Here is a 69561-nt window from a genome sequence, read left to right on the forward strand (position 1 = left end):
GGAAAATTTTTATCACTTAAGGAAAACCCAAAAAGATTAACAGTGAACTGTTAAGCAGAAACAGTTGAGGTCAGAAGGAATTGAAATAACATTCAAATTGCTCAAAGGAAAAAACTATCAACCAAGAATCCTATGTCCATCAAAACTATTTTTCAAAAATGAAGGTGAAAGAAAGACATGCCCAGATAAACAAAGCTGAGGAAATTTGTTGCTAGCAGACCTGCCTTATAAGAAATATTAAGAGAAATTATTCAATATGAAAGTGAATGACCCCAGAGAATAATTTGAATATATGCCCCCACCAAAGTGGGGACAGGCACCAGGAATGGTAATTAGGTAACTATAAAAGAGAATATAAATGAACATTTTTTTCTACTTTCTTCTTTTAACTGATTCAAAAGCATTGTATAAAACAGTATGTATATAATGTATTGTTGAGCCTGTAATGTGTGAAAATATATTTGCCTATAGCAGTAAAATGGAGGTGAGTGGGAGAGAAGATGTATTGTGATAAGAAAATGCCTCCAGATGGTAAATCGAGTCTATAAGCATAAATGAAGAGAACCATAAGTAATAAATAAGTTTAATACACAAAACTATAAGTACATCATTGCTCTTCTTTTACCAAATTCTTTAAAAGACATACATTATATAATGTAAGAATTATAACAAAATCTTGTTTAGTTTGTAGTATTTATAGATGTAATGTGTATTACAATTGTACCTCAAAAAAGGGTGAGGTGGATATAGAGGTATATAGAAACAATGTTTTTATATATAACTACAGCTAAGTTGGTATGAATCTAAATCTGATCCTGATAATTTAAAATGTATAAAGTAAGCCAAAGATCAATCACTATGGACTCTGAGAAACAAACTGAGGGTTTTAGAGGGGAGAGGGTGGGGGGATGGGTTAGCCTGGTGATGGGTATTAAGAAGGGCATGTATTGCAGGGAGCACTGGGTGTTATATGAAAACAATGAATCATGGAACACTACATCAAAAACTAATAATGTACTGTATGGTGACTAACATAATAAAATAAAATAAAGTTAAAAAAACTAAGGAAATAGCTAAAACATGTATAGTGAAAAGAATCATTAAAGAAATATAAATGCTACATATGAAAATATTAACTATTTCACAAAAGAAAGCAGTAAGGAGGGATAGAGGAATGAAAAAAAGATATGAGAAACAGAAAAAAGTAAAATTGCAAGTAAAAATCCAAGTATATCAGTAACACTAAATGTGGATTAAACAATCCAATCCTAAAGTAGAGATTGTCAGACTTGATAAAGAACAAGATCTATGTCTATGCTGTACACAGATTCAAAGATAAAAATGGATTAAAAATAGAAGGGTAGGAAAATAAATATAATTCCAACAAAAATCCACAAAAAATGCCATACTAAAGTGGTCATACTAATGTTAGACAAAATAGTCTTTAAAGCAAAAAAAAAGTTATTAAGAGATAAAGATGGACATTTTACAATGAAAAACTGCCAATCCAAGATATAGCAATTATATAAACATATGCACCTAATGACAGAATTCCAAAATACATGTAAGAAAAACTGACAGAAATAAAGGGAGAAAAAGACAATTCAGTGACAATGGTTGGGAACTTCAGTACCTCATTTTAATAGTGAATAGAATACCTAGGCAAAATAATAACTAAAAAATAAAGATTCAAACAACAGCATAAACCAACTAGATCTAACAAACATGTCCAGAGCAATCCAATCATCAAAAGCAGAATAAACATTCTTCTCAACTGCCCATAAAACATTCTTCAAGAAAAACAAAGCCATAAAATGAACCAGAATATATATAAAATGATAGAAATAATACAAAGCATATTCTCCAATCACAATTGAGTGGATTTCATAAATAAAAACAGAAAGTAGTAAGGGAAACTCACAACTATGTTGGAAATTAACAAACCCCCAAATTACTATCTCTCAAAGAAAAAATCAAAAAGGAAATTAGAAAGTATGCTGAAATAACTGAAAATTAAGACCCAACTTACTAAAACTCATGGGAGGCAACTAAAGCAGTGCTTGGGGGCCAATGTATTCATATATGACCAAAGAAAAGATATTTTGAGTCAATAATGTAATATTCCACCTTAAGACACTTGAAAAAAGAAAACTGATCTAAAGTAAGTAGAGGAAGAATTAGAACAGAAAGAAATGAAACAGAGAATAGAAAAACAAAAGAGAAAATCAATTAAGCCAAAAGCAGGTTCTTTGAAAAGATCAACAAAACTGACAAACATTAGGTAAATTGACCAAGAAATAAAGAGAGAAGACTCAAATTGCTAAAATCTGAAATGAAAGATGGGACATTACTACAGACCTTACAAAAATTAAACAGTTTTAGAAGGAATTATATGAACAATTGTACACCACTAAATTAGATAATTTAGATGACATGGATAAATTCATAAAATACCTAAAATACCAAAACTGATTCAAGAACAAAAATGTGAATGAATCTGAAACAACTGAAGAGATTGAATTAGTAACTTAAAAGTTCACACCAAGTAGCCCAGGTCCAGAACTTCACTGATGTATTAGCAAACATTTGAATGTTTGGTAGGGATTTAAAGGATCTCCAAATACCACACCAATAGGTGTTTAAGAGAGGAATGTAGAATCCAGAAGACCAAGGAAGGGAGGCTAGGGACTCCAGAGTCTGAGAAAAGAAGGGAATGGAAAAGTAAAGGCTGAGTTTCCTGGGTCTGCATAATATAGCCAATGAGGTGCAACTGCAGGATCAGAAAAGATACATGAATTTGAACAGAGGTCATATTTTAGGAAAAGGGAAAACCAGAGATAGGTCTGATAGGTCCATGGGCCAGACAATCAACCGCCACCCCTAGCACTAAAGTCCACATCAACCCAATTACAAAAACCCGTTCTATCCCTGTTTCTAGAGGTGCAGCAGTGACAGCAGAAAGCAGTGTGTTGAACTTGTTTGTTTGTGTCACAGAAACCAGGAAAGGGAAGTGCATGTTCAAGTCCAACTCAGGAAAATAAATAAGTAAAGATTCTGATAAGTGGATTTATGAATGGAAAAATCATTGGAGTTTCTGGGCAAGTAATTACCAGACACTGGAAATGTAAATTTGCACTGTTTTGGAGTGCACCCACTCTATGACACAATTATTTTATTCCTGTATATATGCTAGAGCAGGTTTTCAACAGTGAATATCATCCTTTGATGGTTTTAGAAGTTAGTGGGTGAGAATAGCATCTATTTATGAGACTGATACATGTCCATTGTGCTAAGAAGGCACTTGGACTAGCATCTACTTAATGGGTTCATAGAGTGCTGCTGTCCAGTGTTTAGATGAACTACTCCATGATATTTCTGCCATTGCATCCATTTTGTGTGGCCAAGGGGCATGCTGGGACCTCAGACTGACATTAGTCCTTCCCTAGATAGTCCTTCCCTTGCCTGCCAAAACCTTCACCTCGTAGATCTCTTAGATAAGCCCCCCGTGGACCATACCAAAACTCCACTCTTTTTGGTTTGAATTGACCCACCTGGCTTTAGCTTTGGAACTTCACACACATCGGGGGGGGGGGGGGGACCCTAATGAAGACATGTATTCCGGGTTCTGCTGAACTTGCTCTGCTTGCACGCTGTTTTGACCTCGTCTTGAGGCCCCTTGAAGCATGAGGTATTAGGTCCTCCAACCTGTGAGTAATAAACTTCTGTAATAAACTTCACTTTCCCGTGTGGTCTTTTGTTGAACCTGAGCTCACCATCCCAAACGCCAGGATCTACTTTAATAATATTGATTTAACAAAGTAAAAACCGTTGCCATATCTGCTTTTAAAGTTCTATAATAAATGCAGACATTGTGATATCTCACTTCATGTTTTAGTATGCAAGTGGAAAAAAACCCGAGTGCATTCTACAACCACACTACCATTATTACAACTAACAATTAAAGCTGACATTTCATGCGATGGAATGTTTCCCCGCATATTAGAATTTTCCCAATTACAATGTCCTCTTTCAAGATTTCATAACGAACCAGAATTCCCCGTTATTGTCACGTGGGTAGAGACCAACTCTCACCTATCACAGCCCTATCCAGGCAGCTGGACACGTCACCTCCCACGGCTCCTAAAGGACTGAGCGCAGAGGCTTGTGGGAAATGTAGTCTCCCGCTACAATTCGAATTCCGCAGGACTTCCCGCACAGGACTCTGGGAGTCTTCCGGGTTCCTTCTGCGCACGGGCGGACCCGCCCCTCTTCCGCCCGGAAGTTTCCGTCAGCTGCGGCCACGGCCTCTGGTGGGTTGGTTTTTGTGTCCGGAAGGTTGGTGCGAAGGTGGAAAGGGAGCCCTGCGGCGCGCGGGGACTCGGCGGGGGCGGGACCTGACGTGCAGGTGCGACCCACGGACCGGGGCTTGGTGCGCGGGGCGAGGGGCGCTGGCAGGGCCCGCCTCGGGCTGTGCTTGCAGAGGTCGCTTCGCTGCGAGAAGGCACGCTGTGGAGGACCGGCGTGTGCTTCGGGGAGCTTGGCGCAGGTGGGCGGTGGAGTGCAAGATGACAGCGGGGCGGGGTGGGTCTGCAGACGGTCCGCGTCCACGTTCCGGCTCTGCCACCGAAGCCTCCGGGGCCGCGCCAGGAAGCTTTGGGACGTTCCTCTTGCTCACCTCCGATGCGGGCGTCTTGGTGCAGAGTGAAGTGACCCCGATTCCCGTAGAAATCATTGTGAAGGGCGTGCGCGCCCGGGTCTTGCCGGGAGGCAGTTGTGTCTGCGGGGGTTTCTTGGAGTCCCCTCAGCAGGCCAAGCGTCAGGTCCCCTCCACTACGCAGCCTGCCAAGCACTTGCGTTTACAGAAGTTGATGGAAGACCTAGTTTCCAGGGACCGCTAGTTCTAGGAGAGATGGTTCGGCCCCGGACGACAGTCTTGTCTTCTCTGGACGCAGGTAGCTGTTAGGAAGCACGAAGGCGAGGCGCCCCGTGAACGGGAACACGACTACCCCTGCACCCTCCCACTCGCGCTTCAGAGCAGAGGCAGGAGAGTCCCAGAAAGAAGAAGACCCTAACTTGGCATGGCCAAGCAGTTACTGATGCTTCTGCCCAGGGTGAACAAGGTTTGGGGGATTCCACCTCCCGCAGAAGTTACCAGGGACGGCGTGTTACTGGAAGGTTGGGCCTGCTTTCAGGAGACCTGAGCCAGGCTGAGACGGGTGGGCAAAGGCCCCGGGAATGTGACTCCTCCGAGGGGTCTGAGGTGCAGGGGTAACCTGCTGCAGCTGAGAGAAGCCAGCTGCCTGTGTTCGTGACACTCCCGTTGCTTTATTCTCCCCTCATCGTTGCTGTTGTCTGAACGCTCTCCACCTAACACGGCTGGAGATGTGCTGATGCTCCTCTGTCTTGAATCTTCTTCCTGATGGCTCGGAAGGGTTTGCCAGGGCATCTCTGCCTTGTAAGAAGGATGGGGGGAAATGGATTTGAGGACATAAGTGGTCTGCCAGGCTCACATGACTCGCATACATCAGGCATCCTGACTTTTAGATAGTGTTCTCTCTTTTGCCACAATTAAGCGACAACGCGTTTGTTTCTGCCATCATTTTTGATAAATGCGGTCAACTTAGAACAACCATTTCTTAGAAGAACTTGCCTTAAACATGCCTATCCCATTTTCCCTGATGCTTTCTCTATCTTATGTCTTTTGCTCAAGGCATTTATAATACAGGTGTTTCCCACTCAATGCCAGTAATCTGGTCTGTGAAAATAAAAAATTCTACAGGAATGCCAGGAGCCTGTTTTTCCATTTTTCATTGCGCAAAATGGGAAAATTAGACTGCATCACATTTCTTCTCTAAACCATTTTTTTTAGAATGTAAATAAAACACAGCATGTGCCCAACTGTAATCAACAGACTCATGTAATGAAGTAAAGGTGTGAAGACATAGTCTTCTGAAAGGCAGACAGTTTTGTATGATTCCCATGGTCTCTTCCAGCAGACTCACTAAAATCCATCTAGTGGGCATTCTTTATGCTCTTCAAAAGTTCTGTATGTGGTTGTCAATTTCTGCTGATGGTACTTGGTGTGTTATTCAAGACTTTCTCCCCCATATAATTTTTGTAAAAACATACTGAGTTTGGGGGTTTAAATGTATCACTTTAGCATTTGCTAGGTAACAGGCCAACCACATTTAATGACTTTATTTATTTTTTAAGATTTTAATTAATTTATTTATTTGTCAGAGAGAGAGAGCACAAGCAGGGGGAGCGGCAGGCAGAGGGAGAAGCAGGCTCCCTGCAGAGCAAGAAGCCCAATGTGGGACTCGATCCCAGACCCTGGGATCATGACCTGAGCCGAAGGCAGAGACTTAACCAACTGAGCCACCCAGGTGCCCCACATTTAATGACTTTAAACAAGGGTCATTTTATTTTTTTTGAAGTCTTATGGCCCAGCACTTGGGACTAGGTTTACTTGATCAGTTCCTGTGCTAGTGTTGCCTGGTTCACAATAGAGGCCATAATCATATGGTGCCATGACTAAGGTTGGTTGGTTGAAGAGGACTTCATTTACTTTTTTGGTGGTTGGTGCTGGCTGTTCGCTGAGCCATTTGTCCCTATCAGGCTAACCCCAGGCCTCTTCACAAGATGTTAGTGGAAAAGTACTCTTCATCCTGTGTCTGGGTTGTATGTGCTGAATTCCTTTTGATGAAAGCAGGTCGAGTGCCAAAGCCCACGTCAGTTTTGGAGGAAATGAATACAGGGAAGCAAGTCATTGAGAACCATTACTGGAACAGTGCACCACAACAAAATGTACCGTGTACCTTATGTATATGTTTTCCTATAAAGTCATGGGCCAAAAATGTTGGTTGCAGGGTATATACGTTCTATGAAGATGGGGTATTTAAACCACAGGTGTCCTCATGGAAACACTACTTTGAAACCCTGCGTGTATATCTCTGTTAATAGGAACATAGTTAATCATTATTTAAATAAGCATCTTCAAAATCTTAAATTGATACTTACTATTAACTATTTTTTTTAAAGATTTTATTTATTTATTCATGAGAGACAGAGACAGAGAGAGAGAGAGGCAGAGGGAGAAGCAGGCTCCCAAGGAGCAGGGAGCCCGATGCGGGACTCGATCCCAGGACCCTGGGATTATGACCTGAGCCGAAGGCAGACGCTTAACCATCTGAACCACCCAGGCGCCCCTTACTATTAACTATTGGTAAGTCAGTAGGAAATAGGTGTTTTGATTAACTAAAAATAAACTGTATATGTAAATTAATGGGCTTGTGGGTACTCCTTCAATGGGGTCTTTCCTGCCCTTTCTCAAGGTGTAAAATATTCTTGTCCCACAGAAGGTGCTCTCTCTCTCTCTCAATTGTCTTTTCTAGCTAATGTGTAGAGCATTTCAGACAAGAGAATCCAGGATCTGGGAGCAAGCCACAGCCGTCCTGTTATGACCCTAGTCCATTTGCCTTCTCTCCCAGCTATCTTTCCAGAGTCCTCTGAGTTTCCAAGAACCGTGGGAGATGAATACATCTCTGGTGAGTTGTTTGTTTGTTTATCCCTCAACTTGTTTTACATGGGGCTTCATAAGCTTGATGAGGAAGGGCTTATACTTTAAAATAGAAAAATAGAAATAAGTAAAATGCAGCTTTAGGGAGATATACATAGACCTGATAAAGGTGGCATGTAGATATGGGCAGGTTATATGACCGTAGAGTCATCCAAGGTGAGTGCAGATTGGTCTCTGGTGTTTCTGATGCCATGGCAAAAAGACACACACAGTTGCTACCTGTTCAGAAAGGACCCTTAGAAGAGGCCACATTCTCTTGGGACATGCAAATTGATGCAGTGGACGGTGTTTTGCTACCAGTCTGGAAATCAACATTTGCAGCACTCTGCAGTGGTGATGGTTACCTAAAACACAACTCGCTTAATAAGCTTTGCTAAAATGGTGTCCCAGGCAGCTTTTGGAGGGCCCCACTCAATCCACGATCCAAGGCCCTATTTGATCCAAATCTTGGGATTTCTGTAGGACTGAATGGACTGAAGGTCTTTAAATAACTCTCCACGGGCGCCTGGGTGGCTCAGTTGGTTTAGCGTCTGCCTTCGGCTCAGGTCATGGGATCGAGCCCCACATCGGGCTCCCTGCACAGTGGAGAGCCTGCTTCTCCCTCTCCCTCTGCAGCTCCCCTTGCTTGTGTTCCCTCCCTCTCTCTCTCTGTCAAATAAATAAAATATTAAAATAAATAAATAGATAAATAACTCTCTACATGTTTCTCTCAGCCAGTCTGTCTGTGTAGGTTGTGCATCCGACTGTTCAAAGTTGTATTTTCTGACAAATAGTTCTACGACTCATTTGCACTCTAACCTACTCAGTGTTGTCTTAATTCACATCTTCTAAGTGGAGAAATAACCACAACCTACATATCAACCCAGATTATAGTTTGGTTCAATGACTGTAGGCTTTGCCTTCCTTGAATCTTCTGCTGTAGTAAAACTACTGTCCAGGATTTTCTCCTGGACATTCTTGTCTGTTAGCTTTTATGGTGTTAGCCTGTTAGCCTCCCTGGTGATTTGTTTATTTCCTCTCCTGAAGGTAGCTCATCCAAATGTTCCGATCTGGGCCCCATTTTCATACTATATGGCTTTTCTTGAATTATTTGGCCCCCTGTGGTTTGACAGTCTTGACAGTTCCTCTCTCCAGCTTGGACCTCGTCCCTAGCCTTTCGACCACAGGTTCAGCTCCCTGGTGAGTGCTTCTTTTGTAGCCACCCAGAAGACACCTCAAACTGAGCGAGTCCTATGTGAAAAGCATATCTTCCTTTCTTCCCTCATGTATGATACTTCCTCCATTTATCCAGTGACTCAAATGGGATTTCTCCTGGCTCCCTCCCTCCCTCTCAGGTGTAATCTCATTTAATGTGAAGTCCTGCTACTTTTGTTCTTTCGATTTTACCTAATATCTGCATCGGTGCTCACAAGTAAGGAACTTTCTGTTTTACATTAGTATTGTCATTCTCGGCCGAACCTGAAGAATGATGTGTTTGCTTGTTGATCAGGTTCAGTCCCTCTTGAGCTGTGCTGCTAGCCACATGTGTGGGGGCTGCTTGAAGAGTCCAGCTGGAGAAAGCACTAAGGAATTAGATATATTGGAATAAGGTTTAAGGTGAAGACAGGCAAAAGTATAAAAGCAAGGAGCACAGATTTTGATAATTTTTGTCTTTTTATTTGTATAAAATTTTCAGTGATTTTTATTTATAGTTTTTATTATCATAGAATTATGAATTGCGAGTTCAAAAATGACCTGTCATGTGTTCAGTGCTGTTAAAGAATATTTAATTTTCTGCTATTTCTGCTAATCTCTTGAAATGAGTAGGGAGAAATGGATGTATGCATCAACATAAGTCATTTTGGACTAGAAATTGGTGAAAAGTTGGTTAACTTTAAAATTTTGATAAAATATACATAACTACAAATTGGCCATTCTGACTTTTTTTTTTTAATTTTATTTTATTATGTTAGTCACCATACGATACATCATTAGTTTTTGATGTGGTGATCCATGATCCATTGTTTTCATTCTGACCATTTTTAAGAGTACAGTTCAATTTCATTAGTTATCTTCATATTGTTGTGAAGATCTCCAGAAATTTTTCATCTTTCCCAAATGTTGCTCTACTCATTAAATACCAACAGCCTATCCCCTCTAACTCAGCCTTTGGCAACGACGGTTTTATTTTCTGTGTCCATGAATTGAGCCTCTATAAGTGAAGCCATGCAGTATTCATCTTCCTGCGACTGACCATTTTAGTTAACATGGTGTCTTCAAGGTTCAGTTGTGTCATAGCATGTTGTGGTCATAACTTATATTTGTTACTCCCATGAAGTTGAATTTAATTACTCTTGACTCTCAAAGCATTTCTCGTATTTTTTTCTGTAAGAACTGGAAGAGACAATTTTTTCAGCCTTAATAACAGTTAAAATGGGAAATACTTAGAAAGTTTTTCAGTGCTACATGTTCCCAGATTTCTAGTATTTCTCACTTTTCTTTCATCCCTGCAAACTGGACTGTTTATTTCCCCCTGAGCTCATCACTTTCCTATAGTACTTTACTAAAGGCAGTGACTAGTAGCTGATATTTACTACTAATAATGTTTTCCCGCCTCTTTTTTTTTTAAATTTTATTTATTCTTCGAGACACAGAGATAGAGAGAGAGAGAGAGAGAGAGAGAGAGAGAGCACGAGCAGGGGGAGAGGCAGAGGGAGAAGCAGGCTCCCTGCCGAGCCAGGAGCCAGACATGGGGCTCCATCCCAGGACGCTGGGATCATGACCTGAGCCAAAGGCATATATGCTTAACCATCTGAGCCACCCAGGCGCCCCTCCCACCTCTTTTTCTAAAGCTTTAAGCCCATGAGGTAAACATTATTTGACTTAGTACATACCACTGACGTTACTTCAGTAACACTGCCTACATAAGTAACGGTTATTGTAAGTAACACTGTGATCTGCCGTTTAGCCCCTGGTAGCGTAGATCAGCCCCTTCCCAGTTTCTTTGCACTGCTGTTGCTGTTGTTGTTGGTATTTGTTTCTGTCTGGTTTTGGTGCCCATTATCAATTAGGCCCACAAGAAAGGTTTCTTTCTTATTCATACTACCTATTCATCATGGGTCGGCTTTGTTTTTTCTCCTTTCTGCTTTATTCAGTGTTCCAGACAGAGGAGTTGTGTTGTTTTTTTTCCTTGTTGTTGTTTTGTTTTTAAACGGTAACATTGTTGGTCCTCTCACAGAGGGAGAATATGGGGATCTAAGCCTGGCTCTTACAGCTTCTACTTAGAAGTGACATGTGTTAGGTCCATCCACACATTATCGGTCAAGGCAAGGTAAATGGAGGAACACAGATCTGCTTATGTGAGTTCCACCTCAGAGGCATGTTAATCCTTCTGCAGAGAGGGGCACCACAGGGAGCGCTATGGATTAAATTGTATACCCCCAGCATTTATATGCTGAAGGCCAGCCCTAGCTGTCAATGTGACTGTATTTGGAGATCAAGCCTTTAGAAAGTTATTGTTATTAAATGAAGTCTGAAAGGTGGGGCCCTAATCTGATAGGATTGCTGGCCTTATGAGAAGAGGAAGAGGAGGGGTCTTTACCTCCCCACTGTGAGAAGACACAGCAAGAGGGTGACCATCTGTAAGCCAGGAAGATAGTCTGCACTGGGAATGGAATTGACTGACACCTTGATTTAGACATCCTAGCCTACAGAAATCTGAGAAAAGAAATTTTCCTTTTAATCCTTTCAGTGTAGGGTATTTGTTATGGCAGCCAGAGCTGACTAATAAGGAAGGGACACTAAATTTTGGTGAACAGAAGCATAACGTACCATACTCTTTTTATTCTTGCCCAATTTTCTTTCTTTCTTTCTTTCTTTTTTAAGATTTTATTGAGAGAGAGAGCAGGAGCAGGGGAGCAGAGGGAGAAGGAGAAGGAGGCCCCCTGCTGAGCAGGGAGCCCAAGACAGGGCTCGATCCTGGGACCCTGGGATCATGACCAGAGCTGAAAGCAGACACTTAACGGACTGAGCCACCCAGGCACTCCATCTTTCTTTTTTTTTTAATTAAATTCAATAGCCAACATATAATATATCATTAGTTTTTGATTTGGTGTTCAATGATTAAACGGTTGAGTATAACACCCAGTGCTGATCACACCTCCTTAATGCCCGTCACCCAGTAACCCCATCCCCTTCCCACCTCCCTTTCCACAACCCTTTTGTTTCCTGGAGTCAGGAGTTTCTCATGGTTTGTCTCCCTCTCTGATTTCTTCCCATTCAGTTTTCCCTACCTTCCCCTATGATCCTTTGTACTATTCTTATATTCCACATATGAGTGCAACCATATGATATTTGTCTTTCTCTGCTTCACTTATTTCACTTAGCATAATACCCTCCAGTTCCATCCACGTTGATGTAAATGGCAGGTATTCATCCTTTCTGATGGCTGAATAATATTCCATTGTATATATGAAACACATCTTCTTTATCCATTCATCTGTTGAAGGACATCTTGGCTCCTTCCACAGTTTGGCTATTGTGGACATTACTGCTATGAACATTGGGGTGTGCGTGTGCCCCTTCTTTTCACTACATCTGTATATTTGGGGTAAATACCTAGTAGTGCAGTTGCTGGGTCCTAGGGTAGCTCTGTTTTTAACATCCTGAGGAACCTCCGTACTGTTTTCCAGAGTGGCTGCACCAACTTGCATTCCTACCAACAGTATAAGAGGGTTCCCCTTTCTCTGCATCCTCGCCAACATTTGTTGTTCCCCATCTTGTTAATTTTAGCCATTCTAACTGGTGTAAGGTGGTATCTCATTGTGGTTTTGACTTGTATTTCCCTGATGACAAGTGATGTGGAGCTCTTTTTCATGTGTCTGTTGGCCATTTGTATGTCTTTTTTGGAGAAGTGTCTGTTCATGTCTTCTGCCCGTTTTTTGAGTGGGTTATTTGTTTTTTGAGTGCTGAGTTTGAGAAGTTCTTTATAGATATTGGGTATCAGCCCTTTATCTGTAGTGTCATTTGCAAATATCTTCTCCCATTCCGTGGGTTGCCTCTTAGTTTTGTTGGCTGTTTCCTTTGCTGTGCAGAAGATTTTTATCTTGATGAAGTCCCAAAAGTTCATTTTCGCTTTTGTTTCCCTTGCCTTTGGAGACATGTCTTGCAAGAAGTTGCTGCAGCCCATGTCGAAGAGGTTACTGCCTATGTTCTCCTCTAGGATTTTGATGGATTCTCACATTGAGATCTTTCATCCATTTTTAATTTATCTTTGTGTATGGTTCATTCTTCTATATGTAGCTGTCCAGTTTTCCCAGCACCACTTATTGAAGAGGCTGTCTTTTTTCCATTGGAATTTTTTTTCTGATTTATCAAAGATTAGTTGACCACAGAGTTGAGGGTCCATTTCTGGAGTCTCTGTTCTGTTCTGTTGGTCTCCGTGTCTGTTTTTGTGCCAATACCATGCTGTCTTGGTGATCACAGCTTGAAGTCAGGCAACATGATGGTAATATAGCTTGAAGTCAGGCAACATGATGCCCCCAGCTTTATTTTTCTTTTTCATCATTCCCTTGGCAATTTGGGGTCTTTTCTGGTTCCATACAAATTTTAGGATTGTTTGTTCCAGCTCTTTGAAAAATGCCAGTGGTATTTTAATAGGGATGGCATTGAAAGTGTAAATTGCTCTGGGCAGGATAGATATTTTCACAGTGTTTATTCTTCCAATCCATGAGCATGGAAAGGTTTTCCATCTTTTTTTGTCTTCCTCAATTTCTTTCATAAGTGTTCTGTAGTTTCTAGAGTATAGATCCTTTACCTCTTTGGTTAATTTATTCCTAGGTATCTTTTGGTTTTTGTTGCTATTGTGAATGGAATCAATTCCTTAATTTCTCTTTCTACAGTTACATTGTTAGTGTATAGAAAAGCAGCTTTTATTTCTGTGCATTGATTTTGTATCCTGCCACATTGCTGAATTGCTATATGAGTTCTAGTAATTTGGGGGTGGAGTCTTTTGGGTTTTCCACATAAAGTATCATGTCATCAGTGAAGAGAGAGAGTTTGACTTCTTTGCTAATTTGAATACCTTTTCTTTTTGTTGTCTGATTGCTGAAGCTAGGACTTCCACTACTATGTTGAACAATAGGGGTGAAAGTGGGCATCCCTTTCGTGTTCTTGACCTTAAGGGAAAAGCTCTCAGTTTTTCCCCAGTGAGAATGCTATCCGCTGTGGGCTTTTCATAGATGGCTTTTATGATATTGAGGTATGTTCCTTCTATCCCTACACTGTGGAGAGTTTTAATCAGGAAAGGATGCTGTATTTTGTCAAATGCTTTTTCTGCATCTATTGAGACAATCATAAGGTTCTTGTCTTTTGTTTTATTAATGTGATCTATCACATTGATATGTGGATGTTGAATTAACCTTGCAGCCCAGGAATAAATCCCACCTGGATGTGGTGAATAATCCTTTTAATGTACTGTTGGATCCTGTTGGCTGGTATCTTGTTGAGTATTTTGGCATCCATGTTCATCAGGACAATCGGTCTGTAATTCTCCTTTTTGATGGTGTCTTTCTCTGGTTTTGGGATCAAGGTAATGCTGGCCTCATAGAAAGAGTTTGGAAGTTTTCCTTCCATTTCTATATTTTGAAACAGTTTCATAGGTATTCTTCTTTAAATGGTTGGTAGAATTCCCCTGGGAAGCCATCTGGCCCTGGACTCCTGTTTGTTGGAGGATTTTTGATTATGCTTCAGTTTCCTTCCTGGTTATGGGTCTCTTCAGATTTTCTATTTTTTCCTGTTTCAGTCTTGGTAGTTTATAAGTTTCCAGGAATGCATCCTTTCCTTCCAGATTGCCTAATTTGTTGGCATATAATTGCTCCTAACACATTCTTAAAATTGTCTGTATTTCCTTGCTGTTGGTCATGATCTCTTGCCTTTCATTCATGATTTTATTAATTTGGGCCCTTACTCTTTTCTTTTGGATAATTCTGGCCAGAGGTTTATCGATCTTACTAATTCTTTCAAAGAACCATCTTCTAGTTTCATTGATGTGTTCCACTTCTAGTTCCTGTTTTGTTGATTTCTGCTCTAATCTTTATTATATCTCTTCTCCTGCTTGGTTTAGGCTTTATTTGCTGTTCTTCAGGTCCTTTAGGTGTAAGGTTAACTTGTGTATTCGAGATTTCATTTTTTTTGAGAGGTTTGTATTGCAATGTACTTGCCTCTTGGGACCACCTTTGCTGTATCCCAAAGGTTTTGAACCGATGTGTTTTTATTCTCATTAGTTTCCATGAGTTTTTTAAATTCTTTGATTTCCTGATTGACCCATTCATTCTTTAGCAGGATGCTCGTTAACCTCCAAATGTTTGATTTCCTTACAACTTTCTTCTTGTGATTGAGTTTCAGTTTCAAAGCACTGTGGTCTGAAAACATGCAGGGAATACGCTCAGTCTTTTCGTATCGGTTGAGACCTGATTTGTGACCTAGTATGTGATGTATTCTGGAGAAAGTTCTATGTGCACTTGAGAAGAATGACTGTTTTCTTGTTTTAGGATGGAATGTTCCATATATATCTGTGAAGTCCATCTGGTCCAGTTTGTCATTCAAAGCTCTTGTTTCTTTATTGATCTTTTGCTTAGATGATTTGTCCATTGCTATGAGTGGGGTGTTGATGTCTCCTATTAATATATTATCAATATGTCTGTTTGATTTGGTTATTAATTGGTTTATATAATTGGCTGCTCCCTTGTTGGGACTTAGATATTTCCAGTTGTTCGATCTTCTTGTTGAATATGATATAGTGTCCCTCTTCATCTCTTACTACTATATCTTCGGTTTAAAATCTAATTTGTCTGGTAGGAGAATTGCTACCCCAGCTTTCTTTTAAGGTCTGTTAGTTTGGTAAATGGTTTTCCACGCCCTCATTTTCAGTCTGGAGGTATCTTTAGGTCTAAAATGAGACTCTTCTAGACAGTATATGGATGGTTTTTGCTTTTTTATCCAATCTGATACCTTTGTCTTTTGATTGGAACATTTAGCCCATTTACATTCAGAGTAACTATTGAAAAATATTTAGTGCCATTGTATTGCCTGTAAAGTCCCTGTTTCTGTAGAGTGTCTCTGTTACTTTCTGGTCTGTGGTACTCTTGGGGTCTGTCTTCACTTACAGGATCCCCCTTAATATTTCTTGCAGGGCTGGCTTGGTGGTCACATAATCTTTTAGTTTCTGTTTGTCCTGGAAGCTCTTTATCTCTCCTTACATTCTGAATGACAGCCTCACTAGATAATGAATTCTTGGCTACATGTTCTTCTCATTTAGTACCCTGAATATCTCATACCAGCACTTTCTGGCTTGCCAGGTTTCTGTGGAGTGGTCTGATGTTATTCTGATGTTCCTCTCTCCATATGTAAGGAACCTGCTCTCCCTAGCTGCTCACAGGATAGCTTCTTTTTTTCTAGGATATGCAAGCTTCACTATTACATGTTGGGGTGTTGATCAATTTTTTTGATTTTGGAAGGGGTCCTCTCTGCCTCTTGGATATGAATACTTGTTTCCTTCCTCAGATTAGGGTAGTTCCCAGCTATGATTTGCTTAAATATACCTTCTGTCCCTCTTTCTCTTCCCTCCCACTCAGGCACCGCAGTAATTCTGACATTGGTTCGTTTCAGGGCATCATTAATTGCTCAAAGCCTTTCTTCATGGGCTCTGAGTTTTCTTTCTCTCTTTTCCTCAACTCCCTTCCTTTCCATCAGCCTGTCTTCTAGATGACTTAGTCTCTCCTGCCTCATTTACCCTAGCTGTTTGAGCAACCAATTTAGACTGCATATTACTCATAGCATTTTTAAGTTTGGCCTGATTAGATCTCATTTCTGCACTTAGATTTCTGCATTGTCATTTGTGCTTTTTTCAAGCCTAGCTATTAACTTTATAATTGCTATTCTGAATTCCATCTCTGACATCTTATATCCATATCGATTAGCTCTGTGGCAGAGAACATTGCCTCTGGTTCTTTCTTTTGTTGTGAATTCCTACTTCTAGTCATTTTGTACAGAGAAGGCTGGGTGAGCGAATGAACAGAGTCCAAAATAACAACGATGATCCAAGCAAAATACACCCTAGAAAAATCCAAAGTGGTCAGAAGCCATCATGGAAAAGCAAACAAAACCAAAACGAAACAAAACAATAAAAAAGGGGTGGGGAGAGACTATAAACTTGCAGGGTGGACAAAGCAGAGCGATCTACTTGTTCCTGATCGAATTTTGGTCTGTGTGTTAGAAGACACTACATCTCAAAATTGCAAAGAAAGCAAAACTTATATATATATGTGTGTGTGTGTGTGTGTATACATGTACATATATATTTATATAATGAAATAAAATTGAATAGAGTGAAAAAAGGACTAAAATGAAGCATATGTCTGTAAAGTGTAGATGTAAAAAATAAAAGTTAAAAAGTGACTTAAGAATATAAGTTGGTAAAACAAGAATCTAGTTGAAATGGGAAAAAGTTAAAAAAAAAAAGAAATGGAAAATGTTAGACTGAAAGATAAATGAATCATGAGAAAACACCTGTAGTGCAATATACTATTTTCCCCTGCTGCTGGAGTTTTACAGTCGTGTGGGATCCATAAAGTTGTAGTCCACGTGTTCTTTCAGTCTGTCTTCTTGGGTGGGGCCTGCTGTGCTGCTTCTCAGGTTTCTTTGTCTGAGTTGAGTTGCCCCACCTCTTGTCAAATTCTTGCCAAATTTTCTATATGAACTTTTAAATTATCTTTTGTGTATCTAAGAATGTGTTATTAGGATGAATTATATTAATTTACTGATTTGGGGAGAATTGATGTTTTTGATGTAGATCCTTCCTATTCATGAATATGGTGTGTCTTTTCCTTTGTTAGTTCTTTTTGTATCCTTCATATTTTTTCCCCTGCCATGGTTTGGTATGTTTTCTGTTAATGGGTTGATATGTATTCTGCTTTTTGTTGTTGTTGTTATAGTTTGAATGTTTTTTTGTATATGAACTTGATGTACATGTTTTTACATATTTTTTATAGTCTGGTAATTTATAAAATTTTCTTATAGAAAATTCTTTTTTTATATAGAATATGTCATAGGATTCTTGGGTTTTCTAGGTAAAATATATGTAAATCATGACCATTTTCACTATATTTTATCTCTAATTGCATTGACTGTTATCACTTGTAAATTTTTGAATAACTGTGGTTGTAGAGCATCCTTATATGCCAGTGGTTCCTCATTAAGTGTGATGCTGGCTTTGGGGTGAGACATTTACATTGTATCATTTTAAGGATGCATCCTCTAAATCCTCTTTTGTTGATGGTTATTACAAATGGGAGGTTATTTTGTAGATACCTGCTCAGTGTTTATTTAAATGATCATAGGGCTTTTCAGAAATATGACTATGATGACATGTCTTAATAGATTTCTTAATATGGGGGTTATTTCTATTCCTAGACTAATCATTAGAAATTCTTTCTCTGTGTCATGGTCTCTTTCTGTGTCAGTAAATATTGGTATTCCTAAAACATGGTACCTGTTCCTTTTCTCCTTTCAATCTCTTAGGTTTCTCTTTGAGCTCTTTCATTCACTTGGTGGCTTCAGTCAGCTACTGCTAAAATTCTGCAGCTTCCCAAATCTTTATCTTCAACTTAGATTTCTCCTGAGATCTAGGTCATATAACCAGTTGCCATTTTGATATCCCTACATACCTGACCACAGAAACTTCAAACATGCTGTGTCCAAGATCTGTGTCTTTTGTGCCCAGTGCACGCCTGTGTCCTCTTTTCCAGTTCCACCTTACAGCACTCATATCTGTCTGGCTGGTTGTTCGGACAGCCTGGTAGGAAAACTCCTCCTTCATCCTTCTCAGAGCAAATTAGTGCCAAATTCTGTTCCTGCTTTTTCTTTTCTTTTTTCTTTTTAGGATTAGTTCCCTATTCTGTAATCTTATTGCTCTATATCCTTTCACCTCAGGTTTGTCCCCTCTGACTCTCTTAAGCTCTCCCCATTTTCCTTCTAGGGGATGACTATTAAAATTCAAATCTGGTCACATAACTTACCTCTTTTTATGGGCCCCTCACTATATACACCCTGTGGTGTAGGAAGTGGGAGGTGCTTACCCTGGGGTAGATATAAGCAACCCTTTGGGATATATGGAGGAAATATTAGGATGCCTTTTACATGCTTTTAATTTGTAAAAACAAAAGACAATGTGAGTACATCACATTTGTTCTTTTGGAGTTCGGTCAAATATTTAACTGCAGAACCACTATAATCAGTTCCTTAAATACCTTTACTGCCTTTATCTCTCACCACAGCCCAGGAGCAGTCACTTCGACATGGCACTGTTTGTGCTTCTGTTAATGTAGAATGTGTTCGTCTTGCTCTTGTGACTTCTGCTATAGCCTCATATTTGTGAGAACATGGGGTTCACATGGAACAGCTAACATGTTTGGCTCTTCAGTGAAGTGTAACTGGATAGTACAAAGGACAGCTGTTTTCCCCTTTATTACTCTAGTCTACGTTAAACGTGTGTTTAACCTGGTTTATCTAGTGCAGTATTTCAAGTATGTCTTTATACATATGCCTCCATTACCAGATCATACATGCTGAGGAGCAGAATTTTATTTGTCTTTCGATCTCCAGCAACAAGGACAGTTCAAGGTATAAGAGAAACTTTATGATAGTATTTTTAGAAACAAATGAATTAACACAGAAGTAGGAAATTTCTACTGTGGTATCACTTTACCCCACAGTACAGAGTACAAACCATGGTGTATATTGTACAAGACAAAACACACAGAAGAGAATGAACTCCCAGACTCTGTTCTGATCCAGGCTGATGCCTTGAATTGAGACATGTGTCATTACAGGAGTTGGTGTCATTTGAGGATGTGGCTGTGAACTTCTCCTGGGAGGAGTGGCAGGACCTGGACGATGCTCAGCGTACCCTGTACAGGGTGGTGATGCTGGAGACGTACAGTAGCCTGGTGTCACTGGTGAGTGGAAGTGTCCTTGTAAGTGTGAGCAGTTTTTTTCTTCATTGGCAAATGTGCAACTGTTCATGAAGTTAAATGCTACTTGGGTTTAAGATTCGAGGCCCAGAGTGTTCACCCTCCAATCAGAGGTACACCCCTCCAACCAGAGTGTTCACCCCTCCAACCAGAGGTTCACCCCTCCAACCAGAGTGTTCACGCCTCCAAGCAGAGTGTTCACCCCTCCAATCAGAGTGTTCACCCCTCCAACCAGAGTGTTCACCCTCCACCCAGAGTGTTCACCCTCCAACAAGAGTGTTCACCCATCCAACCAGAGTGTTCACCCATCCAACCAGTGTTCACCCCTCCAACGAGAGTGTTCACCCCTCCAATCAGAGGTTCACACCTCCAACCAGAGGTTCACCCCTCCAATCAGAGGCTCACACCTCCAACCAGAGGTTCACCCCTCCAACCAGAGTGTTCACCCTCCAACCAGAGTGTTCACCCTCCAACCAGAGTGTTCACCCTCCAACCAGAGGTTCACACCTCCAACCAGAGTGTTCACCCTCCAACCAGAGTGTTCACCCTTCCAACCAGAGGTTCACCCCTCCAACCAGAGTGTTCACCCTCCAACCAGAGGTTCACCCCTCCAACCAGAGTGTTCACCCCTCCAACCAGAGTGTTCACCCCTCCAACCAGAGGTTCACCCCTCTAAGCAGAGTGTTCACCCCTCCAAGCAAAGTGTTCACCCCTCCAATCAGAGTGTTCACCCCTCCAACCAGAGTGTTCATCCTCCAACCAGAGTGTTCACCCCTCCAAGCAGAGTGTTCACCCCTCCAACCAGAGTGTTCACCCCTCCAACCAGAGTGTTCACCCTCCAACCAGAGTGTTCACCCCTCCAATCAGAGTGTTCACCCCTCCAACCAGAGTGTTCACCCTCCAACCAGAGTGTTCACCCCTCCAATCAGAGTGTTCACCCTTCCAACCAGAGTGTTCACCCTCCAACCAGAAGTTCACCCCTCCAAGCAGAGTGTTCACCCCTCCAAGCAGAGTGTTCACCCCTCCAAGCAGAGTGTTCACCCCTCCAACCAGAGTGTTCACCCTCCAACCAGAGTGTTCACCCCTCCAACCAGAGTGTTCACCCTCCAACCAGAGTGTTCACCCCCCAATCAGAGTGTTCACCCCTCCAACCAGAGTGTTCACCCTCCAACCAGACGTTCACCCCTCCAACCAGAGTGTTCACCCCTCCAAGCAGAGTGTTCACCCCTCCAATCAGAGTGTTCACCCCTCCAACCAGAGTGTTCACCCTCCAACCAGAGTGTTCACCCCTCCAATCAGAGTGTTCACCCCTCCAACCAGAGTGTTCACCCTCCAACCAGAGTGTTCACCTCCAATCAGAGTGTTCACCCCTCCAACCAGAGTGTTCACCCTCCAACCAGAAGTTCACCCCTCCAACCAGAGTGTTCACCCCTCCAAGCAGAGTGTTCACCCCTCCAAGCAGAGTGTTCACCCCTCCAACCAGAGTGTTCACCCTCCAACCAGAGTGTTCACCCCTCCAACCAGAGTGTTCACCCTCCAACCAGAGTGTTCACCCCTCCAATCAGAGTGTTCACCCTCCAACCAGAGTGTTCACCCTCCAAACAGAAGTTCCAACCCTCCAAGCAGAGTGTTCACCCCTCCAATCAGAGTGTTCACCCCTCCAACCAGAGTGTTCACCCTCCAGCCAGAGTGTTCACCCCTCCAACCAGAGTGTTCACCCTCCAACCAGAGTGTTCACCCCTCCAACCAGAGTGTTCACCCCTCCAACCAGAGTGTTCACCCACCAACCAGACGTTCACCCCTCCAAGCAGAGTGTTCACCCCTCCAACCAGAGTGTTCACCCCTCCAACCAGAGTGTTCACCCCTCCAACCAGAGTGTTCACCCTCCAACCAGAGTGTTCACCCCTCCAACCAGAGTGTTCACCCTCCAACCAGAGTGTTCACCCCTCCAACCAGAGTGTTCACCCCTCCAACCCGAGTGTTCACCCTCCAACCAGAAGTTCACCCCTCCAACCAGAGTGTTCACCCCTCCAACCAGAGTGTTCACCCCTCCAACCAGAGTGTTCACCCTCCAACCAGACGTTCACCCCTCCAAGCAGAGTGTTCACCCCTCCAACCAGAGTGTTCACCCTCCAACCAGAGTGTTCACCCCTCCAACCAGAGTGTTCACCTCCAACCAGAGTGTTCACCCCTCCAACCAGAGTGTTCAACCTCCAACCAGAGTGTTCACCCCTCCAATCAGAGTGTTCACCCCTCCAACCCGAGTGTTCACCCTCCAACCAGAAGTTCCCCCTCCAACCAGAGTGTTCACCCTCCAAGCAGAGTGTTCACCCCTCCAAGCAGAGTGTTCACCCCTCCAAGCAGAGTGTTCACCCTCCAACCACAGTGTTCTCCCCTCCAACCAGAGTGTTCACCCTCCAACCAGAGTGTTCACCCCTCCAGAGTGTTCCCCTCCAACCAGAGTATTCACCCTCCAACAGAAGTTCACCCCTCCAAGCAGAGTGTTCACCCCTCCAAGCAGAGTGTTCACCCCTCCAAGCAGAGTGTTCACCCCTCCAAGCAGAGTGTTCACCCCTCCAATCAGAGTGTTCACCCCTCCAACCAGAGTGTTCACCCTCCAACCAGAGTGTTCACCCCTCCAAGCAGAGTGTTCACCCCTCCAACCAGAGTGTTCACCCTCCAACCAGAGTGTTCACCCCTCCAATCAGAGTGTTCACCCCTCCAACCAGAGTGTTCACCCTCCAACCAGAAGTTCACCCTCCAAGCAGAGTGTTCACCCCTCCAATCAGAGTGTTCACCCCTCCAATCAGAGTGTTCACCCCTCCAACCAGAGTGTTCACCCTCCAACCACAGTGTTCACCCCTCCAATCAGAGTGTTCACCCTCCAACCAGAGTGTTCACCCTCCAACCAGAAGTTCACCCCTCCAACCAGAGTGTTCACCCCTCCAAGCAGTGTTCACCCCTCCAATCAGAGTGTTCACCCTCCAACCAGAATGTTCCGCCTCCAACCAGAGTGTTCACCCCTCCAACCAGAGTGTTCACCCTCCAACCAGAGTGTTCACCCCTCCAATCAGAGTGTTCACCCCTCCAACCCAGAGTGTTCACCCTCCAACCAGAAGTTCACCCCTCCAACCAGAGTGTTCACCCCTCCAACCAGAGTGTTCACCCCTCCAACCAGAGTGTTCACCCTCCAACCAGACGTTCACCCCTCCAAGGAGTGTTCACCCTCCAACCAGAGTGTTCACCCCTCCAACCAGAGTGTTCACCCTCCAACCAGAGTGTTCACCCCTCCAACCAGAGTGTTCACCCTCCAACCAGAGTGTTCACCCTCCAATCAGAGTGTTCACCCCTCCAACCCGAGTGTTCACCCTCTAACCAGAAGTTCACCCCTCCAACCAGAGTGTTCACCCCTCCAAGCAGAGTGTTCACCCCTCCACCAGAGTGTTCACCCTCCAACCAGAAGTTCACCCCTCCAAGCAGAGTGTTCACCCCTCCAAGCAGAGTGTTCACCCCTCCAAGCAGAGTGTTCACCCTCCAAGCAGAGTGTTCACCCTCCAACCACAGTGTTCACCCCTCCAACCAGAGTGTTCACCCTCCAACCAGAGTGTTCACCCTCCAATCAGAGTGTTCACCCCTCCAACCAGAGTGTTCACCCTCCAACCAGAAGTTCACCCCTCCAAGCAGAGTGTTCACCCCTCCAAGCAGAGTGTTCACCCTCCAAGCAGAGTGTTCACCCCTCCAACCAGAGTGTTCACCTCCAACCAGAGTGTTCACCCTCCAACCAGAGTGTTCACCCTCCAACCAGAGTGTTCACCCTCCAATCAGTGTTTCACCCTCCAACCAGAGTGTTCACCCTCCAACCAGAGTGTTCACCCTCCAACCACAGTGTTCACCCTCCAATCAGAGTGTTCACCCCTCCAACCAGAGTGTTCACCCTCCAACCACAGTGTTCACCCTCCAATCAGTGTTCACCCCTCCAACCAGAGTGTTCACCCTCCAACCAGAAGTTCACCCCTCCAACCAGAGTGTTCACCCCTCCAAGCAGAGTGTTCACCCTCCAATCAGAGTGTTCACCCTCCAACCAGAATGTTCACCCTCCAACCAGAGTGTTCACCCTCCAACCAGAGTGTTCACCCCTCCAATCAGAGTGTTCACCCCTCCAACCAGAGTGTTCACCCTCCAACCAGAGTGTTCACCCCTCCAAGCAGAGTGTTCACCCTCCAACCAGAGTGTTCACCCCTCCAATCAGAGTGTTCACCCCTCCAACCAGAGTGTTCACCCTCCAACCAGAAGTTCACCCTCCAAGCAGAGTGTTCACCCCTCCAATCAGAGTGTTCACCCCTCCAATCAGAGTGTTCACCCCTCCAACCAGAGTGTTCACCCTCCAACCACAGTGTTCACCCCTCCAATCAGACTGTTCACCCCTCCAACCAGAGTGTTCACCCTCCAACCACAGTGTTCACCCCTCCAATCAGAGTGTTCACCCCTCCAACCAGAGTGTTCACCCTCCAACCAGAAGTTCACCCTCCAACCAGAGTGTTCACCCCTCCAAGCAGAGTGTTCACCCCTCCAATCAGAGTGTTCACCCCTCCAACCAGAATGTTCACCCTCCAACCAGAGTGTTTCCCCCTCAACCAGAGTGTTCACCTCCAACCAGAGTGTTCACCCCTCCAATCAGAGTGTTCACCCCTCCAACCCGAGTGTTCACCCTCCAACCAGAAGTTCACCCTCCACAGAGTGTTCACCCCTCCAACCAGAGTGTTCACCCTCCAACCAGACGTTCACCCCTCCAAGCAGAGTGTTCACCCCTCCAACCAGAGTGTTCACCCCTCCAACCAGAGTGTTCACCCCTCCAACCAGAGTGTTCACCCTCCAACCAGAGTGTTCACCCCTCCACCAGAGTGTTCACCCTCCAACCAGAGTGTTCACCCCTCCAATCAGGTGTTCACCCCTCCAACCCGAGTGTTCACCCTCCAACCAGAAGTTCACCCTCCAACCAGAGTGTTCACCCCTCCAAGCAGAGTGTTCACCCCTCCAACCAGAGTGTTCACCCTCCAACCAGAAGTTCACCCTCCAAGCAGAGTGTTCACCCCTCCAAGCAGAGTGTTCCCCTCCAAGCAGAGTGTTCACCCCTCCAAGCAGAGTGTTCACCTCCAACCACAGTGTTCACCCTCCAACCAGAGTGTTCACCCTCCAACCAGAGTGTTCACCCCTCCAATCACAGTGTTCACCCCTCCAACCAGAGTGTTCACCCTCCACCAGAAGTTCACCCCTCCAACCAGAGTGTTCACCCCTCCAACCAGAGTGTTCACCCTCCAATCAGAGTGTTCACCCTCCAACCAGAGTGTTCACCCTCCAACCAGAGTGTTCACCCTCCAACCAGAGTGTTCACCCCTCCAATCAGAGTGTTCACCCCTCCAACCAGAGTGTTCACCCTCCTCCAACCAGAAGTTCCCCTCCAAGCAGAGTGTTCACCCCTCCAATCAGAGTGTTCACCCCTCCAATCAGAGTGTTCACCCCTCCAACCAGAGTGTTCACCCTCCAACCACAGTGTTCACCCTCCAATCAGAGTGTTCACCCCTCCAACCAGAGTGTTCACCCTCCAACCACAGTGTTCACCCCTCCAGAGTGTTCACCCCTCCAACCAGAGTGTTCACCCTCCAACCAGAAGTTCACCCCTCCAACCAGAGTGTTCACCCCTCCAAGCAGAGTGTTCACCCCTCCAACCAGAGTGTTCACCCTCCAACCAGAGTGTTCACCCATCCAACCAGAGTGTTCACCCATCCAACCAGTGTTCACCCCTCCAACGAGAGTGTTCACCCCTCCAATCAGAGGTTCACACCTCCAACCAGAGGTTCACCCCTCCAATCAGAGGCTCACACCTCCAACCAGAGGTTCACCCTCCAACCAGAGTGTTCACCCTCCAACCAGAGTGTTCACCCTCCAACCAGAGTGTTCACCCTCCAACCAGAGGTTCAACCGGCCCTCTGTTGTACAGTTCTTGCGGCTGTGCTCTTGTCATTCTTCAAAGGCCTTGAAACTTAAGCAGTTTGTTAAAAGTCCCACTGTATTTCTGATCCACAGGGCACTGCATTACCAAACCTGAGGTGATTGTCAAGTTGGAGCAAGGAGCAGAGCCGTGGACTGTAGAGGAAGCCCCAGCCCAGAGCCTCCCAGGTCAGTCCGTGCATACTGGGCAGGGCTCTGGGATGAGGGGAGCACCGCAGATGGTAGCCGTGCTGGGCTGTTTTTTCCCAGGTCCAGACCTTAGGACAGTGAGTCTGCATGTGTCAGACTCATGCATTCTTCACTCTCAAAATATGGCTCTCACACACAAATGTCCCCTTTTTTTAATCACCTTCTATTTTCTTAGACTTACCCAAAATCCAATACCTAGCTGCATCTCTTGGCATTTTTTTTTTTTTTGGTTTGTTACTTTCTCTAGATTCTTAATGTTTTCCTCTTGTCCATTTTCAAGGACTGTTTGCTTTAAGGCATTTATTCATACATTTGTTTATTCTTTCAGTATGTTAATTGGAAAATTTTAGGCAGTGGTCATTTTCTTATGCAGATAACAACAGTAATCAAAAAAATGTCCTTTTTATGGAACTTGAAGTTTCTTGAGAAGGAAAATGAAACAAACATATATGTTAAGTAGTGAAGTAAGAACCCTAAAGTATATTTAATGAGGACAAGAGAGAGAAAATTGTGGTGTATTATCATTTGAAGGGTTCTCAGAAGGCAGTTTTAGGGCGATTAAGTATTTACATTGGTAGAGCTTAAATTGAGATGACTACTTTCCATTTCCACATGTCATATATGGGTGCATACAAAATCTAGAGTAGGGGATAGATGTCCATCACCATACTGGAGATGTAAATTGGGAAATTCTTAACCCTAAACTGCCAGGATTAGAGGAGGTGGCCTCTGGAATTATTAAGAACATGAGAGAAGAAGTCCTGGTGGAAATCTCGTGAACTACGACATCAGAGATCATGAAACTGAGGAGGACCCAGCAAATTCTTCAGCATGGAAAGAGGTGGTTTGTGACATGGTATGAGAAACTAGAGATTGTGGGTCCAGAGCTAATAGGATGAAGAGTTTCAGGATGGGGGACTCAACCTTTGGGATTGGAATCTGAAGTTAGCATGTTTACCTTCTCTTGTGGAAATCATTGTTAGAAAAGAAAAAAGAATGAGAAATGTGTGGGACTCCAGTTTCAGTGGAACTCAAAGACAACTGAAACTCTGAAGTGTAAGATAGAAGTCTTCAGAAGCAGTGAATTACCAAGTAGGGATTGTTGTATCATGAAGTGGGGTGAGAATGCCAGGGATTTTTTTTTTTTTTTTTTAATCTAAGTAGGAGCTAGAAAGGTTTTTCAATGATGGTGGGCATAGTCTGGGTTGTGGAACCTAAATCTTTTATTTTTTTAATTTTTAAATTTTTAAAATTTTTATTTATTTGAGAGAGAGTGAGAGCGAAAGCAATCACAGAGGGTGAGGGAAAAGCAGACTCACCACTGAGCAGGGGGCCTGATGTAGGGCTTGATCCCAGGACCCCGGGATCATGACCTGAGCTGAAGGCAGATGCCTAACCGACTGAGGCACCCAGGCGTCCAACCTAAATCTTTTAGACTAGCAGGGAGGAGTTGCACAAAGTGATGAACCAGTTTCCTGTACCTGTTATGGTTGTGAGAAGCCAGGGATGTAGGATTTCATTAGGAATTAGGAGAAAGCTGTCTTTGCCTAGCATAGAAAGAGAAAGAGAGAGGATGTTGAGAAACTCCACAGGTGCTCATAGGCACCCCCCAGAAGGAGTAAAAAAATAAACGTGGGTGCAAATCCTTTTCCTAAGCAATATCCCCACTTAGGTGACAGACAAATGGTCCTCTACTGCATCCTAAAGTAGCCGATCCAGGAGGATCTTGTCATCTTCAAAGCTGAGTGATGAGAAAAGGCCAAGTACAAGGAGTTATTAGGAGAGAAAACAGGAAATAGAACAGGAACACAATGGCAGATGAAAGAATTCAGCCAAATCCGTGGCTAGGGAAGAGGTGAATATTGTGACCGAATATTTCCTCATGGATCCAAAAAGGAGAAAAGAAACTTAAAAAAGCAAAACCGACAACTAAAACCATGATTTGATATTAGAGAATCTATTCGTGTAATTTGTTACATCAATTCATTAGAAAGAAAAATCATATGCTTATCATAATCATATCCATTATTGATTCTTCACAATTCGTATCCTACTGTGATGGAAAGAAACTGCTTCATTCTTATACAAACATTCCATAAAAAAATGCTTAGATGTGGTTCACAGATATGGTTACTTTGTCTAATTTTAGATGTCCAGACTGCAGATGAAGTGATTGAGACCCACCAGGAGCATCAGAGCAGACATGTGTGGCAAGTTGGATTTGCCAATGACAAAATGTCAACTAAGGAGAGAACCAACTTGGGAAAACCATTTAATTTGAGTGCAATCTACCTTTCAAACCTGATTATAAATAATGGAAACTGTTCAGGAATGAAGCTAGAGGAGTTTAATGTGTGTCAGAACATGTTTCTCCCTGGTGTGCCTGATGAGATGCATGTTGGAGAGAAGCCTGAGGACCATAATACAACTGGGAAACCCTCAGGTATGGCGAGCATTGTAGTTTTCATCAGAAGGATCAAATTTTGCAGCCACCTTTTGAATTTGGTGGGCAAGGGAAGGGCTTCAACAAGGAGGCAACCTTCTTTACACATAGCAGTACTCACATGGGAGAGCCTGCCTATAAATATGATGAATATTGGAGAGCCTGTGACAAGTCAGCTCTCATTGCCCAAGAGAGAACTCACATAGGGGAGGGTCACTGTAGATGTAAGGAATGGGAGAACACTTTTTGTGCGAAAACAACACAGTCGAATCTTCAAAGAGCTGATTTCAAGGAGCAACACCATAAATGTAATCAAAGTGGGGATAATTTCAGCAAGAAATTACACCTCACTCCACTTTCAAGAACTCAGTTAGGAGAGAAAACTTTTGAATGTGATGTATGTGGCAAAACTTTCTACAAAAAGTCTAATCTCAGTAAACATCAGAAAATACACACAGGAGAGAAACCCTATAAATGCAGTGAGTGTGAGAAAACCTTCATCAGTAAAACAGTTCTTACAATACATCGGAGAACTCATACAGGGGAGAAACCCTATGCATGTATCGAATGTGAGAAATCTTTCTGCCATAAGTCACACCTAACTGTTCATCAGAGAACCCACACAGGAGAAAAACCGTATGAATGTTATGAATGTGGGAAATCCTTCTCTGTGAAAACCAAACTCACTGTACATCTGAGAACACACACAGGAGAGAAACCCTATGAATGTAATGAGTGTAGGAAATCCTTTTACCAGAAGTCAGCCCTCACTGTACATCAAAGGATTCACAATAGAGAGACACATCATGAATGCAATGATTGTGGTAAAACCTTCCATAAGAAGTCAGTTCTCATTGCACATCAGAGAACTCACACAGGAGAGAGACCTTATGAATGTAAAGAATGTGGGAAATCCTTTGGCCATCGCCCAGCTCTTACCGTACATCGGAGAACTCACACAAGAGACAAACCTTATAAATGTAACGAATGTGGGAAATCTTTCTGTGTAAAGCCAAAGCTCACTGTGCATCTGAGACTTCACACAGGTGAGAAACCCTATGAATGTAAGGAATGTGGGAAGACTTTCTACCAGAAATCAAAACTCACTGTACACCAGAGAACTCACACAGGTGAGAAACCTTATAAATGTAATGAATGTTGGAAGACCTTTTGTGAGAAGTCAACTCTCAATAGACATCAGATAACTCACACAGGAGAGAAACGCTATGTATGTAAAGAATGTAGGAAAACTTTCTACCAGAAGTCAGCCCTGACTGTGCACCAGAGAACTCACACAGGAGAGAAACCCTATGAGTGTAATGAATGTGGGAAAACCTTCTGTCAGAAATCACACCTCAGCAAACATCAGAGAACTCACACTGGGGAGAAGTCATGTGGGGCAGAGACTGGCTATATGTATACCCAAACTCACTTTCTCTTTGTGTTGGGCACACAGTTAGCCTGCATGTCTCAGCCTCCCTTTACTGTGGGTGGAAGTGTGTAATTGAGCTATGGCCAAGAGATCATGAACACAAATTATGAACATTATTTCCGTGTCTGGCCACAAAAAAACTTACTTGCGTTTGCTGATTTTTCATTCCTTGTGCTCCTGAAGTGCAGATTACCCGCAGGTTTGTCTTTGGAGCCATAGATGGCAACCATGACTTAAGGCAGAAAGGATTGATTGGGGAGGGCAGAGATCTTCCCAACTCCACCTCAAAAATCTTCACTTGTACTTACCTGAGTGAGAAACATTCCCTGTTGAACCCTTCTATGTGTAACCTATTTACAACACTGTGAGTCCATTGTAGCCAGTTCACTTTATGAATTTGAGGTAGGCTTCTCTGAGAAGTTACCAGTCATTGTGTAGGAGATTCACATAGGAAAGAACTTAAGTTCACTCCCAAATCAATGGATGGAAAAAAATCAAAGAAATCATAGGAAGAAAGAAATTTAATAAATGCAGGAATGCCATTATTGGCCAGAGACACCTCATTGAACACTGAGAATAAAGTAAAACCTTATAAATATCTTTATTGTGTCCAAATTTTCAACAAAATGTCCAACTTTGTGTTTATCAGTGAATTTTCGTGAAGGGAAAACTATCCGGTAATGTGGATAAAAAATTTCAGATAGAAATGACAGATACTGTATTGGAGAAAAATTTTTGAAGACTATAGACCATATGTTCTCTGCTTGGGGTGATTTTGCCTCTAAGGGGGACATTTGGCAATACTATGCCTGGTAAGTAGCACAGTGTCAATTGTGAATTTTTCTATTCAGGGTAGTTATAGGGCCCTGAAGATTGTAAGGGGTGGAGTAATAGACTCCACCTCTTGATGTAAAGGCATCTTACAAAGAGTATGTGGGATGGGACATAGTAGCGTGGCCATCTTTGGAAAATACAGTAGGACACTATCCACTTTCTGGCCACAGAGTTCACATCACTTACATGTGCAAACTATAACACTCAAAGGATTCCAATTTAGAAAGCTGCTTGGCAAATCTAGGACCTCATCATCTGTATCAGGACCAGGTGCACATAGTCTGTTTGGGCACAGTCCCTTCTGTGTGGTTGCTCTTAAACTGAAGCCATGTGACCTGAAGTGAGCACTTAGGTGCCCTGCACACAACACACAGTGTAGCATGGAGATGGGAGACTCAGTCCACTCAAAGGGGAGGGGAATTGGGAGGCACTTAGCCATCTGTGGTCCACAGAAGCTCTGAAATCTAGCAGGGCCCCCATCAGTTCCTTGATTAGGATGCCGTGGTTCTGGGAATGACTTCCAAAGACTTCTGCACTCAGTCATCTCTTCTACAGGACATACCCTGATTTTTTTTTTTTTTTACTAACTAGTCTCCTCAGTTGTATTTCCTGCCCAGAGGACTCTTTTCATTTGAACTGTCTCTAAACCCTTTATTCAAATGGATTTAATTCCCTTTAAGAAGTTTTTGGATTTTTGATATATTAAATTATAATCCACTCCATTAGACGAAAGTCATCCCCATACTTCTGGAACAGGATCCACTCTGCCTCAAACTGAGAGTGATGTGGGGACAATGGCCCTAAGATTTGTAAAAGCCCTATTTATCATCTATTGTGAGGATTGACAGGGCACACTCTTTTTTTTTTTTTTTTTTAATTTTTTTTATTGTTATGTTAATCACCATATATTACATCATTAGTTTTTGGTGCAGTGTTCCATGATTCATTGTTTGTTCATAACACCCAGTGCTCCATGCAGAACGTGCCCTCCTCAATGCCCATCACCAGGCTAACCCATCCCCCTACCCCCCTCCCCTCTAGAACCCTCAGTTTGTTTTTCAGAGTCCATCATCTCTCATGGTTCGTCTCCCCCTCTGACATACTCCCCTTTTCTTCCTCTCCTGTTATCTTTTTCTTTTTTCTCAAAATACGTTGCATTATTTGTTTCAGAAGTACAGATCTGTGGACAGGGCACACTCTTAAGAGTCTCAGGGTTAGCAACATCCTTGGTCTGAGATTTACTGAGGCTCCATTTTGCTGATAGTGTCCTGAGTGTGATCTTTAGCCAAAAGTCATTTCATACTTTAGGGATCTTTTTTTTTTCTGCCTGGAGAAGCTGGGAAGGAGAAGGAGTTTTATTTTCAAACCTAGGTAGTCCTGGCTCCGTGGTATGTTGTCTAGATTGATCTTTTAAGACCGAACAATTTCTTTTAGCTCATCTGTCTCTACCTACACCTTATGGTCAGTGACTCTACCAGCTATGGTTTTTTGTTTTTTGTCTCCGCTAGGAACCCACCGTTGGTTGCCTGACTTCGTGATGATGGGGTTATATTTCTCCTTTTCCAGCTGACACAATCTTTGGGTTTCCAAGGAAAGAGCTGGAGGGAGATTGCAAGGCCGAGCAGCAAGGATTTTCTTTCTTCATCTTTGGCAGATATCCCTGTGGTTGTGAGCAGGGTTGGGGAAGATTCCAGTCTTTTTTCTCTGGTCCTGTTTTGCTATCCAGAACTTTAACATGGTGACTCATATTTGAATGTACCTGAAATGCTTCACTTTACCGCTAAGCATAAAAGAAGTTACCTTCTATTCCTAGATTTATTTTTTTTTACGCAAATAGGTGTTGGATTTTGCCAAAGGCTTTATTCACCTGTTGGAGTAATCATGTGTCCTGTTTCTTTATTGTGAACCAGCTGAAGCTACAAAAGTATATCTAATCATGGGCTTAGCTGAACTGCTTCCATTGTCATGCAGGGGAATATACCACTTTCCAGGAGATACGAGTTATTTTGATGAGATGTTACCAGTTCATTTATGTCACAGGTCTGATTAACCCCATCTCAGTTAGAAAACTGGGAGGTTGATGCCTAGTGTGTCTAATTTTCCAGGTCATTATTTTTCCGTTCTTCCATAGAGACAGTGCTCTCCAGACTGGGGGCCTGTTTGGACCTCTCTCCACCCCACCATGTTACTGTCCTACCCGGATGTGGGAGCCTTTCAAGAGAAGGAATCTCTTTCTTCTTCAGTCACTGTATTTGGCTTAGGATCACAGACTCTGACTACCCTTGCTGCCCTTAACTGGGTGAGTGCATTTATGTGCTTTGAAACATACTTCAAAAGCGCACAATAGTTTTAGGTGAATTGACTCCCAGGATACTGAGGAATTCTAACATACTATGTGATAGTGACACATGTCTCGGTTTTATACTTTGTGCCCACAAGAGTGCAAACTACACTTGGCCTCCAATTATGTTCCTCTTTCTCAGCTAATTGGTGGGGACTGTGGGCAGGGGATTGACTGGCTGAGAACCGCAGCACCTTGCTCCTCATTTTTGGGATTTCTGGGATTCTGTATAGTCCAGGCCTGAATAAGGAATTGAAACAATCACAGTGTGGGTTTGCAGCACGTGCACCCTTCTGCCTGGAGACCCAGAACTGTGTGTTAAGTCCTAGAAATGAGCAGAGCAGAGACTATGAGGTTAGGGAAGCACTTATTGAGTGAGTCTCAGAGTCCTGCTGCAGGACTCTGGCTGAGGCCAAGAGGAGATGTGGCCAAGGCTTTACCAAGTCTCGGGGGTCAAGGGTCTTGGGCCAAACACTTCCGCCCCTGCACAAACTCAGCTGAGGCAGTTATACTGAAATAGTGCTTTTATTTCTTGAAGTTCTTGGAATATGCTGCAGGGCAGGGGGAGTCCTCCTTGCCTAGGAGGGCAAAGGGCCTTGCTTGGTGGGCAGCTCTGGGTCTTTCTCCTCGATGACTCCTAGGGGCTTGGGACTGGCCTGTGGGAGGTCAGGGTCTGAGGAGGGAAGTCTCCAAGCAACCCTGTGCCCACAGCTCACTGGGACCTGCCCCTTGTCACCCACCACGGCCAGCCTCTGCACTTTTGTCTTGGCTGTGCCCTGTGAGAACAGACCATCCCCTGAGGACTGTGGTTCCCCTTCCTCGCCTTTCTGTACCCCGCTCCTTCCATGAGCTATTCTCTGCTCCCTGCCACCTCATTCCAGGACTCACAGGTTCTCCTGGGCCAGCCCCTTCCTCTTGTTTGCTTGGGGTTCGAGCAGGGATCTGCATCCCAAGCTTTTCCAGCTCCTCCTTAAGCCTGGACAGAAAAGGGTGGGGTAGGAGTGTGGGGTCGGGGGAGAGGGTGTGAAGAGACCAGGAGATAAGCTGAAAGGGGAGCAGGGACGCCCTCAGCCACCTTCCCCTTGGGGACTGGGGGCAGGGCCTCCACGCCCACCTCTGCCTCTTCTGCTGCAGCTGCTGGCACTTCTGCTGCAGCTGTTCATGGTGATGTGCAGCAGCCTCCAGGAGCTCTTGGGCCTTCCTGTTCTCCTCTTCAAACAGATGCCTGAGGGTAGGACCATCAGCAGTGGCGGCTTCCTCCCTCCACCCCGTTCCCTGTCCCCGCCATCCTTCTCTTACACTGCAGCTGCAGCCTCCTGGCTGCGGAGAAAGAGCCCCTCAGCAATGGTCGAGCAGCCATCAGCCCCAAATTGGGAGCACAGGCGATGCTTCACATCCTCCAGCTTCACCTCCACAAGCTTCTCTGCAGCAGGAAGGGACAGATGAGCAGGGCAGCGGGCAGGGCAGGGCCGGGCCGGGCCGGGCCGGGCCGGGCCGGGCCTCCCCATTCTCCAGGCCTCACCTTCCTTGAGCAGTTGCTCCTTGCTGCTGTCCAGGGTGCCAATCTCCCGGGCCATCTGCTCTGGCCTCTGAGTAGGTAGAGAGGAGGCCTGTCCATGTGTCTCAGCCTCCTCCCTTGCACCTCAGAGAAGCCTCCCTGGATCTGGTCTCTACTCAGCATGCCTCACTTCCTCCTACTCTGGGTCTCTGAGCACACAAGGCGTGTTCCAGCTTCAGGGCCTTTGTACTGGCCATTTTCTCCCCACCTGGAACCGTCTCACCCCAGACACAGGTGATGCTGCACTTGGGCTCGTGAGGTGGTTCATGGATTTTGCAAGCTTTGAAATCAGGTGTGAGGCAAGTATTTATTATAGGGCATCCTGAAAACATTACAAATCAGAACTGTTCCCTGGAGAATCAGTCACCAGACCTGAACTGCAGCTCCTCTTCCCTTTGTGTGGCGTTCTCACTGAGCCCCTCCACCCTAACAGCGATTCTCTCTGCCCCTTTTATTTGGCACCTGGGATCCTTTGTTTCCCACTACCTGCCCTGTGCCAGTCATGGCTGCAAACACATCCATGGATCTTCCTCATGGATAACCTCTCCTGGGTTCGTCAGGGTTCCTCCTGGCCACTGAAGGGCCAGGGCAATGGGCAGGACCAGCGAAGAGGACGACACCGGGTGGTGGTGAGGGTGGTGTGGGGACTGAGCCAAGATGACGTGGGCCATCTTGACGTATGACCACCAGCGCTGGCTCAGGAGCTGGGTGTGGCAGGAGAGAGGGAGGAGGCCTGCAGCGTGACCCTGAGCTTTGGGCCTGGGACTTCCAGGGAAGATGTGGAAGGTGGGAGGAACGGCTTTGAGTGACTCACATGGAACTTCCAGAGGTCCTTGTGCTGGCCCATCAGGTCCTCCAGCTGTTCCTCAAAATCCAACCTGTGGACCAACCATACATGATGAGGGGCCATGGGCTGAGACATTCCTCCTCACCTTGGTCCAGGCCAGGGGTCTTCATCCACAGACCTTGGGAGGCTTGCCCATGTTCTTTGCTCTGCAGGAAGTACTTTCACCACCTTGACCCTCCAAGCCTCAGCTCAGCCAGCAACTCTTCTAACCCCCATCCCCAATATTACCAGCACCCACAACACATCCCAGCACATCACCCCCACCCTGCCTGGTACTGGGCACTGGGCTTTACCTCAGTTGCCTCTGTTTGTTCTTCTCTTCCTCAATCTGGGAGTTCAGGGCAGAAATTCGCTCCTTGCACTCCTGCAGCATGGTCTGCTTCCTGGGAAGAGGCAAGGCAGCTCTCAGTCATATTCTCTGAATGTCTCCCCAAGACAGGGCTGGGGTGGGGCTTCTGCCTCCTCCTGGGGTCTGTTCTGGCTTTCCAGATCAAGGTCCTTCTCTAATAACTTCATGGGGGGGGGCATGAGCACGTGTCCCCTGGAAATACTGTTGTGAAATCAGGGAGATCACCATGGACAGACACAGTCAGGTGCACAAGCACACACTAACATATCAATCTCATCCAAATTTCCCATATAGTTCCAATGTTGGTGGGCTTGGGGACTCTGGTCACACAATGAGCTAAATCAAGGCTCAGGAAGTGGAGAGATGGATTCACAAATATTGAGGTGGATGGAAAGATAGTAGATGAATGGAAAGACACTGGGTGCCTTGATGCCTAAATGAAGGGACAAATGAGTGAACAGAGACCAAGGAGCTGATTTTAGGAAGAGTGACAGGCATAAATAACAGCTTAAAGCATTTGATATTCTAGCAAGTGAATGATTATCCCAGTGAGTCAGAGTACTGTTAACACTACTGCACACTGTTGGGGCCAAGGTGGGGGGGGGCCAAGACATGCCTCTGGCCTCTCCTTTTTTCAGAGGGAGACACTGACCTGTGGGTCCAGGACTGATTTTCCCTCTCTGCTTTCCACCACAATGAAGGGGAAGGGCAGAGCAAGTCCCAGATGGAAGCTCTTACCTCTGTGCCTCACTTTCCTTCTCCTGGCAGTGGAGCCTGAGGATCCTTAGGGTCTCTGCAAGGAGAGGAGCCAAGGGCCCCATGAGAACGCATCAAAGCACCAAGATTGGGCATTGATAATAGGGTCAGATCACGTGTGGTCTTGTGGACACCTGATAAGACTTTGTCATTTACTGCAAGTGTGGTGGAAGCCACAGGAGGGATGCAAGCTAATTCAGGTTCCAAAGGGCTTCGGCTGCTATGGAGATTGGCCTCTGCAGGGTGACAAGGGCAAAAGTCTGGAGACAGAGTAGCTTCAGTTACCTTGCTTTTTGTTCAAGATCTCTTTCAGGCGTACTTTCTCTCCACTCACTGGAAAACACAGTAACACATTCAGGCCTCAGTGTGCATCACTGCACCCTCAGGGAGTGCATTTGCCCCTCACCGCACAGGCAGTCTGGGATAGTTCTACCCCAATCCCAGATGTGGACCCCTTGAGTTGAGCCCCCTCCCCTCTTGAGCCCACTCCCTGTAAGCAGCAGAGGGCCCTGGGGTTGATAAAGGTGACTGTGAGGATCCTGCAGAAGGCCATTGTGTTTACATGGAGGGGGGGAGAAAAAACACATCACATGAACTGGTATATGAGCTACAAAGAAACACAGGCAGTAAGGGGAATGTGATCAGTGGGGACAGAGTGCTGTCTTTAGATGGGATGACTTGGGGGAGGTTTATCTGAGAAGGGGACATTCAAGGTAAGAGCTGATGAGGATGTGTGGCAATAGGAACCTATACCATCTGGGGGAGAACAGCCTATCAAAGGCCCTGAGGTAGAAGTATGCTTGGAGAGTAATTTGAGAACACTCCTACCCACGGAGTGGGAGATTGGCAGGACCTGATGTTGGAGAGGGGGTAGGAGCCCTTGGCCACAGCAAGAATGCTAAGAGTCCAGAATACTGAGTTCAGGAAGGTATGACACTGAAGACCTCTGCGTGACCCCCAGCATGCTTACATGAGTCCATTTCCCTCTGCAGGGCCTCCCAAACAGTCCGGGCCTCTCCCAACTCCTCACTGGCTTTCTTTTTTGCTGTGCCAAAAAGCAGAACAATGTAAGTGCAGCCTCCAACTGCATTATTCCTTGCAAACAGTGACATTTTTCATTTGTCTTCCAGGAAATCTGGGTTGGGGGACAGATTTTAAAGCAAGAAACCAGGCTTCTAGAACACAAGCCTTTCTTGTTGGGCTCAGTTGACAGCACCACCAGGTTCATGGACATGTGACTATAGCAGTTGCATTTACATGGACCCATCCTTGGTTTTAATGATCTGCTGCTGCTGTCATGAACTACTCAGTAATCTTTTAACAAGGAGCCCTGCAAATCATGTAGCTGGTCCCGGAGCTCACCTTGCTGAACCTCATTAATCCGATTAATCAGGACTTCAACCCTGGGCTCTAGGCTTCCCGCTGCAGGAAGGAAAGGAAGTTGAGTGGAGATGACAGGGCAGGTAGAGGGATTTGGGGGCCCTACAGGGACTCTCATTCTGGGTAGGGGAGACAAGGTAAAAAAGAAACAGAGATACTGAGTCAGACCATAGTAATTGCAGCCAATAAAAACATAGAGGGGCAAGGAATTAAAAAGTGAAGGAGTGGGGCATGCTCTTCAGATATGGGAAGACCTCTTAAGGGCCCCAAATCACCGGGAGGGCAGTTCCTGGGTGGGGTGGGAGGTAGTCAGTGTAAAGGCCTGCCCTGAGGTGGGAATGTGGCTGGAAGGAGGCTGGTAAGCAGCAAGCAGAGAGCAGCAGAGCTAAGGTGGAGGGAAGGGCGGTGAAGGTGAAAACATGGATTTAAATGAATACAGTTGGGGCCAAATGGGTGGCTAGCAAGGGGGTTTGGGGAAAATTTCTCGCCCTCCATCCCCTCATAATTCAATTTTGAATCATGGTGCTGTATTTTTGCTTCAAAGAATTAAGTTTTAAAAGAGAGAGCAAATGGATTAATGTCCCAAGGTTGTGAATTGTGAGGCCTGGAACTGAATCCACTTCTGCCTTATCCCAAAGCTCAGGCTGTGCCTGTTACAGAGGAGACATGAGACCTTTCTGCAACTTCTTCACCATTTCCAGCAAGTCTTCAATTTTCTGTGAGGATTTGGCTTGCCCTGTGGAGACAAAACCAAACATTTCAGAATCCCGAAGGAGTGAGAGGCCTGAGGAAGGGTCCAACAACTTTGGTCTGGGACTGAGGGGCGCTCAGGTCTCCAGCCACAGTGGTGCCCCTGCTCCTTGTCCTGAGGTGGATGGATACTGAATGAGAGATGAGTCAGACCATTTCACAGTCTACTTCTTCTAAATTGTGAAATCATGCCACAGATTTCCCCTTAATACAACTCAGGCCAAGGGGAGGGGTGAACTTTCACTGCCTGTAGTATTCAAGATTGGGTCAAAGCTCATGATGTAATAGTGAAAGAAAAAAAAAAAGGAGGGGTATAAAAAAAACTGGAAACAAGGAGTCAAAAATCACTGCAACTGCAGATGGCTAATTAACTAGAAAGTTCTAGAGAGTCTTATAAAAAATCCCACAAAGAACAGAAGAAAATTAAGACATCTCAGTTTAAAAAATGCAGTTATTCTATACACACTTATTATTCTGAAGCCTCCCAGTAAAATATTAACCTGTTTATAACCAATATAGGCACTTATTTTTAATCCCTTAGTGAACTGGTAGATCTAGGCAATTATTACTAATGGTACTAACATCACAATAAAGATAACTGGACACTATGAGCCAAATGAGGTAAACATATAGGATTCTTGCCAAAAAAATCAGACTAATATCTTTTAATCCTCTCAACCTAAATACTAATTCAGAGGAAATACAGGGACACAGGACAACATGGGGATGCAATTATCAACATCCAGATTGGGAACTTTATTGGAAAACGAACTCACGTCCTTTAACAGATTTGGGGGGAAAAGGGAAAAAAGAAGAGCCTTGCAGACTAAAAGGGATTAAAGAGAAATATAAATCAATCTCAAAAATGGCCAGTATTTAGATCTTGATTCAAACAAATGCACTTTAAAAAATATTGATGACACAATCAGGGAAATTGGAAAATTGAGTGGATATTTGATGAAAGTAAGGAATTAATGTAGTTGTTATTCAGATATGACAATACTATTGTGGTTAGTTATCTTTTAGAGATATGCATGGAAATATGCATGGATGATATGCTATGATGCCTGTGATCCTCAAATGAAGTAGTGGAATGAGTGGCAGGAGTGGGTTAGGGTAAAGAGGAAACAAGGTTGGCCAAAAGCTGATAACTGGTAAAGTGGAAAGATGGGCTCCTGGGGTAATTATACTTTGTTCTCTCCTTTTGTATATGCTTAGATCTTTCCATAATATGTTTCAATCAATATAAAGAAGGTAAACAATCATTTCTATAGAAGAGTGGAGAAAAGGAGAGGACAATGAAGCAAAAATTATACAAATGGTCACTATTTGAAAAGCTGTACAATCTCAGTCATAATTAATGAGCTAAAAATAACATATTGTACCTATCTGGTAAGGATTAATAAATCTGTCAATGGTCAGTGAGATCATGTGGGGAAACTCATACACACTGGTAAGACTGTGGAGATGGATGTGACCTTTTGGAGGGCTATCAACATTTTGAAGACTTAATTCCAGTTCTAGAAATTTATGTGTGAGTTATACTTGGTTAAATATGCAAAAGGCACGTTAAAGGACACTGAAGCAATATTTGTTACGTCAAAAGTGGGAAACAACTTGAATGCCCATCAGTTGAGAATTTATGATTCATCTCCGCAACAAAATGCTGTGTAGCCTTTGAAAAGGAGGTAGATTCGTATGTATTAACATGGAAAGAGACCCTAGAAAGAATAAATGAAAGTGAAAAATGGTGTATAGAGAATCCCATATGGCTACAAAAAGAGGTGAAATATATACTTGTCAGTCTACAGATACATGCATACCAAGTCTAGATAACTTCTGGCCAGAATCACAAAAAAAAAAAAAAAAAAAAAAAAATCAAAAGCAGTCACCTCTGGAGGGCATGACTGGAAGGACAAGAAAGAATGTCTACTTTACACTATACACACTTTTGCATATGGTTCTATTTTTTAAAATTAATAAATTTCTCTGAGTGACCCCAAAATGATTATTTTGTTTGGGCAACATTTTCTCAGGTGCTACTATTAATAGACCAGGCAGTCCGCTGCACTGTTTTTATTCTCTATTGTACATCTAGTACTCGCCACAAGGTAAGGCACAGACAGGCAATAAATATCTGTTCAATGAGGCAACTAATGTCTTGGTAACAAAAAATCCAGGGCACAAAATAGCCTGTGTAGTATGAGCCCCCTAGTTTTACTTTTTATTTCAAAATAATTTCAAATTTACTAAAAAGTTGTGGAAATAGGATACATAGCTCCTATGCCCCATTAGCTAACATTTCTGAACCTGGCGAATGAGTTGCAGGCAATGCTTCATTACCCCATAATACCCGTGTGAGGTGCAGAAGTAGGACGACACCCTCCTAGGCAGTAACCACAGTGCAACATGTGTTGAAACAGTATGGTCTGGAGACACCTGGGTGGCTCAGTTGGTTAAGTGTCTGCCTTTCGCTCAGGTCATGATCCCAGGGTCCTGGGATCAAGTCCCACATCGGGCTCCTTGCTCAGCGGGAAGCCTGCTTCTCTGCCTCTGCCGCTCCCCCTGCTTGTGCTCTCTCTCTCTCTCTCTCAGAAATAAATAAATAAAATCTTAAAAAAAAAAAAAGAAGAAGAAAGAAATACTATGGCCTGATGTGACCGTGTTAGGAGATGGGGCTTTGGGAGGTGACTGGGTCATGATGGTGGATGGAGTGCCTTTATAAAAGGGACCTCCAGAACTGCCTGCCCCTTCCTCCCTGTGAGGACACAGCCAGAAGAGGTCATCCAGAAAACAGGAGCTGGTCTTCACCAGACACTATGTCTGCTGGTGCCTGTGTCTTAAGACTTCTAGCGTCCAGGGGTGCCTGGGTGGCTCAGTTGGTTGAGCAACTGCCTTCGGCTCAGGTCATGATCCTGGAGTCCCAGGCTCGAGTCCCGCATCGGGCTCCCTGCTTGGCGGGGAGTCTGCTTCTCCCTCTAACCCTTCCCCCTCTCATGTGCTCTCTCTCTCTCATTCTCACTCTCTCAAAAATAAATAAATAAATCTTTAAAAAAAAAAAAAAAAAGACTTCTAGCGTCCAGAACCATGAGAAAGAACATTCTGTAGTCTATAGGGCCATCTGGGCTCTGGTGTTTCCGTTAGAGCAGCCCAAGCTAAGACACTAGTGGAGCTGATTCAGCTACTAGTTGATTAGAGGCACCCGAAACAGCCTTACTGAAAGGCTCCTTCGGTGCGGCCTTAGCCATGGGGGTGCTCATACAAGGGACGTGTGCACATCCGTCTCCAGTCGCGGGCTGTCACGGGGGTTGCATCCGTGCCCAGCCCGGGGCTGTCTCCGGGGCGCGCATCCGTCCCCAGTCGGGGGCTGTCACCTGCGTGTGCATTCGACCCCAGCCCGGGGCTGTCTCCAGGGCGCGCATCCGTCCCCAGTCGGGGGCTGTCACAGGGGGCGCATCCGTCCCCAGTCGGGGGCTGTCACCTGCGTGTGCATCTGTCCCCACCCCGGGGCTGTCTCCGGGGCGCGCGTCCGTCCCCAGTCGGGGGCTGTCACCTGCGTGTGCATCTGTCCCCACCCCGGGGCTGTCTCCGGGGCGCGCGTCCGTCCCCAGTCGGGGGCTGTCACGGGGGGCGCATCCGTCCCCAGTCGGGGGCTGTCACGGGGGGCGCATCCGTGCCCAGTCGGGGGCTGTCACCTGCGTGTGCATCTGTCCCCACCCTGGGGCTGTCTCCGGGGCGCGCGTCCGTCCCCAGTCGGGGGCTGTCACCTGCGTGTGCATCTGTCCCCACCCCGGGGCTGTCTCCGGGGCGCGCATCCGTCCCCAGTCGGGGGCTGTCACGGGGGGCGCATCCGTGCCCAGCTGGGGGTTGTCACCTGCGTGTGCACTCGTCCCCAGCCCGGGGCTGTCTCTGGGGGCCTCGCCCTGCTCGGAGGACACTTTCTGAACGAAGGCTCATGGCCCAGACCTCTTCTCGGCAGGGACACTGTGGAGCCGCCCCGGATCCCGAGGCTGCCCTCGTGCAGGCAGGTGTGAAGGGAACCAGCAAGACCCGTGCCGCTGACGGCGCCGTGAGCAGGGGACAGATGAGCCGGCAGGAGCAGAGTCCCGAGGGGGCGCGGTGAGGCTCCCACGGAACACGAACGAGCCAGTCCTGCAGCTGAGGGCTTGGCTCGGGGACAGCCTCCCACCTTCCCCTCCGCGTGGGGCGGGGACCTCGGACTCCCGAGGACCTGCGCGGAGCTGCCCAACCGTGTCCCCTGAGCCGGGGACCGTCGCTCAGCACGTCGGCGTCAGGAGGAAAACCCGCGGGATGCTGCGCGGAGCCGGTCTGGCCCGGCTTCAGAAAAGAAACGCCGGGTGAGGGCTCATCGACGCCATCGAGAGAGCGGAGCTTCTGAAGGGTCTTGCGGCCGGAGGCGGCCGGCGGCCCGACCCTCCCTCGGCAGCGCGCTCCCCGTCCCCCCCACAGCCGCCCCTGTGGGGACCCCTGCACTACCTCCCGCCTTCTCAGCCTGCTCCGTGGCTCCCGCCGGCTCGACGTCCGAGGGCCCCGGCCGCCCCGCCATTTTCTCCGCTCGCGCGCGCCCGGCTCGCAACACCTCCGTGGGGATTGGACGAAACTCGCGCCCGGGGCGGGGCTTCCTGCAGCAGGCCTGCGCACCGCGCTTCCCAGCGCAGTGGACCGGTCTCAACGGCTGGGGAGAGGCGCTAGTGCGCATGCTTTAAGCGTCTGGGGCCGCACATTCCGAGTAGAGGAGGTGGGGGCTGGGTGCATGTGGTTTTCCAGGCTTGCGATTGGCGGGTTGAGGAGCCAGTGACCTGCTCCGGAAGAACCGCCCCCACTTTACTGAGCCTGTGGAGGTTGCGGCGAGTGCACCTGTGCCCCGCCACGGATCTAGGGTTTGATTCTTGTCTCCGCCAATATTCCTCACTGCTCATGTGGGGTGTAAGCCCAGGAATGTAACCTTTAACTACGCAACATGGAATTTCCTGGAGTCTAGAGTAGGAAATTTCCTCACAGACCCTTGGGAGAGTACTCTTACCTAAACACTGCATTTGTCAATATATTTTTTGGTTTTCTTCCTATTCCTTCTTTGAGATTGCTTTCCTTTGTTTAGTTCAGTGGAACTGTCCTCTGTTTGCTACACTGGGTGCTGCATGAGTTAAGAATCAGTTAATAAAGCTAATTAGATTTTTAAGTTTACTCATTTGAAATTTTCTTTTGTTAACACCTCCCTGTATAGAGGACAGATGAAGTAGAGAAGAAACAAGTTTAATAACGTGGATTCCTCCTATATACATGGGAGAAACCCAGGGAAACGGAGGAATTCCCTGAAATGGCTAAAGCCACCGCCTTACATGCCATATGGGCTAAAGATGAGGATATTGGTGGAAGCAGGAGTCATCAGGCAGCCAGAATAAACAGGGTATGGTTGTAAGGTGCCTTTCCCATGGATAGAAGTTTCTAAAAATTTAGAGTCCTGCCTTTCCTCCTAGTACAAATGGAGATTTTCCTTTTGAATGTAAATGTTCCTCACCAAAGCACAACTTCCACTGTTTTCAGAGGTTCTTTTGTGTTTGTTGTTCCTTAGAATCAATCATGCCTGTTAACCTTAAAAATAAAAGTGCCATTTATTTTACCAAACAAAGATGGGTTTATTCGGGGGTAGTAGAGAATTACAACTGGGACAACCCAGCTACTGCAAAACCACAGGTAACTCTGACAACAAGCCAGAGGAGGCTCTTTTATAGAGGAGGTGGGGTTGGGCGGGGCTGTTGGAAACTGAAAGCCTTTTGGAGTAAACTGGGGGACAGGAGGAGTAGTGGCTTCTCGTTGGCTGGGCCCTGACCATCTCTCATTGGCTGGGCCCTGGCCGTCTCTCATTGGCCGGGCCCTGGCCGTCTCTCATTGGCTGGGCTGTGGCGGGGTGGCGCGCGGGGAGGAAGCCTTTCCTCCTGCTGGGATAGTGAAGTGTATCCAGCTAGGAGGTACCTCTTTTCCTGTTGGTAGGGCATAAGAGTGGCTCCTTCCAAACCTTGGGACTTCATATGAGTTAGGTTTCCCGGTATTTTCGTAGGCTCAAACAATGCTTATGCCAAAGATCCGTGCTCTCTCCTCCCGTGGAGGTGGTTCTGCATCCTTATGGACAGGACCCACCAGGAAGGTGCCGCTGAGTCCTCAACCTCAGGAACATTTGGAGCTGTGGGAGGAAAAAGCAGAGGCTTCCTTTGTGTAGTGAATAGTAAGGACGGGCAGTCGTCAGAGGACCCAGTGGAGGAAAGGCCTGCAGTGGAAAACTGTCTTTTAGTTACTTTGTGTGTGTGGCGCAGGATTTTGTGTATGGTGTAACGTACTATGTTCTATTGCTGTGGCTCATTTTCCCCGCAGTATTCACTGAGGAGACTGCCCTGTGTTGGGTGTTCTTGGCTCCCTTGCAAAGTAATTGAATATCTGTGCTTGTGTTTATTTCATTCTGCTACAGTGATCCTTGTGCCTGTTTATCTCAATACTATCAAGACTGTTTTGTTTACCATAGCTTTGCAAAAACTTATTCTTTCTCAAGATGGGTTTGGCTATTCAAGATCCTTTGTGGTTTCATACACACTTCAGGATTGTTTGTTATTGTTTTGTGAAAAATGCCTTTGGAATTTTGTTCGTGATTACATTGTATCTGTGGATTGCTTTGGGTTGAATGAACAGTTTGACAATATTTAACAATCTACGAGTGAGAAATATCCTTCCATTTATTGGTCTCTTCTTCAATTTCTTTATCAGCATCCTGCAATTTTGATGGTATAGAATTTTCACATCTTGGTTAAAATTTTTCCTAGATAGTGTATTATTTTTTGATGAAATTGTTAGTGATACTATTTTCTTAATTTTTCCTTGTGATGGTTTGTTATGAATACGTAAGGAGCGAGAATGTCCTGTTCTTTCAAGGTTCTTCTCGGTGGAGTAAAAATCAAATTGACATGAGACAGAGTAATGGGAGAAAATAAAATTTAATTTTGTACGTATGGGGAATCCAGAGAGACGTGGAAACTCCAAACACACTCAGGCAAAATGAGGAATATATGTCATCCTGAACTAAGGACAAGGGGTTAGAGATCAGGAACATCAAAGAGAAGGGATGCACCTCACAGGAAAACGAAAAAGAGTAAATGTTTGGTAGACACAGTGAGAATCAGAAGACTATGCAAACAGACCTTGATAGGTTCCTCCCTTTCTACCATTCCGAGTTCATATCATAACTTAGTTATCTGTGGTGATGGCTATCCTCCTGGAGCCAGGCCCGTGGGAACAGACCTCTTGACTGAACCATTGGTTAGGGTTAGGACCTAGGAGCATGGCAGGTCTGATCTGCCATCTGTGTGGTGCACTTCCCAGAGGGCTGAGTTGAGGGCATGGGTCGGATGAGTGTCAGGCTCAGGGTCTGGGTCCAGGGGGCTGCTGAAAATGGGGGTTCATTGGGATGGGCTCAGGTGGGCCTTCAGATTTCTCTGGTTCTGAATACTTTCTGGAGTCCCCAATGGCACAGTTTCCTTCTGGGTGCCAGCCTGAGTCCTCTGGTATTGCTCAGGTGTCCCCAGTCCCTGGGGCTTGGGAGCCAGGCCTCTGGGGACGGATCACTCAGAACCTGACCTAGGGTTAGAGGTTAGGGGTTAGGGGTTAGGGTTATGATCTCCCTGTCCTCTGATGTAGAGCCCATTCTCCTCCAGTAACTAGATTGATCGTTTCAGAACATAACCTTTGAGCCTCTCTGCAATTTGCTTCCCACTTGCCTGTCCTCTCCAGCCTCACCTCTCCCACCACAGCCTCCCCCTCTGTGGGCCTCCCAGGTGTGGGGTTGTCACACATGTGCCTGGGGCCTGACTCCAATCCTTTACATTCTCTGTGCCCTCTGCCAGGATCACTCTTCTCTCCCTCTGCATCATGTCTGGTCTGTTCCCCCATTGTCTGGGCCTCTACTTGCCCCTTGGTGACCTGACTCATGTCTGCTGGGTGTGTGTGCTTGTCCCCTATTTAAATGTAGTACCGGCCTTCCCTGTGTGAGCGATTTACTAACCTGCCAGGTATGGGGCAGACCAGGGAAGTAGCCTTAGTGCCTGTGGAAAAAAATCAGTCTCAGGGCGCCTGGGGGGCTCAGTCATTGTCTGCCTTCCGCTCAGGTTATGGTCCCAGGGTCCTAGGGTCAAGCCCTGTGTCAGGCTCCCTGCTCAATGGGGAGCCTGCTTCACCCTATCTCACTTACCCTGCTGTGTTCCCTCTGTAGCTGTCTCCCTCTCTGTCAAATAAATAAATAAAATCTTTTAAAAAAGTCAGTCTCAGAGGAGCTCACCACACTTGCTGGTGATGGGGGAGCTGCTGTCCCCACAGTGAGGAGCAGGTAGTCCCCTCAAAAGGGAACCAGCCACGTGAGGCGGTTGGACAAGACTTCCAACTTCTTGGGGCCAGAGAGATGTAGACCTGGAACCAGAAGCTACACCCTTGGATTCAAGGCTGGGGTCTAAGCAAGCCCCCTCTTCTTCCAGGGGTCCTCTTTCCCCTTCCCTGTCCACGGGCTGGACCTGATTCCCGATCTGGGGGAGTTCGAGGGTGACCCCTCCTAGGAATACCAGTGGTTTACTGAGGACCTTGTCAGCAAGAGGCCCAGTAGCCTTCAAGCCTCCACCCTATAGGGGGTGGAGACAGCTCTGTGGGGGCCAGTGACAGCCCACTCAAAGCCAAGTGGGGCAGGTGGCCGGCCCTGCTGATTCTACCCAGTCTGTAGGGCATAGAGATGAGGGCTGTGCCCCAAGGTGCTCAACTAACTTCTGTCCAGGTGTGGACAGAACCTGCAGGGGGTCAGCCAGGGGAGGACACCTGCAGGGTTTGCCCGAGAGCTCAGCACAGGGGGAGTGTTACTGGCTCCAGTATGCTGACTGTGGGGCTGCCTGGGTTTCTAGCCTCCTAAGCCTCAGGCTCCCCTGTGTAAGATGGGGTGTTTATGGCCCCCATCTCTGGGAGCAGGAGGTAGGGAGGCTCTGCCGGCAGACTTACTCAGGACAGGCCAGGAGGGTGGCTGATGCTTAAAGCAGCCCAGGGCCTGCCCCCGTGACGAAGGTGCACATGTGCTTGGCCCCGAGCTCTGGGGTCCTGCCACCAGCCTCTGGCAGTGACCCTCCTCCAGCCCTGTCCCCTGTCCCTGTGGATACACGGTCTTCCTGGAGCTGTTCCTGCAGACGGTAGGGTAGCACTTCACCGTGGGACACAGGGTCACCTACTACATCTTCACCAATCAGCTGGCTGCTGGGCCCCATGTGCCCCTCCGGGAAGGCCAGAGGGTGGTGGTGCTCGAGGTCCCCGGCACCCCGCGCTGGTAGGACGCGTCCATGCAGAGCACGTGATGATCCGCCGCTTCTGTAAGCAGCTCTTCCTGTCATCGCGTGCTGAAATAAAGTTCTCAGACACCAATCCGAGCGGCCATGCAGGGCTGCCTCTGTAAGTAGGGCAGCAGCAGCTGGCTTCTGCACATCGCTTTTACGTCATTTTTTATCAGAAAAGCAAAGGCAGACGCCTCAAAGCGTGGGAAAGGAGGACAAAGGTATGGCAAGTATCCTGAAGCTGTGAAGCAGGCCTGCACCCTCCTCTACGCGCAGGCACGCAGGGAGGCTGTCATGGGATCAGGGAAGAGTGGGATGTTTGTGCTAGCAAACGCCAGGTGCAGGAAGGGGGGAACGGAGGGTTACATTCTTTCCTGGCTCCCAACGTATGCCCTGCCCCTGGGGATCATGGGATCCTGCTCCTACCGGGCCATTGTGGTCAGTAGCCTGAGAACAGGAACGCTGTTGATGTTTCAGCTGCTTCCACAATCACTCCTTAGGGCTTACAATATATTTTCTAAGAATAACTCCACAATTCCTCTGTGAGGTGGACTCCCTGGTGTGCACAGAGGTGGACATGAAGTTCCGCGACCACGTGAGTATGGAGATCCTGTCTCCCCTCTTCGGCACCCTGCACCCCGGTTTCTACCAGGCGGCCCACAAGGACTTCAGCTATGAGCATCGGCCACAGTCCCAGGCGCACATCCCCAGGGACAAGGGTGACTTTTACTACATGGGGGCCTTTTTTGGGGGGTCGGTGGAGGTACACCGACTGACCTTGGCCTGTCACCAGGTGATGGGAGTTGACCTGGTCAGTGGGATTGAGGCCGTGTGGCACTATGAGAGCCACCTGAACAGGCACCTGCTGGACCACAAGCCCCTCAAGTTGCTGTCCCCAGAGGGCCTGTGGACCTGTAGATGCTGGGTTGTCCCCAGAGGACCTGTGCACCCAACACCACCTAAACTATTGGCCATTTCTTGTCACTTGAGCTGAGTACAAAGGTTTGGGAGTTGGAGTTTGAGGGGGCGTCCTGGCCAGACTTTGTATTTGGGGGACAAAGGCCATCCAGACAAGCTTGTGCTGGACCTGAAGAGGCTGCCTGTGTGGAGACCCCAGCTACAGGCACTGCTGTCTACAGATGCCCCCTCAGCCCGCCCCAGTGCACCTGCTGCTGGGGGAGCCTCTGCCCCCTCCTCTCTGCCTGAGGGCTGTGTCCTGCACCAGGTGCCTCCTCCCCTGCCGGCCACTGCCAGCCTGCAGCCTGGGAGGGTGGCTACCCCGAGTTCCTCCAGCTGCTGGGGGAACACCTGCCCCCTCCTCTCTGCCTGAGGGCTCTCTCCTGCACCAAGTGCCTCCTCTCCTACCAGTCACCACCAGCCTGCAGCCTGGGAGTGTGGATACCCTGACAACATACAGCCCTGGGGACAGAGCCAGTGCGACGTGGTCTCCCAGAAGGTCTGAGCACCAGGTCCCCACATTGCTCACTCTCCTCCTGCAGGCTCACTGTGCCATGTCCTCCTTCAGTCTCCCTGGGCCCAAGTCCTCCTCTGCTCAGGGACCAATCTCTGCCCAGGCTCCACATGCTGGGACTGGGAGCAGGTCGTCTGGACCTTCTGGACTCTCGCTTCCGTGCCCGTGACATGGGCACAGTCCGGCCTCACAGACTGCTCAGAGGAGACCCAGTGCAGGAAGACGCAGGCCACTGCAAGGGAGATGCCAAGTGACCCCAGAGGGAGCGCACGGGACTTGCACAAGGCACTGGGCTCATGGGGCCCAGTGTGGGATGCCGGCGCCCAGCCAAGGGGCATGGGGAATCCTGGTGAGGGCGGTCCTGGCGGGGGGAGGGGGAAGCCACGGAAGGGTCCCAGAAGAGGCAGGAGACAAGGAAGACGACAGGACAGAGCTTCCCAAGGAGGTCGATGGAAGGACCAAAGGATCACAGAGGCCCTTGGGAAAACTCGGAGGCCTTGGAGATGGTGGCTGAAACGCTGTCATTTGGTCAGAAAAGTTGGGTCACAACACCCCAGTCGACACTGGATGATTTACTCTTTGTTGGTTCTACGATTTAGTGCGTACCTGCCATTAGAACTCACATCGCATGAAGTCTAGGATATACTTACTTTTCATCACTTTTCAGGACTAGATTTTTCTAGAGGAAGTGCTAAGCATGGATCTTCCATTCTTTTCTTTGTGCAACTGGCGTCTGTTTTCAGGAGCAGATTCCTGGTGCTCATCACCAGTGCTAGCCCTGAGGACTGCCCCCGTCACCTCCCACAGTGGACGTGACCATGTGGTTTGGGGGGTGCTCACTGATGAAGCCCCAGTGCTCAGTACACAGCAGGGAGCCCAGATCCTCTGCTGAATGAGGGAGGGCATGAGGGAGGATGGGAGTGAGGGAAAGAGATGGGGAGGGAGGATGGGGAGAGGGAGGGGAGAGAGGGAGGAGGGAAGGGAGGATGGGAGGGGTAGAGGGGAGGGAGGGAGGCAGGGAGGATGGGAGGAAGGCAGGGAGGGAGGGAGTGGGGGAGGGAAGGGAGGGATGGAAGGGAAGGAGAGAGGCGGGGAATGAATGAGGGAGTGAATAAATGACGCAGGGAGGGAGGGAATGAAACCACAGAAGCTGGATCCATACCTCAGGAGCCATTATCTGGGGTGAGGTCCGAGGGCATCACAGCCTGGGCCCTGGATGGTGGCTCAGGGCATGTCCATCTGTCCTCCCAGTGCTGACCTTCCTTCTCCTTGCACCCGCTGTCATCCTGGATCCTCTCCCCCTCCTCCTCAAACAATTCTCAATGTTCCCAGGGGCAGGGTGGCAGGAGGGGTCTCAGGAGGGGCTTCCCGGATCCTGTGCCCCGGATGACAATGTGACAGTAGCTGCAGGGCATTCTATCATGAGGACTGGGACCGTGGATCCCATCCATCTCCTTGGGCATTAGTGTTGTTCCATTCCCTGCTCTCTCCAGCACCGCTGTGATGAACACTCCTGACAATACATCTGTGAAAACCGAACCAGAGTTTCCGGGGGTGAGTCTGAGGCCGAGCATACCAGGTGATGGGTGCACCTGTGGCCTGGGATGGGTGCTCCTCACTGTTCTCCCAGACAGGGGTGCCCGTCACCCTTCTCTCCAGGGGACCTGCAGGGGACCTCCGCTTCCTCATGGTCTCCCCAGACCAGACACCTGCCGGCCTGAGGGTGACCAGCGCTGCCTCCATAGGGTTTCCTTTGCCGGAGTCCTTCCCCAGGAGCTCCCGCATCTCTGACACATATTCCCTGCGTGCCTATCCTTCCGCCTTGGACTTGCATGTGTTTGGTCTCCGTCCCTGTGGAACCCAGTGACTTGGAGCGTGGTTTGGACCAGAGTCAGGTGAAACCTTTCTCTGGCCTTGGGTTGTGAGCAATGCTTTTGCCCTTTGTGGTGTGCCTTCCAGCTTTCTGCATTTCCCTGGTTTCTGTGTGGGTCTCAGGAGGAACCAGCCCTGTCCTGTCTGGGTTCAGGCTGTGGTGTCCCAGCAGGACCAGGGGTCTCGGCCCCGAGATTGTGCCCATAATTCCTAAAGTGGCCTCTGTGATAACATCTGATCAGTAATCCATCAGGGATTTCAATATCAAATAAGGGAAATTTTATAACAGATGCAGAAGAAAACGAATCCCCTTTGAAAATAGGTGGGCAGACACAAAGGCCCCTACTGCATGATTCCACTTACAGAAACATCCCGAACAGGTAAAAGAACAGGGAGAGAAAGCAGCTTAGGGGTTGCCGAGGTCTGGGCTGGGGGAGAAATGGGCAGGGAGGGCTTCTGGTTTGGGGACCCTTATGGGGAAGGAGATATTCTGCAGCAATGTTCTGGGGTGTAGTGGCACAGCGTTGGGCATGTACTTAGTGCTCATGACGTGTTCAATTGAAAACAAGTAATTTTATTTAAAACAAATAATAAACAGTATATAGGACATGGAAGGATATAATAACAGTTAATATGTACCAGAGAGAAAGAACACAGGGGAGGGGATGAAACAATCGGGCGGGGTCTCGGGTTCAGGCGATGGAACTACGGGTGATTGTACAAGGAGCTCTCCCTGCAGGGCTGTGGGCTCTGGATGTGGCTGTGGGAGCCCTGCAGGAGCAGGAGTAGGGGCAGGGGTTAGGATAGGGGCAGGGACAGGGGCAGGGACAGAGGTAAGAGCAGGGACAGGGGCAAGGGGAGGGACAGGGTCAGCAGTAGTGGCAGGTGCAGGATCCAGGACAGGAGCAGGGACAGGATCTGGGTCAGGGGCAGGAATGGGACCACTGGCAGGGGCAGGGGAAGGGGCGAAGCAAGCACATGCTCTCGGGATGCTGAGTCGAACGGGACTTTGGGAGAACAGAGGAGCCATAGTGTGAGCCCGGGGTGTTTGAGGAGGGAGAAACCCCAACTGGCCGGTGAGTCAGAGGAGGTGGCATTTGAGCCAAACGGAAGAGGGCAGGATGGATTGAGCTCCAGAGAAGAGGTTGGGGCCGGGGATGAAGGGAAGGGGGTCTGATTGTGTCTGATGGAGAAGAGAACGCATTGCAAAGGGGCTGGAAGGGCGGCTGGGACAGGTTGAGAAGGTCTTGAAATTTGGGATAAACAAGGAGCTTTGACTTTGCTTTATAGACAGCGAGGACAGTTTTTTGCATTGCAGCGACAGTATGGTGCCCCCACTTTCCATCTGGTGCCGTGTGAGGGATTCGATGGCGGAAGAGAGAAGATGAGCCAGAGAACAGGCTGTGAATTGGGTTGGGTGATTATTGGGGCTGGGGGCTTCACCATGCTTCCAGACCCTTTGTCATGATCCTTTAGGTCCAGTGAGGTAGCAAGCACCTTGGGTGAGGCCAAAGTGGGGCTTCCTCTTTCTTCCCTCTTTTCCAGAAGTCATTTGGAGCTGACTGGACAGGAAAGAGAAACGTCAGTGTTGGCCAGGGTGCCCACCCTGGGACTAGGGGGTCCTTAGCTGGGCCAGCAGACTCCAGGAGATGCAGGAGGTAGAGACGGTCAGGAGAGCCCAGGCGTGGGGTCTCCGGAACTCAGGAGCGAGAGGAGGGGCTGCCAGAGAGGGTGGGCGAACAAGACCCGGGGGGAGGCGGACCAGTGGTTCCAGTGCGTGCACAGTGGGGGCTTGCGACAGGGGCCAGCACTGGTTCTGTATGGTGTGCCTCCTGCCCGCGTCAGGCTCTGGAAATGGTCTTGGGATTGCCCTGCTCCTGGGGCTTTCTGAGCCCCAGGATTCCCTGCAGGGAGCTGCCTGTCCAGCCGCCCGGCTCCTCTTCCTGTCTCAGGTCGGGTGGGCAGGCGGGACGGGCTCATCGGTGCCATGGTTGCCATAACCTGTGACATTTCCTTTCCACTTGCCGGGTTCATTGTAAGGATACGACAGTTTGTTGCGTTGTATTGCGCCACCCGTCGGCTTAGGAAGAACTGCCCTCATAGGTTGGCCTACAAGGTTTGCAACTCAGAGCCTCCATGGGACATACCCTTCCCTGCCGGAAATGCAAACACAGCGCACACTCCCTGCCTGGTTTGGGAATGAGGACACCTCACCTCTCTTTCCTCCTGCCCTGCCCCGCCCCCCACTCCAGCCTCCTGGACGCTCTGGTCCCCCATCTGATCTCCCGACCCCTCCCGCTGGCTGGGGAGAGGCCGCCTTCTGAGGCGGTGCACACGAAGCTTGCTGGCTGGGCCTGGAGGGCAGGGGTCGGCTGCTGGGTGGGAGCTGGGGGCCAGGCCCTGCCTGTGCCCGAGGAAGCAGCTGTCTTTCCCGGCTTTGCCTCCAGGCTCTGCAGGATGGGCTAATGGTCAGACAGGCTGGAGGCCAAGGGCCCCAGAGGAGGAGCGCATGAGCACAAGCAGGGCAAGAGGAGTGGCCCCTCCCAGTCTGAAGAGCCTGACAACCGAGGGGCTTCTGGTCCCCTAGGGAGGCGAGGACAGAGGCAGTGGAGGCCCAAAGACGGGCCCTCCTGCTTCAGCTCTGGATCGATCCACTCAGCCAAGGCTGGGACCCTGGGAGGAGGGCCAGGCCCTGGGGCAGCTGTGCCTGCCAGGAAAAAGCTGTTGCCTTTCTCTCCTGGGGTGGCCTGAACCCGACCTCGTCTCTGGGACCCCAAGCAGGTCCCATAGGCAGGTGTCCCCAGGGGTGGAGGTGAGGCTGCAGGCCTGGTGGCCTGTCTACCTCGGAAGACACAGTCATCAGCCCCCAGACACCTCCCTGGATCTGCAGCCTTGGTCCCGTGTGTTGGGGCCAGCCCTGTCCCTGGTGTGGACAGGAGGGTGCAAGGTGGCTCCAAGCCACACCCCACCCCAGCTGCCCACCACGCCCCTGCCCCCTCCACCGCCCCCCCATCTCCATTTCCTGCCCAGCCCTGACTCCCAGCAGCAGCCCCGCCCTGGGCGGCCTAGGGTGTCTCTGGGCTTGGAGCAGGACTCACCGGTCAAGTTTGTCTCTAGAGCTTCGGGGCTCCCCCAGCTCTAGTTTTCTGGCTTGTTGTAGAGTTTTCTCCACTTCTTTAGCTTCTAGGCTAACTTGGAAGCAAATTGAGCGTGACGGAAAGCTATGTTTCTGCCGTGGTTCTCGGGCCGGCCTCATCAGTCACGTAATTCTGTCTGCCGGCTCTCCCGGCATGGTGAAACAGCTCTTCTGATTTGGCATTATCTGTGGTTTCTAAAAGTGTAAAATCAGAAGTTGACAACCCAAAGCTGCCCCGATGCAGCCCTTCCTCATCCCTCCATGTTCATTAGCTCAGATGTCACCCCTGCCCTGCGTGGGGCTGGGGTGTGGAGGTGAGGCTGGGAGGGGCAAGGAGGGGATCGGGTCACGCAGAGAAGTCCCTCATTTTACGTATTTTGACTTTTGGCGTGTAATCGGACGCTGGTTAACTGGATCTGTTTTCTTGTCTGCTTCCTCCCCCACCCCCTCCCGCCGCACCCCTTCCTGTGGGCCCCACCCTGCCTCTGCCTCCCTGGGCCGGGTCTCCAGCGGGCGCATCAGTTACAATGACATGTTTGAGATGCTGAAACACATGTCCCCACCCCTGGGGCTGGGGGAGAAATGCCGTGCCCGAGTTGCATACAAGGTAGACCCTGACCCTGCACCCCGAGGCTGGCTGTGCTGGGGCTGGTCTCCCGTCTCCTCTCGGGGCTTGTCCGTCTGTCTGTCTGCCGCTCTGCTGTCTCACTGTTTCTTCCTTTTCTCTGCTCCAACCATGTCCTCTACCTTCCCAGACAGAGGGACACAGATACCATGATGGTGTCTGCACCCGCCCCTTGTGCCCGCAGGTCTGCCCCCTTGAGAGCCCCTGAGAGGCTCAGGAAGACGGAGCCGGAGCCCTCCACCTGCCTTTTTTCCTTTCCTTCTCTCCCCTGAAATGAGGGGACAGACCACCTTTCAGACAGAAGCTGTTTTTGTTCCGGGCTCAGGACCGCACTCAGCTTCTCTGTCCCATAAGCACCTGATGAGGGTGGAGGTATCCAGCCCTTTGGGTCTGAGCCTGGGGTAATAGGGGCCTGCAGGGCCTCTGGCACTTCTGAGGAACCCCCACTCAGCTCTGCACATGCAGAACTTCCCCAGGTCTGGGCTGCTGTCAGCCTGGGAGGCAGCATCCCCAGGGCTTTGTAAGTTCCACAGCGGGAAGGAGGCGCTGTGGCATTAAGAAGGAAAGGATGCCAGGGAGAGGCGTTCTGCTGTCATTCCTGGGGCTTCAGAGACTGCTGCAGGGTAAGGACAGGTAGTCCCACGCCCCCTCCCTCCATCGCTGAGGAGCCCAGGAGGCTGAGCGGCAAGGAGGTGGTAAACTGAAGGACATCTCCAGGCCTCCCTCCTTGGGGGGCGGGCAGGTCACATGGCCCAGCCCCAAGCCTGCTCCCACCTGCCCCATGTGCCCTTTGGTGTGTGGGCACCTCCCATCCCTCCAGCACCACCCCCCACCCGTTGCGCCACACCGAGAGCCCTGCTGCAGCTCCCATTGCTCCCAGAAAACAGAGCCAGCCCGAGTCGTGCGGCTCCACCAGCATGTGTCTGGAGCCTCTCTGCCACCGCCCTCTGTCTGAACGAGCTTCCCAGCAGAGCTTTCCTCTCTCTGGTTCTGTCTGTGCTGTCTGTCTCTGTGCTCTCAATCTGGGCCTGCCTCTGTCACCTGGCTCAGCACAGCCTTTGGAAGCTAAGTGGCTCCTTCAGGCCATCGGCAGATGCCTCTGCTGTCCTCCTCAGCCCTCCCCTGCCTGGCATGCATGTTGCACCTACCTGAGGCCTGCATGTAAGACTGTAGCTGTGTTCCCAAGGAGGAGAGTTCTGTCCACACTGATACCTGGGGCCAGGCTGGGCATGCAGGGCTCTGATGGGCTAGCCTTTAGGGCCCCTCCCCAGCTGTGCTGGCCAGTTCCAAGGTTCTGGTCATGAATAGACCAGGGGAGGCCTCAGGGTGGGTAGGAATGGATGGGCTTGGGGAGCTGGGGAGGGTCCAGGAGATGCTCAGAGTGCTATGACCAGGAGGTCCTAGGCCCAGGGCAGAGATGCCTGTCTGTTTACCCTGGCCTTGTCCTTCTGCTGCTTCCTGAGATCCCTGCCCTTCTAGGGCCTGGACAGGCAGAGGAGAGCCTCTGGTGAAGGTGCCCTGGACAGAGCTCTCTTCTCTTGGAAATCACCTGCTTGCTCCTCCTTCAGGCTGGTACCCAACTCTCTGACTTCCCTGGAGAGGAATCCCTCTGCCTCTCCTCCTGCCATCGGTGCTGGTCTACAGGGACCCTCTGCTCTGGAAAGCCTATTTTCCTGGTGTGCATCACAAAGGTGATGTGTGAGGTCCTGGGACCACGATTCAATGTGCCAGGTGGGGCTTCACCAGCATTCAGGGGGGCAGAGTCTGGGCTTGTGTCTCTAGCCACCCAGTCTCTACTAGGCCGAGGATTGGATCTAGGGCCCAGACACTGGGGGCAGGGCTGGGGGCCGGGCTGGGGGCCCCCCCTAGAGGGGAAGAGAGGCTGCTCTGTGATGGGATGTGGGCTTGGCAGAGGACAGGCACAACCCGGGGAGGGGCCCTGTGCCCCCTTCTCTAGCTCTGTCTTATGGTAGACAACAAGAGAGCGGTGAGAGAAGACAGGTGGGTCACGGTGCCCCTAGGGCTCTACCTGGTCAGCTAGGTGACCTCCCAGGCTGAGACCGTGCCAGACACACCAAGGGTACTTTTCTTCCTGGACACCACCTAAGTTCTCAGAGCCTCAGGCTCTGGGCAGCTGCTGGCTATACCCGGAGGTCTGTGGTACAGACACACATCTGTCTCCCGCTATTCTGTCCTTGAAAAATGAGGAGAGGAAAGGGGCTGTTCACCTGATGGGGAAACAGGGAGCAAAGCAGCAGGGCACTGCCCCCAGTCTGGTCCGAAGTACTTTTACTCCTGTGCAATGGCCCTGAGCCTCTCCCCACCAGCCTCCACGCTGGCCCTGTGCAGTACCATCTGTTCTGGGTCCTTCTGACTGGAATGTGCTGGCTGCCTCTTCCAGGCCCCCTGACTGGGGGGTGAGAGGGAGAAGCCTTCCTGGGGTGAAGGGATGCCTCACTGGGAGTGGGAGCTCAGAGCTGTGCTCTTGGCTAACCCGCCCCTTGTCCAGTGCTCCAGGCTGCCGGTGGAGGAGATGACGTTGGGCAGAGCTGTAAGGACAGGGGTCTTCCCTCCTGTCTGTGGGCCATCCCAGGGTGCCTCAGCCTCTGTTCTGCAGCCCAGATCCCTCCCTCTTCAGCCCAGGCCCCACGCCCCTTATTCCAGCCTTGGGCAGGGGTCCTTCTGGCTAAGCATGTGCCTGTTCTTTCAGAGGGATCCAGGCTTCTGGCTTGGTGCTATGCTACAGTCTTTACCTGGACTTCTATTTTTCTGCAGCTAGGAGAAGGAGGGACTGCTCCAATGGGGTGGGGGGCGGTGGTCCAAGGGTGAGTGCGAATGCTGGCAAAACTCCCAGCCACCCAACTTTGCCTGGGCGCCTGCAGAAGCCACCCCCAGGAGGTGAAGCCCAGCCTCTAGGGGCCTCCAGCACCTTGTAGTCCTGTGGTGGAGGGACCCTGGTAGGCCTGGCCCTGACCTGCTCCCCTTGTCTCTAGCGCCTGGTTCGCATGAACATGCCCATCTCCAATGAGGACATGACCGTCCACTTCACGTCCACGCTGATGGCCCTCATTCGGACTGCACTGGAGATCGAGCTGGCTCCAGGTGAGCAAGGCAGCATCTGGGGAGGGCACCAAGCCAGGACCGGGCTGTCTCCCTCCAGAGCCACCCCCAGGTGGGTGTGCAGGGAAGCGGGGTGACAAGGCTTGTCTGGAGGCGACGAAGGACAGCTGCTCATGGCGCCTCTGTTGGGCACTGACCTTATCCCCTGATAACCACCCTGCCTTTGAGCCTTGTAATGATCCCATTTTCATGTGCGGGAGCTGAGGTGCAGGTTAAATGACCTGTCCAGGTTACCCAGAGCATGTGATGGCAGAGCATAGGTTCACATGAGGTAGCACCCTTCCAGGGTGCAGCGTCTGTGTGCCTTCTGTCCACTCCCCGTAGTGACCCCGGGCCCTGTCAGGTCCTCTCCTGAGCTAACTGATAGGACTGCATAGCCTGTGCCAAATCTAGGAGAGAATAAACTTCCAGTGTATCCTTTCCACCTTCACCCTCCTGTGAAAATTAGAAAAATTAGAGCCACCAGAGGGGATCTGCACTGTCTCTGCCCCCACACCACCCTCCTGGCCGCACTCGAGCCCTTGAGCTCAGCCATTTCGTTTGTAGCGGATGAGTCAAGGTCAGTCCCGTACCCTGCCCCCCTTGCACTCTAGGTCCCGTTCTCATCATCTACCCAAAGATATCATGCCAGAAATTCTGCACCCTGCTTCTTGCCCTGTCAGTTTTTTCCTCCCTATTGGATTCTTTGTATCAACATATAAACAAGCTATGATCTCTCCCATCTTTAAAAGGTTTTCTGCTCCCTCCACTGGCTTCCCTATGTTTATTCTTCCCCTCCTCGCGACCAACCCCTTGAGAGACTGGTCTGTATTGTCTGTCTGGTCTCTCTTGTTCGGTCTGCAGGTGGGTTTCCACTGCAATGCTGCTGGAGCCACTCTTGCTGAGCTGTTCGGCGACCTCCGTGTGCTCGGTCCTCATTTTACCTAATCCACAGCTCAGCCCTTCCTCCGTGGCCGCGTCCGCCCGCGGCTCAGCCCTTCCTCCGTGGCCGCGTCCGCCCGCGGCTCAGCCCTTCCTCCGTGGCCGCGTCCGCCCGCGGCTCAGCCCTTCCTCCGTGGTCGTGTCCATCTTTTTGAATCCCTTTGATGTTTCCTGTTCTGTTTTCTCATGTCTCCCGCCCTCTGAATGTCACGGTGCCCCTCAGCCTGTTCCCTTTGCCACGTTGTTCATTCCACCTATTTTCATGGCTCTAAATACTGGGAATTCCAACTTTGTGTTTTTAGTGCAGGCCTCCTCCTGAACTCCAGACCTGCATTCTGCATTCTCATGTGAATTTTTACTGTCTCCACTTGGAGGCCCAGTAAGCATTCCAAAGTTCACTTGCCCAAACTTGATCGCCCCGTGTTCCCCATGATCTTTCCCATCTCCATCAGTGGAAACTCTGTTCTTCCAGTTAGTCACTCAAGACAAAAACCTCTGGAGTCAATCTTACCTCCTCTTTCTTTCTTTCTTTTTTTTTTAATCCTTTTCCCAGTTTTGATCCATATATGATCTCTTGTCATATCTCTTGACTCCACCTTCATAATATACCAGAATATGATCACTTCTTTGTCTTCTCCCACTGCTAGCTCCTGGTCCAAGCCCCTCTCTCTTGGGTCTTGACTCGATTATTAGAGTAGCTTCCGCCTGGTCTGCCTCTGTTCTTGTCTGCCTGCAACAGAACAGCTAGAGTGATCATGTTAAAAACCAAACCAATAAAATTAATAAACCTCTGGCTAGACCAATCAAGAAAAAAAGAGATAGAAATAACCAATATAAGGAATGAAAGAGAGAACACCATTACAGGTCCTGCTGCCATTAAATGGATAACAAGGAAATTTTATGAACAACTTTCTGTCAATAACTTCAACAACTTAAATGAAATGGAAAAATTCCTTGACACCAACTATCAAGCTCATTCAAGAATGGATAACCTGAGTGGGTTACAAAAAGGAAGAGAGAATCTGAGTAGCACTATAGTTATTAAAGAAATTAAATTATAGTTAAAAGCCTTCCAACAAAGAAAATCCCTGGCCCAGTTAGCTCCATAGGTGAGGTCCACCAAACATTTAAGGGGGAACTAATACCAGCTCTATATAAACTCTTCCAGAAAATAGAGAAAAAGAGGACATTTTTCAACTTACCATAGTGTGCTGACATTGCTCCGACACCAAGATGAGACAAAGACGTTATAGGAAAAGAAAGTGACAGATCAGTATCCCTCATGACCGTAGACACAAAAATATTCCACCCAGTTTTCTCAGACTGAGTCTGGCTGTATATATATCTGTTTGCTTGATGACAAAAGTAGGGTTTATCCCAGGAATGCAAGTTGAGTTCAAGTATAAAACATTAATCAATATAATTTATCAAAGAAGTAAAACTATATGATCATCTCAATAGATGCAGAAAAAGCATTTCACAAAAATTCAGTATCTATTCATGATTTTAAAAATTCTGCATAGAGTAGAAACTGAAGGAAGCCCCCTCCATCTGATCAAGGATATCTATGAAAATCCTTCAGCGAATGACACACTTAACAAAGAAAGACTAACTCCTTTTCCCCTAAGATCAAGAACAAAGGAAGGATGTTTGCTGTCTTGTTCATTCTTGTTCAACATCATATGTTAGGTCTTAGCCATTGTAATGAGTTAAGAAAAAGAAATAGGAGGCATACCAATTGGAAAGGAAGAAATAAAACTGCCTGTATTCACAATTGACATGATTATCTATGGAGAAAATCTGAAAGACTCTAAGAAAAAGTGAATAAAATGGATGCATCTATGGGCCAAGGAATGCCAAGGATGGCTGGGAGCCACCAAACTCTAGAAACAGGCAAGGAAGAATTCTTCACTAGAACATTTGGAGGAGGCACGGTCATGCTGACACCTTGACTTTGAGCTTCTGGCCTCCAGAAGTGAGATAATAAATTTCTGTTGTTTTAAGCCATTAAAAAAAGTTACTAAACCATCCACAAGTATAGAGCAAGGTCACAGGATACAAGGTCAGTGTGCAAGAAGCAAATGTATTTCTATATATTAGCAATTAACAATTGAAATGGGAAAAAGTTCCATTAAAATCACACCAAAAACATGAAGTACTTCTTTGTTGCTGGATAACTCTAAAAAGTATATATGTGAGATCTGTATGTTGCAAATTTCAAAACATTGAAAGAAGCAAAGAAGATCTAAAAATTAAGCGCTGCATCATCTTCATGCATTGGAAGATTCCATATTGTCATAATGTCAGTTCTTCCCACATTCATCAACAGAATAAATGTTCACCCAATCAAAATCCCAACAGGTTTTTAGGTAGAAATGTACAACTGAATTCTAAAATGTATCTAGAAAAGCAAAAGAACTTGAATAATAAGCAATTTTGAAAAGAGAACAAAGAAAACTTACTCTACCTGAATCAAAGACTTTCTATAAAGCATGTCAATTGAGGCATATCGTGTTGGTGACAGGACAGAGACATGGGTCAGTGGAACACAATAGAGACTCGTACTTACATTGCCAATGGATTTTTGATGAAGTTGTAAAGGCAATTAATGAAGAAAAGATAATTTTTTCAACAAATGGTACTTGAAAAATTTAGACAACTATCCAGAAAAGGGAAAAATCTTGACATTTAGTGTCTTAGTCTGCTTGGGCTGCCAATAACAAAGTACCACAACTGAGTGGCTTAAACACAGAAATTTATTTCTCCCAGTCTGGAGGCTGAAAGTCCAAAGCAAGGTGCCAGGCAGGTAAGTTTCATTCCTGGGCCTGTTCTCTTGGTTTGTAGGGTGGTCACCTTCTCACTGTGTGCTCACATGGTCTTTCCCTGAGTGCATACAGAGAGTGAACGAATTTTCTGGTGTCTCTTCTCATAAGGACACTAACTCTCTGGGTCAGGGTCCCACCCTTCTGACCTCATTTCACCTAAATGCCTCCTTCTCGGCCTTATACAGTCACAATGAGGGTTCCGCTTCAACATGTGAATGGGGGCAGCACACAATTCAGTCCATAGCACATACCTTTTACCTCCTACAAAAATTAACTTGAAATTGATCATAGACATAAATGTAAAATGTAAAATTATAAAACCTCTAGAAGGAAACACAGGAGAGAGATTTTGGCAATTTTGAGTTTGGCAAAGATTTTTGAAGACACCAAAAGCATGAGCCATAAAAGAAAAATTGAAAAATTGAACTTTATCAACATTAAAAACTTTTGCTCTTCAAAAAGACATTTAAGAAAATGAAAAGACAAAGCTAAAGCATTGGTGAAGATATTTTTGAACCATGTATCTGATATAGGATCAGTTTCCAGAATAGATAAAGGTCTGTCACAACTCAGTAATAAGAAAATAAACAACCTAATAAAAATGGGCAAAGGATTCGAATAGACATGTCATCAAAATATATATATGGAAGGCAAAGAAACACCTATAAAGATGCTCAATATCATTAATCATTAGAGAAATCCAAAATGAAGTCTACGGCCATACCACCCTGAACGCGCCCGATCTCGTCTGATCTCGGAAGCTAAGCAGGGTCGGGCCTGGTTCGTACTTGGATGGGAGAAATCCAAAATGAAGCCATAGTAAGATAACACTACATGGTTATTAATACGACTAAAGTACTTTTCTAAATGACAATATTAAGTCCTGGTGAGAATGCATAATATGGAATTCTTGTGATCCTAGTTTGGCAGTTCCTTACCGTACGGCCCAGCCAGCCCACTCCCAAGTGGGAAGAAAAGAAAACATACATCTGCACAAAAACCTATATGCAAATGTTCACAGCTTTATTTCATAATCTCCTCAAAATGTAAGCAACTCAAATGCTCACAACTGGTGAATGGATAAACAAATTGGGGTCTATCCATACCACAAGGTAGTACTCCGCAATCAAAAGAAACAGGCTACTTATACACTCAACAACGTGGACTGAATCTCAAAGGCACCACGCTGAGTGGAGAAGTCCTACTCAAAAGCCAATACACCCGATGACGTTGTTTGTGTGGCATTCTGGAGAAGGCAAAACAGACCGAGACAGAAAACACACTAGGGATGGGACGGGGTGAGAGGAGGCCACGGGATCAGCTACAAAGGGAGCACAGAGGGACTTTGGCAGTGGGGCCATATACCATGACTCGATTGTGGGGTGGATGTGTGGCTTTATGGATTTACCAAAGTTCATAGAACGGGATAACTGAAAAGGGTGGATTTCATTGTATGTACATTATACCATAGTAAACCTGATGCTAAAGAAAGGTCAGAGTATTTTATCCCTTTGCTTATCACGCTCTGCTGCTTCCTATCTCAACATCTGCTCCCTGCAGCCCGTCACCCCCACCCCCCGCTCAGTGAGCCTTGCCTTCCTGGCTGGTTGTGTGACACACCGAGGCCTTTGCACCCCCTGGTCCTTTTCTGCCTTCGGGGTCTTACACACACACCACCTTCTCATGAGACCTTTCCTGACTACCCTGTCCAAAATTTCAGCCCTCCTAATATTTCTCATCCCTCCCTACTTAAGCTTTTCCTGCACCCAACACACTAGGTTTGAACTTACTGCCACTTTATTGTTGAGTCAAGCCACATGGTGCCACAAAGGCGGCTCCTTTGCTTTTGTTCCATCACCTAGAATAGTCCCTGGCACGGGAGGGTGCTCTCTTGATAGTTTTGAATGGCTGGACGAACAGCTGGACCGCCACCATATCCCTTCTCCACTCCCAGGGCCCATGCACACAGGCCTCTGTCTCTGCACGTGCCCATCAGGGACGCTCTGACAGCCGCCGTGGCCGTGCTTCTCCCCGCTCTGCCCTTTCTCCTGGCACGGTCCTTGCCCCATTTCCCCTCACACCACACCTCTCCCTGCCGGCTCCCCCAGGGGGCCCGTGAGACAGCCCCTAACATCTCTCTTCCCCTCCACACCCTTGTCCTGCCCCAGCCGGCACCAAGCAGCATCAGTGTGATGCAGAGTTGAGGAAGGAGATTTCCTCTGTGTGGGCCAATCTGCCCCAGAAGACCCTGGATTTACTGGTGCCACCCCATAAACGTAAGTGAGGGCAAGAAATTCTCCTTGTTCACCCCCCTTTTGTGTCCCACCCAGAGGCAGAGCCAGGAGGCCTGGGCCAGGGTGACCTCGTCAATAGTCTAGACTTAGTTTCCACCTGCAGGGAGAACGGTCTTACCAGTGGGTGCATAGGGACTGTGGGAAGGGATTCCCTGGGCTTTATTCTCTTGACCACAGTCACCCACGTTCCTGGTGGGGGTGTATACTTAAAAAAATCCAGAGAACAGCAGGGAGACTCCTAGAGTTAGAGATGAGGTGCTTAAAGATTAAACCCCACATCCACTTCACTGGGAGGAGATGGAGGGCCCTGTGGATAGTCAGTACAGCTCCAGAGAACACGTGCTCAGTGTCCACAGATGCAACTTCGGCCAAGCCCTGTGCCCTTCCCTGAGCATGTCCAGGAGTCCCTGTGGCGGAGGCTGTTCCCTTGCCCCCCCACCTCCCCTTCCTCCTCCACACCCCACCCTCTGTTTTCTCTCCCTCCAGCTGATGAGATGACCGTAGGAAAGGTGTATGCAGCTCTGATGATATTTGACTTCTACAAACAGAGCAAGACCCCCAGAGCCCAGATTCACCAGGCCACGGGAGGCCTGTCCCAGGTACCGAGTTCCAGGATTTCCAAGAAGTAAACCTCAGACTCTGGCACCCATCAGTTGTTTTGACGGCAGAGGAAACCCACATCCTTCCTGGGGATTGCACGGCGGGAAAAGGAAGATGAGAGGTTCCTACTGTAGCCTCACTCTCCGGCCCCAAAGTCAGAAACCCCATACAGCCTGAGTGCTTTCCAACGGCTGGTCTCTTGCTGGTACTGGGGGCCCCCCTGACTTGGAGACCTAGTGTTCAGGAGCAGTAGACAAGAGGCTGAGGACATGTTCCCTGGAGATACCACTTTTTTAAGTGGTAGAAGAAAGAAGTTTGAAGAATATTTGAGGAGGTTGTTTGGGGAGGTTCGAGGAGAACCTGATTACCGTGCACATTGGCAGGGACCGGAGAGATTCAAACTGATGGGTCCAGGGTCATGATTTCTTCCACTCATGACTCTGACTGGGCTGGTTTGGGGCCCCATCTTCCTGATGTCATCCTTCAAAGATAACAACTTTCCCACGCAGCCAAACCATCAGTGACCATACGTAGACTCTGTCTAGAAAGTTGCCTGGTGTTCGGAGCTTACAGGGACATTCACCCATTGTGGGATGGGAAGTATCTGATGCCCACACCAATCCCCTGTTCCCCTGTTTGTTGCAGACACCCATCAGTGCCCCCCCGCCGCCCCCCAAGCCCTGAAATGTCCTTAGAATTCTGCTCAGTCCAGGGCTCATGCAGCCTCTACCCATCAATCCAAGTTGATGATGAGATGAAATCTTTTTACCATTTGTAATTGGATGAGGTCCCCAGATTTTGTCGGTAGGGAAACTGAAGCTCCAAGAAGTGAAATGACTTTCCTGATGTCACTCACAGGCCAGATTGGGAGTAAGCCCCCGCCTACCTCCTGTGTAGGGCTGGGGCAGGGCAGAAGGAGCACCAACCCATGCTGTGGGGTCAGGCCAGCTTTCTGGCACACCTGTCTGTGCCCTTAGAGCTCTTCCTCTTCCCTGCGTCCCTTCTACAGATGGGCCCTGTGTCCCTGTTCCACCCTCTGAAGGCCACGCTGGAGCAGACACAGCCGGCTGTGCTCCGAGGAGCCCGGGTTTTCCTTCGGCAGAAGAGCTCTGCGTCCCTCAGCAACGGCGGGGCCGTGTGAGTACCTGGCCAGGGTGCGAGGTGCACGGAGGAGGCAGGACTCCTGGTTTCTCCCCCTCCCAGAGGGGCTCCCTGTAGGCTGTGCTGCAGGACATGGAGCCCTCAGGTCCCATCACCACTTTGGGAGACTGGCCTCTCTGTTGCACCCCGTGCCCACCTTCCCCCAAATGGTTCCCCGCGGATGCTGCCTGAAAGCTAGTCCCGGTGGGCTGCTGGAGCGGTCCATGGTGGACTCCAAAGCTAATTCCCGAAACGTTACACGGGTGCCTCTGATGGCACCGAGGTCAGTGGATTTAGACAGTCGGTGGTTCCCACTGTCACCTCCCATTGTGCATGCCCATTTCCCTTTCCGGTGAGCGGCCTCTGCCTCCACTTCCTCACTGCCCATTGAGAAATTTGTTTCGACCCCATTCTGTTGACGGCCTGTGTGTGTCTAGTCTTCCTAACTCCTCTAAGACATTTTTCCTCAGATCTCCACTCCAGGAGTGATTTCTGAAGCAACTGTATTTTGTAGACAAATTGGTAACGTCCTTGTTACCTAACCCCTAACTCTTGCCACAATAATTCTTGGTAATGAACCACCCAAAACCAAGTGTTGCGAACTAACAGTCACCTACCTGTCTTGCACCGTGTGTCGCTGAGGGGTGGTAGCAGGCAGGCTCCTCTCAGCCACCCCCCTCAGGGCCAGCAGGGTCTCAGGTCTGCTAACACCCTCTTGGCTAAAGGAAATCATTGGCTGAGCCCAAAGAGGGGGGCCTGTGCTCTGCCTCATCCAGCAAGGGCTAAGGTGTGGGGCCTGGTACCAGGCTGGGCACAGCATGCATGTTTAGGGCTCCTGATTTCCTCCTCATCTGTACATGTTTGGACGTTCTTTTCTGCAGCCTGGTTGTGGGTCTTGGACTGTTAATCAGGTAGGTTTTCCTGAGTACTACACTGCCCCTAACGTAGTGGTCAGGGCCTGCTGTGCACCAGCGTAGACAGGATGTCCGCCCTCTGCGTCATGCATGCTGTGCACATGTGGCCTCCCACTACTCCTGGGAGGCCCTGTCTAGAGCCGAGGAACCTGCCGGGTGTCCCTGGACCAGCAAGCGGTGGGTCCAGACCTCCCTCGGACTCATGTCCGGGGGCCCTCTCTGCCCATCTGCTCTGAGCCCTGGTACTGGGTCCACATCCCTTGCTGTGTGGCCACTTGAGAGCCTGTACTTGAAGGGCCTCACGCGTCTGGGCTGCTTCTAACCCAGAGTAGAAGGGGCCAGTATAGGTTCCTGGCAGGTTGGAGCCAGGTCCTTGGTGGGCATTCCAAGGCCCACAGACCTCTGAGCCAACAGCACAATCCTCTCTTCTCTACAGACAACCCCAGGAGAGTGGCATCAAGGAGTCTGTTTCCTGGGGTACTCAGAGGACCCAGGAGGTACCCTATGAGGCAAGGACACCCCTGGAGCGTGGCCACTCTACAGAGATCCCAGTGGTGCAGCCAGGAAAACCGGGGAGGGCTCCCAGGGCTGGGGAGCCAGGCTGGGGATGGGGGATGAGATAAGGATTGGGGTGAGACGGGGATGGTGGGAGATGGCAGGAGTGTGGCGGGGAGCCCACGATGGGGGGGAAGGTGAGAGTGGGGTGGGGGCCGGTGTGACTGCGGGCTGCTGAATGCCCAGGCTGTGGATGTCCAGATGCAGAGCATGGCCCTGAGAGGTCCTGACGGGGAGCCCCAACCTGGACTGGAGAGCCAGGGACGCGCGGCCTCCATGCCTCGCCCGGCTGCAGAGACTCAGGTGGGTGGTCTGGGAGGGCCAGGGTCATGGGAGGGTGGGGGCGTGGGGGATGAGGAGCCCTGGCTTGGGGAGGGCTTGTGTCCCGCGTGAGGGCTCCCTACCTGCACGGCGGCCTGGACACTGTCAGCCCCGTTGGGAGCTCCCAGGACGATGGTCTCAAGAGGTGCAGCCAGAGTCCTCGGAGGCCTACCAGGAATCCCCACCACCCACCGGTGCTCAGCCTCCTGCGGTGGCCCTGGGGCTTCCATCTCCCAGCCCAGTGTCCCTGACCCAGACTCTCCCTCTCTCTAGGACATCCCTCTCCCACGCCAGCCTGCATTGCCCCCCCGGCCCCCCCGCCATGCACACGGTGCCTCACAGCTTGGTCCTCCCTTTCCCCCATGGATGCTCTGGGGAGGACCTGCCCTGTTCTTTTTTTCTTTTAAAGATTTTATTTATTTTATTTGAGAGAGAGAATGAGAGAGAGAGAGCACATGAGAGGGGGGAGGATCAGCTGAGCAGGGAGCCCGATGCGGGACTCGATCCTGGAACTCCAGGGTCATGACCTGAGCCAAAGGCAGTCGCTTAACCAACTGAGTCACCCAGGCGCCCGACCTGCCCTGTTCTTTCTCTGGACTCTGGAGGTGGCACCACCTCCATCCCCTGCTCCTTCGGGGATGCTTTGAGTACCGAGCAGGAAGCTCCAGGGCAAGGGGGCTGTGGGCCCATTCACAAGGACTCAGAGAGGGGCCTGCAGACCTGAGGCTGTGTAGGGGGCCTGCTTTCATTTTCTGGGATGGTGAGGGGCTTTAGAGGGGCATGTCCTCCAGCCGGGGACCTTCAATGTTTGCCTGGGGCTGGCCCTGTCCCTGCCTCCTTTTGTGGTTCCTGGTTCTGCACATTCCAAATGACTTCATTCTCTAAACTTGTCTCTGCCTCCCATTGGTGGTGGCTCCTGCCCTCTTCCCCTTCCTGAGCATGGCCCGCTGGGCAGCCAGCTTGAGGACGCCGAGTGGAGGCTGTGGGTCAGCTCCCCTTGGAGGGCCCCTTTCCGCAGGTCCCGATTTCAGCCCAGGGCAGGAGCCCCATGGCCCTGGCCCAGCAGAGCCATCACACGCAGCCACCCCTCAGGGTTCTCCCAGCCAGGCCCGCAGCCTCCCTCTTCCTGGCATCCTCCCTGTCCCCCAGGGACACTGAGGCCAACAGCTCTCTGGGCCCCGCTGGCAGAGACGGACAGCACCTTGTGCAGCGTGCTCTGGGAGAAAGGGTGGGCCTGGGTGGGGAAGAGCTTTCTGGGGAGAGGGAGGGGCCTGGTGGTTCCTGAACCCCAGGCCTGCAGTGCCGCCCTGGAGCCTGCCCCAGGCCCCTCTCTCAGACTGTGTGCCAACCCACATCCCACCCGCAGCCGGCCCCCAACGCCAGCCCCATGAAGCGCTCCATCTCCACACTGGCGCCCCAGCGTCCCCACGTGGCTCATCTCTGCAGCGCTGCCCTGGACCGTGCCCCAGCCAGCCAGGCTGCGCCCCATCACCACCACCGCTGCCATCGCCGCAGGGACAGGAAGCAGAGGTCCTTGGAGAAGGGGCCCAGCCTGTCCGCAGACACAGATGGCGGTGCGTGCGGGGGTCCCTTTTATGGCCAGGACCTGAGGCATTCCTTTCTGTGCCTCCACCATCCAAATGGCCTGAGTAGGGGGCTGTGAGTCCCAGGTCTAGGGACTAGGCAGGATCACTCACACACCTCAGCTCTCCCCCTGGGCCCCCCTGCTGGCCCTGGGGACCGGATCTGGGCTGGGGGTGTGTCTCCCCACCTGGCTTGCTGTGCTGACTTCCCCTCTTCCTGGCCAGCACCTAGCAGTGCTGCAGGGCCAGGCCCACCCCCAGGAGAGGGGCCCACAGGCTGCCGGAGGGAGCGCAGACAGGAGCGGGGCCGGTCCCAAGAGTGGAGGCAGCCCTCTTCCTCTTCC

General features: G+C 48.5%; 4 protein-coding genes and 1 pseudogene across 13 annotated transcripts in view; 4 read left to right on the forward strand and 1 right to left on the reverse strand.

The window, feature by feature from the left end:
• Window positions 1-4251: 4251 nt before the first annotated feature.
• Window positions 4252-32812, forward strand: LOC113923830 (zinc finger protein 717-like). Of its 9 annotated transcripts, none has more exons than XM_035724355.1 (7): window positions 4252-4310; window positions 4953-5120; window positions 7491-7547; window positions 19447-19572; window positions 25671-25764; window positions 27935-28228; window positions 32003-32806. In XM_035724355.1, the coding sequence occupies exons 2-7, from the start codon at window positions 5079-5081 to the stop codon at window positions 32062-32064; spliced, it is 675 nt and encodes a 224-aa protein (XP_035580248.1). In that variant the 5' UTR covers window positions 4252-4310; window positions 4953-5078; the 3' UTR covers window positions 32065-32806. The 9 variants fall into 9 exon arrangements, 7 of the variants coding, with proteins under 7 accessions (XP_035580248.1, XP_035580247.1, XP_035580249.1 ...); XM_035724354.1 differs by lacking the exon at window positions 4252-4310 and adding an exon at window positions 4319-4405; XM_035724356.1 differs by lacking the exon at window positions 4252-4310 and adding an exon at window positions 4319-4405 and having other exon boundaries at window positions 4953-5111; window positions 32003-32412.
• LOC118355956 (zinc finger protein OZF-like) lies at window positions 28244-31141 on the forward strand. The gene has a single exon (XM_035724352.1). It carries the CDS (start codon window positions 28350-28352, stop codon window positions 29730-29732), a length of 1383 nt encoding a protein of 460 aa, XP_035580245.1. The 5' UTR covers window positions 28244-28349; the 3' UTR covers window positions 29733-31141.
• A 533-nt stretch (window positions 32813-33345) lies between the features above and the next one.
• Window positions 33346-43158, reverse strand: SYCE1 (synaptonemal complex central element protein 1). 2 transcript variants are annotated; one of them, XM_027587747.1, is made up of 13 exons: window positions 42973-43158; window positions 38399-38461; window positions 37708-37767; window positions 37316-37390; window positions 36631-36678; window positions 36328-36382; window positions 35534-35623; window positions 35208-35271; window positions 34358-34424; window positions 34135-34258; window positions 33950-34060; window positions 33724-33811; window positions 33346-33491 (listed from the first exon to the last, which is right to left on the reverse strand). In XM_027587747.1, the coding sequence occupies exons 1-13, from the start codon at window positions 43040-43042 to the stop codon at window positions 33414-33416; spliced, it is 993 nt and encodes a 330-aa protein (XP_027443548.1). In that variant the 5' UTR covers window positions 43043-43158; the 3' UTR covers window positions 33346-33413. The 2 variants fall into 2 exon arrangements, with proteins under 2 accessions (XP_027443548.1, XP_027443556.1); XM_027587755.1 differs by having other exon boundaries at window positions 37708-37844; window positions 42973-43014.
• A 3672-nt stretch (window positions 43159-46830) lies between these two features.
• LOC113923744 lies at window positions 46831-49565 on the forward strand (annotated as a pseudogene).
• An 8301-nt stretch (window positions 49566-57866) lies between these two features.
• LOC113912197 (voltage-dependent N-type calcium channel subunit alpha-1B-like) overlaps window positions 57867-69561 on the forward strand; it is a 12884-nt gene continuing 1189 nt past the window's right edge. The window contains 8 exon segments of the mRNA XM_035724105.1: window positions 57867-58046; window positions 63979-64086; window positions 64591-64703; window positions 65714-65841; window positions 67195-67312; window positions 67458-67616; window positions 69001-69208; window positions 69443-69561. The exon segment at window positions 69443-69561 is cut by the window's right edge and continues 126 nt beyond it. Of these exon segments, the coding sequence (XP_035579998.1) occupies window positions 57950-58046; window positions 63979-64086; window positions 64591-64703; window positions 65714-65841; window positions 67195-67312; window positions 67458-67616; window positions 69001-69208; window positions 69443-69561 (1050 nt within the window). The 5' untranslated portion in view covers window positions 57867-57949.

Source organism: Zalophus californianus, chromosome 15, assembly GCF_009762305.2.
Source record: "Zalophus californianus isolate mZalCal1 chromosome 15, mZalCal1.pri.v2, whole genome shotgun sequence".
In the NCBI taxonomy this organism is placed as follows: domain Eukaryota; kingdom Metazoa; phylum Chordata; class Mammalia; order Carnivora; family Otariidae; genus Zalophus; species Zalophus californianus.

Bases quoted from the DNA above. Each gene is read 5' to 3' on its own strand.
- LOC113923830 (XM_035724353.1), top strand. From the start codon at position 6,643: ATGTTAGTGGAAAAGTACTCTTCATCCTGTGTCTGGGTTGTATGTGCT. The intron at 25,765-27,934 runs GTCAGTCCGTGC...GTCTAATTTTAG, and splicing joins CCCAGCCCAGAGCCTCCCAG to ATGTCCAGACTGCAGATGAA. The intron at 28,229-32,002 runs GTATGGCGAGCA...TGTCTCCGCTAG, and splicing joins TACAACTGGGAAACCCTCAG to GAACCCACCGTTGGTTGCCT.
- LOC118355956 (XM_035724352.1), top strand. From the start codon at position 28,350: ATGGGAGAGCCTGCCTATAAATATGATGAATATTGGAGAGCCTGTGAC.
- SYCE1 (XM_027587747.1), bottom strand. From the start codon at position 43,042: ATGGCGGGGCGGCCGGGGCCCTCGGACGTCGAGCCGGCGGGAGCCACG. The intron at 36,383-36,630 runs GTAACTGAAGCT...CTCTCCTTGCAG, and splicing joins GATCTTGAACAAAAAGCAAG to AGACCCTAAGGATCCTCAGG. The intron at 34,061-34,134 runs GTAAGAGAAGGA...TCCTACCCTCAG, and splicing joins CAGGAGGCTGCAGCTGCAGT to GCATCTGTTTGAAGAGGAGA.